Consider the following 60,948-nt stretch of genomic DNA (forward strand, 5'->3'; position numbering starts at 1 on the left):
CATAGACAAATAGGATAGTTTTGAAAATAATGTGTGGAATTTATCATCTACTTAACATTTTATTGACATTTATTTGCCCTAAATTTCTCCATGACATCCCCCCTACCCCCCCTTCCAGAAAGACTTATCATATTAAAGTCTTTTTAAGAAACCAAATTGTGTATATACATCCTTCATTCTCAGAGAGGACCAGTGACATCCCATGTCTTGATTTGAGTGTGAATTAGATTTAAGTGAGGCAATCATCTGCCTCACCTTGCTCTGTCTTCCAGCATCATCGTAGAGGCAAGACAAAGGTCAAAGCTGTTGGTGATAGTCCCAAGAAATCCGTAGTATGAAATGGTGATTCATGGTTTTATACAATTTCTATTTGTGTTTTATGAAAATGCTATCTCTTTGATGTTTAATCAAAATAAAATATAAGATTTTATAAAACAAAAATCCCCAAAGTCTGAAGACAGGTTTGCTTTTTCTTTTCAAGAAATGTTGTTTATCATGAAATTCATGAGCCTGTGGTGGTGATATTTGGAGAGGAGAGAGATGTGAGGTGCAGGAGAGGGCAAGGCAGAAGGAAGGCTGGTGGAGCAGGACGAGGCTGAGACAATGCATCCTTCACTGCATTTCTGTTTTTTGAGATGAGAAGCCAGGCCCATTGTCTGGAGGAGACTGCCTCACTCTGGGCAGCTGATGTAATTCCCTCCTGTCCCAGCTGTTTCAGGGAGCAGATGCTCCGGGGCTGCGGCTCTAGGAGCTTGGCTTGCTGGGATTATTGCTTAGGAACACTTTTTTCCCATGGGGACAAGTAAGGGCGTCTGAGCTTTGCACTAGGAAAAATCTTGGAGGAGGCTAGAAAAAAAAAGGAAAGGGAGGGAATGAGAAATTGAAGGAACAAGGAGAATGGGTTGTTGTCCAAGCTTTTTGATATCTTTTGCAATTTGGAAAATTTGGCTAGTCCAGTTGACTCATTCATTTCCTGAAGGTTCTGAAGGGGAGAGGTTTTGGTTGACATCACAAACTTTTTCTGTATCTCATAGGAGCTGTCCTACCAGAAAAACATGGCTTATTTTTATAGAATCCTTGAAATTATGGCATCAATGGAGGGCTGAGTCAGAACTCTTGGGTTTGCATTTCAGTTTTGCCAACTGGTTTATTGACCTTTAGGCACATCACTTAATGTTGGTGGTCCTCAGTTTCTTCTTCTGTCAAAATAGAAAGATGGATAAAATTATCTCCAAAGTTTCTTACCACTCTGAGGATTTATGAATGCACATAGCTATGTCAGAAACTTAACAGTAGTTGTACATAGGTGCAGAAGAAAAGTCAATGACAGAAGAAGAAATAAAATATCTAAATAACCCCATTTCAAAAAAAAAAGAAATTGAACAAGCAATTCCTTAAGGAAAAATCTCCAGGGCTAGATGGATTTCTATGATCCGTGCAACTCCTCTCAGCAGTTCAGTGATCAAGGACAATCCTGAAAGACCTGCTATGGATAATGCCATCCACGTCCAGAGGGAAAAAACTATGGATTCTGAAAGTAGAGCATGTTCACTTTTAGAAATTTCTCTTGTGTTTTTTTCTTTTGTTCTCGTGTATTTTCCCCCTTGTTTTAGTTCCTCTTTCACAGCTTGACTAATATGGAAGTAAGTTAAATGAGATTTTACATATACAATCTTTATCAGATTGCTGCCATCACGAAGGGGTGGGGAGGGAGAGTGTAGGAAAATGTGGTGGTAGTGATGGAAAAAAAACTTGCAAAAGGATGAAGGTTGAAAACCCTTTGCATGTAATTGGGAAATAAATAAATAAGGGGGGAAAAGTCAATTAGTAAAAGTCTATTTTTTGTCTTGTCTCCTCCTCTTCCCCCACCTTCCACTGGTCCAGGAAGGACCAATTCTACTTCCTTAGTATCTCTTACATCCATCTCTCTAATTCCACTGTCACCATCTTAATTCTGGACCTCCTCCTTTATTTTAATAGTCTCCTAACTTGTTTTCCTTCTTTTTCCAAATTCATTCTTTGTAAATCTTGGCTGAATATTTTCCCTAAGGCACAGTTTTAACAATGTCATTCTTGCTAAAAAAAAAAAAATTCCTCCCTATCTCTCCTTAGTTTATTATTCAATGCTTTCCATAATCTGGGTTTCAAAAGAGCTCTCTAACCTCGTGTTCCCATTATTTCCATTAACCAACATCATCATGCCAAAGACCTCCATATGTGGGAGTGATTTCTTCAAAACCGGATCTCTTGATACTGGTGAAAATTGTTGGTTCTGGTGAGGTTCCTCCCAACTGGGAAATTCTATGATTGAGGCTTGGTTAAGGATTATACATTCTAGATTCAGACTTGGGAAGGATCCTTCTGCTATCTAGTTCACCCACCTGGTTTTTCAGATAAGAAAACCAAGGTCCAGAGATCTAAAGTGAAGTCCCAAGATCAGCTGTGTAATGAAGTGACAGGGTCAGAATTTGAATCCAGAGCCTCTGACTCCAAATCCAGGGCTTCTTTCCACCGTAGAATGCTGATGTTGACTTGGAGATTTCAGGCGAGCAATCTTAGGCCTCATCCAGTTGGGGTTCTTTATTATACAGAAGAGGAAAACAAGGTCCAGAGGGAAATAATAAAAACTAACATTGATCTAGTGCTTCCATCTTTTTTTCAATAAAAGAAAGCTTTTATTTAAATGAATTTTACCATTTCCCCCAAATCTTGCTTCCCTCCCCTCCCCTCCACAGAAGGCGGTCTGTAGCGCTTCCATCTTTGCAAAGCCCTTCACCTACACTGATGCTGCTGGAGGCAGAGTGTCAGGCCCGCTTTACAGATGAGGGCACCGAGGCTGCCCAGAGGGGAGGGCCAGATGGGAGGGGCTCCCTGGCCCTGTCCACCCATCTCCTCATTTAGGGAAGCGGCTTACTCCTGGCTCTTTACCTGGTCATAGTCCAAAAGCATGCATTAAGCGCCTACGGAGTACCAGCCACGCGGTGGGGCTGGGGATGCAGAGGCAAAGCCATTGCCAGCTCCCAAGGAGCGGGCAGGGCGGTGGGACCACCCCAGCAGCAATGCTGCACCACAGGGCAGCCCTGGGGGGAGGAAACTGAGGCAGGGGCTAAGGGCCTGGCTCCCCAGCCTTCTAGATGCTTCCGACCCTGGAGGGGGGAGGGGCTGCCAGCCAGAAGCCCGCTTGGATGCCTCAGGGCTAGTCTGGAGAGGGGAGGGGCCGGGGGCGGAGTGAGGGCCGGTGGGCGTGGCCCGAGACTCCTCCCTCTCTTCTCTGCCTCCTGCTTTGGAGCCCCGCCCGACCTGGGCTCGAGAGGCGTGGCCACGGGCAGGGGGCGTGGCCAGGGACTCCTCCCTCTCTTCTCTGCCTCCTGCTTTGGAGCCCCGCCCGGCCTGGGCTCGAGGAGGCGTGGCCACGGGCAGGGGGCGCGGCCCGAGACTCCTCCCTCTCTTCTCTGCCTCCTACTTTGGAGCCCCGCCCGGCCTGGGCTCGAGAGGCGTGGCCACGGGCAGGGGGCGTGGCCCGGGACTCCTCCCTCTCTTCTCTGCCTCCTGCTTTGGAGCCCCGCCCGGCCTGGGCTCGAGGAGGCGTGGCCACGGCGCAGGGGGCGTGGCCTAAGGGCCGCCTCCGCCCTCTTTCCTTTGCTCCTGCGGCCGGCAGGGGGCGTCCGTGGCGTCAGCCCCGCGCGCCGCCGCCTCGTCTCTACGTCATAAGACGGCGCCGCTGTCGCCGAGGAAGAAGCCGAGTGGAAGAGGCTGAGGCGGAGCCGAGGAGCCCGGCGCCGGTGAGGGGATCTGGGGGGCCCGGGGTGTGGGGAGGGGAGTCCGGCGAGGCCCCGCCCCTCCGCCCGCCTGGCGTCTGTCTGCCCAAGGGGGACGGGGGCGGCACCCCGAAACCCTGGCCGCGGCCTCAGCACACCCGGGCGGGAAGTCAAGTGAATGAAGGCCCGGCCCGGCCCTCACGAAACCGGCCTTGTGTTTTCATCCACAGCGCAGTCATTCACCCCGGCCAGAAGCCATGAGTGTCCAGGTGAGACCCGGGGGCCTCGGCCCACCTACCCCGCCTTTGGAACTTTCTCGGCCTTAGAAAGATGGAGTGGAGCCTTCTCTGCCCCCAGGGGTGGCCCGGGTGCCACTGGTGGGGCGGGGAGGGGCAGGCAGAGCCCCCCCAGGTGCCCCTTCTGGCATGGGGGCGGCCTGGAGTCAGGAAGGACGGGGCCCCGGCCAGCCTTCCCGATAGGCCCTGTTTGCCTCCCTTTCTCGGTTGGTAGCATGAGCTGGAGGAGGCAGGAAGGGTAGCAGAGAGACCACTGCCGCGGTTTCACGGTGGTAAGAAGACAGGTGAAGGCTGTAGTTGAGGTGAGGACACGGGAGACAGAAGCACCCCAAATCAGTTGACCCCTCTGTACCTCCTGCTTGTGAGGGTTTCTTTGGCCTTTCCAGCTCCAGAACTTTGTTCCTGTGGCCCAAGACGGGCTGAGCCAGTGTTAGGACAGTTTGGAGCAGTCCGGGGAGATTCCTGTGGAAATGTTGTGGGCGTGGGGAGGGGGGAGAGGAGCTCTGACCAGTCGTGTAATGTGATTCCTCTCTTTTTTCAGTATAGCATTCTCTTCAAACAAGAACAAGGTATGAAAACGCCGTCTTTCCGCTCTTCATTTCTCATCAGAAAGCAGAAACTTCAACAGTCCTTTACGAATCTATGCTTGCCTCCTGTGTTTTTAAGGAACACATTGGCTCATTTGGAATAACTGAAAAAATTCAGTATCCTTCAGCCAACCTAGCGGAGCCTCTTTCTCTAAATCTTTCGAGGCTTGTCTTCAAACATCAAATTTAATTCCTTTTTTGGGTACATGTTTACCCATGATCACACAACAAATTAGTGATGGAAATGGGACTACAATCCAGGTCTTCCATTGTTAATTTCCATTTGTCAAAGACCTCTACTAATTAGCCGGTTGATTCTGCCCCCAGACTTGCAAGAGTCTCCAGCCCACAGATGGGAATAATTCACCCTTTTCTCAAGTGATGTGATTGTATTGGAGATAGCTTAAGTCATGGATAGTAAACGGACCTCTGAAACAGACCCGGGTTCAGATCCTGCTGGTGTCACATCCTTGCTCTGTGACCCTGGACAAGTACGCTCTCTCTGGTACCGGCAACTCTACATCTTTTTAAGTTGCAGAGAAAATTCAGTTCTGCAATTGTAAAAGAAAGGCCTCACAAGATGTTCCCTATAATATTGAAATCACAAGAAGTTCCATTTAAAGAAAATAACTGAGCAGATCCTATTTTAATTCATCAGAGGATTTGTGAGTGTATGACTTTCTTGGTACCACTGGACTGAATTTCATGATTTTCAGTTATCTTCTCTTCTCTCCTCCATGTTCTGTGGTCCAGTTTAAGGCTATTTTAATGTCTTTGGTTTTGTTTGAATGGAAAGGTAATAGCCACTTCAGGCCCCTCCATTAATGGAGGTATGGAACTATATATATACATATATATGTGTGTGTGTGTGTGTGTGTGTGTATATATATTTTTTTTTTTATAAACATGTGATTGGTACATACTTCAATATGTCAAAGATCTCTGATTTCATTGTTGTGGATAGTTGTTCAACCTGCTGACACCCCATAGCACATATCTTTTTGAATCTTGTGCCTAAAACATTTTATCACCCAGTGACCAACCCTGATGAATAACTATTTTTCTTTGTCCTAGCTCATGATGATGCCATCTGGTCAGTTGCCTGGGGGTTGAATCAAAAAGATAACTCTGAAATGATTGTGTCAGGATCCTTGGATGATCTAGTCAAAGTATGGCAATGGTAAGTTCTGGGAGCATTAAGTTTAAATAAAGTTTCTGAGTTTTCAGAATGTTGAGGATGTTTTTCTTTCGACTTCAACAGTGGTGAATTTAATTCACAAAAAAGAGATAGACATTTTTTGAATGTAGATAATGTGGGAATTTGTTTTACCAAACTAGGTGGATCTGAAATGAGGGATTTATGATTTTTTTGGTTTTGTTTTGTAGTTGTTGCTCTCTGTATGTGAAGGGGGGTAGGATAGAGTAATCAAAGAAATATTTGTTGCTTAGGGAAAAAAAGACTATTACAACTATTAAAAAGCAAACGAGTAGTCATAATCAGGAAAATATTGAAAAAATAGTTTAAAAAAAGAGTTGTAGGAAAGAAGGGACAATAATGGTTTTTCTATACCTAGGTCTTCCCAAAAGAGCAAGAAAAAATTACCAAATTCAAGAATGAAAAAGGGAATTCATATTAAAATGAGGTAGAAATTAAGGAAATTGCTAAAAACCATATGTAAACCCAATTATGCCAACAAAACTAAAAACCTAGATGAAATAGAATAATATTTATAAAAATATACAACACAGATGAGTAAGATTAAAAACCAGAACATTTAAACAACCCAATTTCAGAAACAAATTGAATAAACTATAAGTTAACTCCCAAAGGAAAATGATCAGGGGAACTAAGAGGGACTCAACAGTGAATTCTGTTAAACATTAGCGCCTTTATTACATAAATTGTTTGTAATAACAGCTAGTACCTCACCTCACCAAATTCTTTCTGTGAAACATACTAGCTTAATACAAAAAGTAGGGAGAGATAAAATTATAAAATAATAACTCATTTTTGATGCAAAAATACTGAATAAATTGTTACCAAAGAGGTTAACTCTATTTCAGAAATGCAGGGAAGGTTCTACATTTGGAAAATTTCAATCATAACCGATTATGTTAATAACAAAAATAGCATTCATCCCTAGATGAAGAAAAGACCTTTGACAAGAAAATTTTATATTAAAAATCAGAGGACTAACTGGGCCTTTCTTTGATATGATAGATATTATTTGTTTAAAACCAAGAGCTAGCATTATTTTTAAATGTAATCCTTTCTAAGTGAGATGACAAGTAAAGCAAGGATGACTACTGTCCTTTTAAATTTAGTTTTAGAAATGCCTGTTATACAAATAAAGCAAGGAAAACAAATGAGAGGAGTAAGCATGAGCAAAATCATCTCTAGTGCAACTGTACAGCACCGGATGTGAAGTCAGGAAAGCTTGGATTCAAATCTGGCCTCAGAAAGTTGGTGTGACCCTGGGCAAAGTCACTTTCCCTCAGTTTCCTCGTTTGAAAAATAGGGTTGATATTAGCTTCCATTTCATAGGGTTATTTTCAGAACAAAGATGAGATGATCTTTGAAAAGAAATTTGCAAAACTTAGAGCTCTAAAAATGCCTGGGAGAGGGTAGATTATTCCAGAATCTTAAGGCTCAAAGAAAATGGAAATATTTTTAATTTGAGTTAACATATGGGTAGTCATGGATAAGCAAGATCCTGTTTTATAGTCTAACAGTCAGTGAATCCAAAGAGAACAACTTCTAAGGACAGAACATTCTAGTCATTTTAAGCTGTTAAAAAACTGGAAAGCAGTTGGGTGGTATGAAAGTTTCTTCCTCTTTTCCTTCTTTCCTTCCCTCTCTCCCTCCCTCCCTTTCTTCCTCACCCACTATTGGGATAATATGAGATGATGCTCCTTGGAACTCAGAATAACTTATAGAGATGTCCACTATTGTTTTCATGGTCATCTTTTCTGTCATGCCAGGCGGCAGTCACTTAGTGGCCACCTACTGGTCTTTGGTCAGACACTGCTGTTCTTTGCCTGTTTTTTTGTTAATGCTTGTCCAGCTCAGCTCCTTTCTGTGACTGATTGTGTCCCATAGATATGATGGGGAATGCGAAACCGGCATCCAGAATTTTGGGGTTCTGTCATTCATTGTATCCTAGAAGAAATAATAAATGGCTCTTTTACCTTCACTGCTTTTCCCTTTTTTCCCTTGTTGAAGGAAAAATGAGAAACTGGAGTTACAGTGGAGTTTGGAGGGCCATCAGTTGGGTGTGGTTTCTGTGGACATCAGTCACACTGGAACCATCGCTGCCTCCAGTTCACTTGATGCTCACATTCGTCTGTGGGATTTAGAAAATGGCAAACAGATGAAGGCTATTGATGCTGGTCCTGGTAAGAAGGAGCTTTGCTCTTTTTTTTTCCCTTCCCCCACAAGATAGAATTGCCTGATTGTTTGCTGAAGAGACCATGTTTCATAGAAAGTCTGAAAGGGCAAATCTGTGGCCTCATCTAGCAAATGTTTTATGTGATTTTAATTCTTTACAAAATTTCCTTTTTTTATATATAAAAGTGTTTCATATAATTGATGACTGAGTGGAAAATGCACATCCCCAGTACCAGAGTGTGTCCTAATCTCCCATCTTCATTTGCTTTCACATTCTTAGCCCTTTCTAAGACTTGAGTCATCCAGGAGCCAGCTGCATCTCACACAAAAAGCACACTTTGTTTAGTCATTCCTACCACTGCCCCTTGACTGCTGGTGGACCCAAGAGAGACTCTTCAGTTCTTGTTGATCAAATGGGCTTTTTGAAAGTTGACCAAGCCCTTTTCTCACCCTGCCCTGGTGAGTGGACAGCACAAATGTGACCTTCATTCGACAGTGAATAGAGTGTGGAATTCCTCTACTACTCAGTTACCTTTCAATTAATTGTTCCTGAAGTTTTGTTTTTTTTTTAGGAAAGACATTTGCTGCTCTGAAGACAGAGCCTTAGCTGTCATGATCCCGAGATCATGTATATGACATACATGGTGTACATGACATAGGCATGGTAGAGATTTTGGGACTGATTTGAGTAGACTGTTGCATAATGTTGACATTTGAGTGTTCTCTTAACATCCCATATTCCAAGCTCAGAGCCGAAGTTTGAGAAATCGATGGTTTTATTCAGAATGTGCCTCTGTTTAGGGTTGTATCTACAGATAAGCATGTGAAATGCATTGATGGAAACAGAATATGATGAAAATTGAAAGCTGAACTATTAAACTTATAAAATGTATCCAATGATGACTTGTGTGGAACAACAAGTGGTGGACAGCTTGTTAGATTTTGTAATGCAACCCCAAGAATAGTAGGCTGGAAGACTGTGAGGGGATCCCAGTAACTGTTCTCCTTTCTCTTTACAGTGGATGCCTGGTCCTTGGCTTTTTCACCCGATTCCCAGTTTTTGGCTACAGGAAGCCATGTGGGGAAAGTAAACATTTTTGGTGTCGAGACTGGAAAAAAGGAATACTCTTTGGATACAAGAGGGAAATTCATCCTCAGCATTGCCTATGTAAGCCATCCTTTCAATCCTGGGTTTTTACCTCTTCTTGGTTGTTTTCTCTCCAGGCTTTTCATTTTCCCTTTTTTAAATTCAGGTACAGTGGATTTGTTCCTTTGTATTTGCAGGTGCAACCCTGACCATAGTGGGGCCAGGGACTAGAGTTAGCAAGGAATTTTGTGGTACTAGGTTGAGCACATGGGCATGGTGGGGAGTCTGACACTCAGGCCCTGGTTGACCACATTCTTGGGCACCCTTTCAACATTTATCCTGCCTTTTTTGTTACTTCCATTAATATTTTTCATTACCTTACATTTTTGTAACTTTTCAATGTTTTCATTTTTTCCTTTTTTAAGACAGAATTAGAATTTTCCCTTAATTCCACTAATAGATTTTTTAAGTCAGTCTTTTGGTGTTCTGTCAATTCTGGTGCCAGTCCTGCTTGAGTTTCTGTATTAGTTTTGCCTCTTGGTTTTTTTTTTAATTGTAGAATTTCTTTTTTTTTCAAGTTGAAGTATTCCTTTGATTTGTTTCTTAAATCTGGTACATTCCTGTCATTTCCTGGTTTTATGGATTTTTTCCCTTCAATACAGAGGCAAGTAGTACTGAATTTAAAATGAGACCCATCCCACTCCACTCTATTCCACTGATTGGTCTTCTTCTGGCCCATCCATGTTAGGGGGTAGAGTTGTTGGATGCTCCTGACCTCTCTGCCAGAAGATTGGAGGAGAGGAAGTTGTGGTGGGAATAAAACCTTAAATCTTGTTTCTTCTGTTTGGATCTTTTATTTCATAGTGTCTACAGATTGCCTCCCTCCCCTGGGTTTTCCAGCCAACTCTCCCCACCAGCTTTGGGGCAGTAGCAGCAGTCTGTTCATTTTTCCTTTTTTTGTCCCAGGTTTGGGGATAATGTGGCTATTACTCCTGGGCCCTGGTGGTATCTGGAGCAGTTCCCACCCCTAACCCTTCCCTCTTCCCAGCCTGGATAGTGCTGGTGAGGTGCTGCCTGCTTTGGACCCCTCCCCTCCCTGCTCCCTCCTCTCCCCCTTGCTTTCTGCCTTCCTGCTTTTTCCTCCTTTACTTACCCCTTCACTGTTGCTTTTCCACTTTGCCTTAATTTTGTTTTTTTAAATGTTTGAGAATTGCTTCTAATAACTAGTTGTACCTATAGAGTATTTACATTTCTTTTGTTTTTAGAATGCATAAAAGACCATTCCACCAAAGTTATGTGTATGCCTATTTCTCTGTGTGTGTGTGTGTCACACACACACACACACACACACACACACACACACACACACACTCTCCTCACACAGGACTCTGTTAATGTCAATTGTCACTCTCAATGCTCTCTTGCAGAGTCCAGATGGGAAGTATCTGGCCAGTGGAGCCATAGATGGAATCATTAATATTTTTGATATCGCAACTGGAAAGCTTCTCCATACGCTCGAAGGTATGTGTTTTGCCCATAGACAAGGAGGCAATCCAGTTGTTTCTTTAGATAGCAGGATCATTAGATAGTAAATGCATTTTGTATTTGGAAACCCAGGAGGTAATGCTTTCAGTGATCTCCAGAAATAGCTTGATGGAGTGACTTGTTTGAACACTGATTGTCTTGGCTGAAACATGGCAGTGCTCAGATAAAAGTGAGAACAAGAGCCCTTGAGGCAGAACAAGCTGGGCTGAGAAGGGCTTGTAGACCAAAGGTGCAGCGTGCCCCATGGACTTCCCAGGGAGCAGTGCCAGGAGATGGCCAGAGGGTAGTGAGAAGGATCTTCTCAAAAAGCAGAGCTTAGGTCAGTGGCATTTTCCCCCCAGATTAATAGTATCTGTTCTGAATTTCAGGCCATGCAATGCCCATCCGCTCTCTGACCTTCTCCCCTGATTCTCAGCTCCTTGTCACGGCTTCAGATGATGGCTACATTAAGATTTATGATGTGTAAGTTGCCATTTCCAATGAAAGCATTATGGTGAACAACTGGGCCAGTTATTAAGGGTTTTAGACTGTTGGTATCACTGAGTGCTTCTTGTGTTGGAACAAGCAGGAGGTCCTTCTGATTCCTAACTCAGCAGATGCTGTTTTCTCCCCTTACTTCCCCATCCTCAAGCTTTGGGGTTGATTAATAATTCACATCCTTCTCCTTATTACTTAAATACCCAAATGTCTCTGTGATCTCATTGATATGGATACCTCCCTCTGGGAAGTAACTTCCTGAGCCCCCTTCTCCTGCCCATTTGGGGCAGTTCTTGCCTGAAGTCTTTAACTCAGTCTCATACAGGTTGTCCAGCTGATAGATGAGACTTTCCCTTATTTTTTGTCATGGTAGGGATACCTTTGAAATATAGTAGCTGAGCTTTAGTTTTATCCCACTCTCATCATATAACTGATTCATCTTTTTCACCTACACATTTTTTTTTTCAAAACTCTTTTGCTCTGGTTTCCTTCATAATTCCTCATTGGTTATTTGTTGCATCCTGTTCACATTCACCCTACACTGCATTTCTCTGGTTTCTGAGGCAGTGGCTGGCACTTATAGGGCTCTTTGGGATTTGCAGAGCTTTGTACAAATGTCTCATTTTGCCCTCAGAACATCCCTGGGAGATAGGTGCCATTATCCCCATTTTATAGATGGGGACATTTTGAGGCAGATAGAGGTTAAAGGGTCCAAAGACCAGGAAGTATCTGTGGCTGAATATAATCCCTTGCCTTGATCATGTACTTATCTTGCTTACCTTGTTTCAGAGTTGTGTGTATATGTGCCTGTGTGTCTTTGTGTCTGGGTCTGTGTGTGCTTACTTGCTTCCTGTCTCCCTTCCCACATTTGAGTAAAAGCTACTTGAGAGTAGGATGGTAGGTGTCATGGCCTTTTCTTTATCTCCAGTCTGAGCCTGGAACTTTGCACATAATGGATGTTTCTGAAATGATTGAGTGAGTGAATGTTCTGTTGTCAGTTCTCATGGTGGAGGTGGAAGTCAAACCAGAAAAAAAAAAGATAATGTGCTCACTTTTCATCAAAAATCTTTGATTTTTTTTAATAAAGAAGCAGTAGTAGCCTTCATTCGATGGTTAAAAACAGTCATTAAACCTGTCTTGTTCAAGATTGAAAGGAATATTTCTCAACATGATGAAGAGAGTGATTTTTACTCAGACATGAAGCAGACTGGGAAGGGAGAAAAGAACTCAGCTCTGGCTCTGTTTTGTGCCAGCAAGTTACTTCCTGGGCCCCAGTTTTCTCTTTGGTACAACTCTAGAGCATTGGAATTAGATCCCCTTTTAGGTCCCTTCAAGCCCTAATGTTTTATAATAATAATATCTGACACTTATGGTATTTATTTACTGTGTCCGAGTCCCCAAGCAACTATTCCCATTTTATAGAGGTCAGACAAGTTAATGACAAGTTTGTTTAGCTAAAAACAAGCTCAGGTCAGTTCTTTCTGTCTACAGCTTCAGCACTATCTATTCTTCTGATGTAATCATAGCTTCCATTTTTACCTATATATATATTTATATACTTTAGTATTTCAGTTGATTCCTGGCCCAATTTGTGTAGATCCTCCCTCTAGTGATCCCATCGGGCTTCTTCCCCCAGGTGACTCTTGTCCATGTTCTTCCACAAACTTCATAGATGAATCAGCACATTGGAGACCTCTTAATGATCTGTGGGTCCCAGGACAAACATGCCTATGTATTTTCTGGCCATACATTTCCTAAATGAAGTCAGGATGTCATTTTTTTTACCCACAAGTCATCATTGGTCATCAGATGATAACAGCCTGCTAATATCTTCACTCTGAGTTTTGATTCTTCTGAGTCTGTTCCATAATTCATCATTGGCTGTCACTTTGGAAGATTGCCAATCTCCAACGTAGATATTTCCTGCCTTTTCTACCTTCTCTAGGAGACTTTATTTCTCCTCCTCAATCTCCATGACAAAGGATTACCTTTCAAGAAAGGCATTTGCTGCATACACATTGTGTAGTATCCTTCCCAGACCCACCCAGTTCTGCCCCAAGCTGAGTTTCAGTGTCTCTTCTTTAGAGTCTTCCTTTTCATTTACAGTAGTATAGTTGTATTGCTTATTCCCTTGGTTTTCCTCATTTCCTTCTGCAATCATCATATAAATCTTCTGGATTCCTCAAATTGGGCATTTTCTATAGCATTAATATTCCATCATATTCATCATGTTCTGGGTGGTGTTTTTTTTAGCCATTACCAAGATGATACTTGTCTTTTTGTTTGTTGGTTTGGTTTTTTTATAACCACAGAGACACCTGCCCTCTCCAAATATTCTGGGCCTTAATGTAAATAGGGCACAATGTCATATGCTGACAGGAGTAGCTAGACAATCTTCTGGAGAGAGAGGCTCTTCACCTGTTGTGTGCTACAGGCTCCCTTGGCAGGCTGGTGAAACTTTGGATCCCTTCTCAGAATAACTTTAAAAAATCCATACTTGAAAGAAATGTTAAATTCTAGTTAGAGATTAATGAAAATAAAGTTTTGTTTCCTCATCCAAATTCACTTGAAATCTATTTTAGAACCAAAGTTAAGGACTCCAGATATCTAGGAAATTCTTCCACGTCCTCCATGACTGTGAAGAACACCATCAATGCCAGAGAGAATTTTTTTCTCTCTTGATGTTTATCATTAAGATTATTGAACAGAATTATCTTTTTGGTGCCTAGTATCAAGGAGTCTCTCATGACTTCATGGGTGGTATCCTTTTGGAGAAGTTTGCAAGTCTGTTCTTTTGTTCTGCCAAGTCAGATGCTTTCTGTGATCAGTAAATAAACACAGTGGTTCATGTAGTCTCTATACCTTTTAATCATTTGTATGACAGTGATGATACCTGCTGTCAAAAACCATTTGTGAAAAACCACTTCCTTCCTCATTTTCATTAAGGCTAACTGATATATAGATAGGCCAAAGATATCTATATTATATGCATACTCTACATACCCCCATACACATTCCTTTTATAAGGTTTTTAGAGATGTGAAAATATAGTATGGTAGTTATTTATGCTCTTTCAAATACATTTTAAAAAATAATAATGTCATTTGTGCTATTTTCCCCCTACTTTTTCCATTCAACTGTTTTGAAAACAATCTCTCAGTGTTCTCACACTTCTGTTAACTCTCACACAGATTTTTTTCTGGGCATATTTGGTCTGACCCAGTTTTTCTTCCATCTTCATCTGCTTTGATGTGATTTTTTTCTTCCTTTTCTAGAGCATATTAGAAGTGAGGTATTTGAGTCTAAATGATGAGTCCTAGTAACATCAGTGACAGAAAGTTTGTTATGGCAAGCAGTACTGGCAGATCTTAGGTCATTTGTCATCTCTGTTATCCTTTCAGTTTTATCTATAAAGGATATTGTGCTGATCTGGCCCAGTTGAGGCCTTCTTTCTTCACTATTTGCTATTTTGGTAGCTATACTATTTGTAATCTTCACTATTGGTGAAGAAGGTTGTATTCTAAGCCAGTGACCACCACTTTTTTCCACTTAGCAAGGAAGTCAAAGTTTTGAGATTGTTTTTTGGCTTCCTCATTGTGGGAATTAACTTTACTAAGTTAAACTTCTCTAGAAAATGGTGATAACCCCTATCAATATCTCATCCATTTTTCCATTTTTGATTTAATAGATAAGGTTGGAGCTATTGTAATTAGAGTTATTATCTCAGCTGTAATTTTTCTTGTTATTAGGTGATTTTTTGACTTGCTTTTACTAGTATGATTGTTCATGAACTGATCTTGAAATTATTTTATTTCAGTACACATCATCTGTTAAGGTGCAGTTATTTTCTTTTCTTTTTTGGTGTTTATTCAGTGCTTACTATGGTCTTGTCTTCTGCCTCTGTTGGAAAAAAATGTAGTTATGTGCTTTTGAGACTTCTGAATAGTCTATAAATGTTCACTTTTCATTTCTTAATATTCAACTATCTTTTCTAGAATATTTTTTCACTAGTCTCTGTTTATCTTACCTTTGCTTTGAAATTATTCAAAATCAGTGTATGTGTTACCCTGGTTTTTATTTCTGTGCCTCTTGGTCTTCTGCCATAGGAACTATTGGCATTGTAAGAGTGTTTATTATCTTCATTCTGGTCTTTTGAGTTTTGCTTATTATGAGCATTGTGAGATGAGATGATCAAGTATTCCACTAAATTTTGTATATTGTCTTTGAATTACTTCCCTGTGCCTTTATTTGTTCATCAAAGAGAACTTGGGTACTGCAGTTTCCTTATATTTTCTGGTTTAATTCATAAGACTTTCATTATTAATGATATGACTAATTTCCCCTAGTATTATATACAGATTTTATACTGGGGTTGCCATCATTTAATATTTGTAAAAGATCCAGAAGCAGTGACTGTCAGCTCTGCTTTGTTTTCTACTGTGCTGCTATGGTTATTCCAGAGGTGGAAGGGACCTGCAGTGAAGCCAAAGGCCTCATGGATTGTGGTAGCACAAAGAATTTCTCACATAATCCCCAGCGTACCAATGAGGAGTTTTCACCAAGGCTGGTCCTTGGACAGCAGATACAGTCTGGGATTTGAAGCCCTTCTAGCTTGGTAGAACCTGCTAGAGTCGCTTGCCCTCCAGAACCCAGGGTTATCCTGAGGGCAGCATACTTCATGCTATTGTTTCTGATCCTTAAACCAGCCCTGAGAAGTAGAACTTGTAGAATTTGATAAATGAGAAAACTGATATCTAAAGAGGTGCAGATAGAATTCCTGAATAGCTGTCAATGATCTTTGATGAATTTGGAAGAACAAGGGGGGGGGTCACAAAAATGGAGATGCTCAAAGGTTGCTCCATTATCTTGAAAGGAAAGCAGAAGGCCCCAGTGACTGAACAGAGAGCTTGAGTCTGAAATTCTTCTGGACTTTGGGTCAACCATGATCATCATATTGTAGTAGTCAACCTAGCACATGAACCCTGGTGCTTCTCATCTGATTCCAGGATGCCTTCTCTTATGCTGCATTGTTTCTCTGTTTGATCTGAGAGAATTTTGGAGGATTATAGGGTTGCAAAATTTTTACTTCATTTTTTTTTCTGCAGTAGTGTAATATTTTCATGGAAAAATGCAATGTGGGTAATTTCCAAAGTCTAAGACTTCAGTCTGATCAATCGATTGAAATTGTTATTCTTGGAATCTTTACTTGAACTGTATTTTCATTTCTCTGTAAATCTGTTTCCCTTCCAACAGACAGCATGCAAATTTGGCTGGTACACTGAGTGGCCACGCATCCTGGGTGTTAAATGTAGCATTTTGTCCGGATGATATTCACTTTGTTTCCAGGTACTCAGAGTTCGTTTTAGTTTTAATTATTTTCAGTTATGTCTGACTTCGTTAGCACTATTTGAAGCTTTCTTGACAAAGGTTCTGGAGTGGTTTTCCATTTTACAGATGAGAAAACTGAGGCAGCCAGGGTTAAATGGCCTTGCCCAGCAGTGACTGAGACCAAATTTGAACTCAGGTGTTCAATTCCAGGGCCTGTGTTCTCTCAACTGCATGTCTCAGGATTCTTAATTCTTCCTAAAAAATGAAGGAGATTAAGTATCTCCACCTACATATCTGTAAATGATTGTTATTCTTACTTACAAGGTGTGGTATTTTATTATGGAATATTGTGTTTATATTCTTGAAAACTTTTGTGGTTTAAACACATTTTTAATGATGTTTTAAAAAGTTTAAAGGGGGGGGGGCGGCTAGGTGGCATAGTGGATAAAGCACCGGCCTTGGAGTCAGGAATACCTGAGTTCAAATCCGGCCTCAGACACTTAATTACTTAGCTGTGTGGCCTTGGGCAAGCCACTTAACCCCATTTGGCTTGCAAAAACCTAACAAAAAAAAAAGTTTAAGGGGACAGCTAGGTGGGACAGCTAGGTGGCACAGTGGATAGAGGACTGACCCTGGAGGTAGGAGGACCTGAGGTTCAGATGTGGCCTCAATCACTTAATAATTGCCTAGCTGTGTGATCTTGGGCAAGTCACTCTAACCCCATTGCCTTAAATAAATAAAATTTTAAAAAAAGTTTAACTCCTGAGGTCTTCTGTATTTTATCTTTCATATAAATCCAAATCATTACCTCATATGTTTGGTTAAAGTAAATTGTACCCTCCTGCCCCTCCTGAGACTTCTTAGTCTCAGAATTAGATGATCTTGTTGCTAAATGTTGGCTCTCTTGGTTCAGCATTGTAATGGATGCTTTCTTCTTGGAGTGGAATGTAACTCACTAGTTTCACTTTTATGTTTTCTAGTTCATCAGACAAAAGTGTCAAAGTTTGGGATGCCGGAACCAGAACTTGTGTCCACACATTTTTTGACCACCAGGATCAGGTATTGTACATGTTACTTGTGTTTTGGCATTTCATGTGCCTGTGAGTCTTTGGAGCCATAATGGCCCCATGGTCCCTGGGCTTTACCAACTGAATGTAATTGATCTGACTCAGTGTCATTTATTCTTTTTTAAAGTTAATTTATTTTTTCCAATTATATGCAAAAAAAAGGTTTTTAACATTATTTTGTAAGATTCTGGGTTCCACATTTTTCTCCCTCTCTTCCTTCCCCCCTCTCCTTAACAAGTTATCTGATAAATGTTATATACATATAACTATGTTAAACGTATCTTCATATTAGTCATGTTGTGAAAGGAGAATCAGAACAAAAGGGAAAAAAACAATTGTCTCATTTGTTCTTTTTGACCATGGGGCAGCAGATCAAATACTTTCATCTCTCTCCTTCACTTCAGTTCCACTGCTTCCACCCCAGGCCGGGTCTTTGTCCCTGATTGTCCAGACCATTTCATGAGCTTCAAGTCTGTCCCCTCTCTAAGCCATCTTCTAACACTTTACCCCAACAGTGGTCCTTCTGATCCACATCTGACTATGGCTTCTATTCACAAATCCTCACTAGCACTTTCTTATATAAAGTCCATGCTCAGCCTGGCATTTCAAATGCTCTGGCATTTGTAACCACATATCTCACTTCCATGTACATCCCACTGCAGTCACACTGGGACATTGCATGTTTCCTAGAACAAGCCCTTTGCGATGGTCTTCCCTCCCTCTCTCCAGAGTCCCTGTCCAGTGGTATTCTGTTTATCCTTTAAGAATGAGAGGAAATGTTCCCTCTTCCATGAAATCTCTGCTGTCTTTTCTTCCTTTCCTTCTGCCCCCCCCCCCAAAATCCTTTTCTTCCTCAAATGCTCTTTTTGGAGCACTGATCTGCCCTGATTTTGCTGCTATACTTTGCTTTTCTTTTATATCATTTCTGTTATGTGTCTCATCCCCTCCTGTTTAGGAAGTTGAGCACAGTGAGCAGGTGCTTCTAAGTGTTTGGGTTGCAAACCTTGGGTGACTTTTTGGTCAGTTAGAGGGCCCCATGCATTCACAAAATACTGAGCATTCATCCTGTTCAGGCTATATTTCCCTGTAGGGAAAATATAAAAACAAAGACACAGTACCTGCCCTTAGAGAACTTAGAACTGCAAGTTTGGAAAAGATGAGGATATTTCTTAAGTGGTTAGTGGACCAGAATATCTAGAATGCAAACTTGAAGTTCGGGGGCCCTGAATGGGACACTATGTCCCCCGCTCTCCTGTCACTCCTCATGTGACCCCTTAGGGCTTGGTTGTCCTTATCTCTGAATTGGTAGGGCTGCTTCCAGGGTGGTTGAGAGGTATGAACGTGTAAATCTGTCAGCATGAGAGAGGTGAACAGAATGCTGTGAGGTTGGGGGGAGGTGGAGAGGAGGATGGTCAGGACCCACTATCACCACTGGAAAGGGCCTCAAAGGGTATGGCATTCGGCAGGCAGAAATGGAAGTGAAATGGGCATCTTAAACTTAAGGAGCATGGAAACATAGAAGAGTTAGGGAAATGAAGAGTTCAGGGCAGTCTGCCCAAAGAGGGAGAGTATAGAAGGAAATGCTAAAAAACAGGCCAAGGCACTGAAGGCTTTTGATGCCAGGCTAAAGCGTTGGCCTTCTCTTAGTGGGCACTCAGGACTCCTTGAAGGTCTCTAGAGCAGGAGTGATAAATTAGAGCTATGCTTTAGGAAGCCAGAGGGACCTCAGGGGCTTAGCCTCCCAGTCAGACAAAGACAGAACACCTGGTTCTTCCCGGAGCACATCTGCTGGTCCACGTGTGGGTACTGTAGGAATTGGAGATAAAAACTGCCTTTGACCATGGTCAGACTTTGAAATCTTGCTTATAATTTCAACACTGGTGAACGCATGTGGTCAGTGGGCAAACAGCCTCGGAGTTTTGATGTCAGTTGCCAAAAACAAAGCACACCTGTTTCAAATCATGGTTAGTGGGTTTCATTTAACTCAGTTCAAATGGAACTAGAAATACTTGCACTGACAATCTCTCTTGCTTGCCTCTTTAAACTGCTGGAGGAGGGAGACCCTTCTGGAACAATTCATTTGCCTACTGCTAAAGTGCTTTCGATTCCAAGTACTGTATAAATATGAACTGTCAATTTTTTTTGGTAACCATTAAATGACTTTCCATCATGGAAATTCACCTTTAATAAACCATGTCTTCATGTGGAAATGATTTTGTGGATTTTCCTCATTTTGATAATTACTGAAAAGAAATATTCCTCTCTCCCTTCCCCTTTAAATGATAGCTATAATTGTATGTACTTTGATTTGAATTTTACTCCTCAAATAAACTGTTTCTAACAGTGCAGCCCAGGTCTTAGTTTGAGAAGAGTTTGAAAGCTCCTAAACATGCATATTTTATTTGAAAGTCATAAATCATGTAGACAACTGCTTCTATCATATTACCTGTGAGAGAGGTTTCCATTGTTCCAACGGTCAGTGTTTTATTTTTACCTGCATGGCTTGGAGCAGACCTGCTTTTGGGGGTAGCTGTCTGAGGATGTCGGCTGCATAATGGAGCCCATGGCCCAACAAGCTTGAATTCATTCACCAAGGCCTGAAAATCAAGTTGAGAAGTTGTAAAATTACTTTCGCTATTGATTCCTTGGAGACAGATTCCACCTTGGGTTTAATGCTTACTATTAAAGAGTTCTGTTCCCAGGGGATGTTGGTTCTATATCATGTAGATGTAAAAAAAGCATTCCCAGGGAGAAGAGAGAAATTCCTTATTTGGGACTGGGAAGAGGTGGAGAAAATGAATCTCATAACTCTGTAGGGGAACTTCCACTAAAAGAGTGACCTTTTCTCCAACTGGTATGGCTAAATTGTTGGGGATTAATTAACCAGTGACCTGAATTTAGGGCTTCATGAGTTCCAGTGACCGCCAGCAGAGATAACTAGGAAACACTTGTTTTAAAGTTCCCAAATGAGCACTGACTGCGTCTAGAGCTATTTGTGGGCTCATTTTCTTCCTAGAAACAAACTTGAGAGATTCCCTCTCAAAATAGATTTGTGGCCTGTGAGCCGGGGGGTGTGGAAGAGGTTGCTTGTCTTGGTTTACCCTGATAGCAAAAGTGGCCCAGCTGGGACTCCAAATCCAGTTTCTCTTTCAGTACCTTCAGGCCTGATGCAGTAGTATAGCGCCCCCCCCCCCCCCAGCTTCCTCTGGGCTTTGGTGAATCTTCAGTCTTCAGAGATTGGAGATCATCTTCAGCCCTGAGGAGATTGAGGCTGAGGGGACTGACTTGTCTAAGGCCACCTAGGCAGTAAGTAGCAGAGCCAGGATCTAAACCGGGGTTTCCTGACTGCACATCCAGTGTTTCCCCCCATACCTCAGTATACCACTATAGCCTTGCCAAGCCTGCCCTCTGACCTTTGACATCCAGGCTATGTGGTGAGACCAGAGAGGGACTGAAACAGAGACATATGTCCTCAAGTGCTGAAAAATATGAGGGATGGGAAGGACACCTGCAGGCTGTGTGCCTGAGAGCAGTATAGGACCCTTACCCCACTGAATGACCCTGGACAAGTCACCTCAGTTGTGATAATGGTACTCCCAAGGTGGATGTGAGGAACTCATGAGATGACAGATTTGTCAAGGTCTTTGCAAAGCTTAAAGTCCTCTAGAAATACTCAAGCTGTTGATTATCTAGTTCATTATTGCTCTGGGATAAGGAAGGAGGGACCTACCTCTCCCTCCCTCGGTTCGGGTTTGAGGAATGGGGGAAGCTGTTTCACAAGCATTGAATACTTTCTTCCAGCTTCACAGTTCGTATTCTTTGTCTAAAGTAATGAAATGTTTAGAACTGTGTGTCACTGAATCTGGATAATGGCATCAGTGAGTGTGACCTTCTTCCTTGCACTTTATTTGCAGGTCTGGGGAGTAAAATACAATTCACATGGCTCCAAAATTGTGTCCGTTGGAGATGACCAAGAAATTCATATCTATGACTGTCCAACTTAAGTTATCACACTCCAAACCGGGTAGGCTAATGATGGGGAAAGCAATACAGAGAGGGATGGACCACACCATTCCCTAATGTTGTTCATATTAACAGATGGACCTATATGGAACACTGCAGTGTGCAGAAGTTTGGATAGTTTTGGATACTCTTGATCAGTACACACAAGTTTATATGTCATCATTTTTATTCTTTTAATAAAGAATACCATATTCTCTGCATATATAGTATGAAATCTCTTTTAAACTACTCCCTTATTCCTTTTTCACAGCCTATTTTTTCAAGTGGACAACTCAAATGGGTCTGAACAAACTCACTTGGGAAAAGAACCGTGGAATCACTTTAATGTCTCTGGAAATTAAACATTACCTTCTCAGCAAGTGACCAAGTTTACTTTCAAGGAGCTATCTAGCTATATTACCTTTTCCATTTTCATTTTGGTGTTTAAAACAAGACTTTCATGGTTCCCAGTGATTTGCTTAATAGACTTACCTACCTGTCATGTATATGTTAAGTTACATAGGAATTATTTTTATGTGCTAAAATTGAACTTCCTATTTGGAAAGTTCAGTTACTGAAACATCGCCTTTAAAAAAAAATTCATTGTACCTAGAAGAGAAACAAGAGGAATTGGACTTAGAAGAAAAAAAATTTATGAAAAAACAAAGATCTCAACTATTGATTATTGACAGAAAGGTAAAGTTATCACTTGCTAAATTTTCCAGTTCAGGAATATCAGATGATCTCTTTTTTGGTTCTAGGGAATTGACAACTTTCAGGGAGCTGTTTCAAACCTAATAATTTGTTTAGTCATTTAAATTCTGAGCCTTAGTTTCCCTGTTTGTAAAGTAGGGACAATATATTCAGCTACTTAGAATAGAATGGTAGTGTGGAAAGCACTCTGTATGCTTTAAAGTATAATGGAAATGATATACTGTGAACCTGACTTGATAGTAGACTAGGTAGAGAAGAAATCTCTACTCTTAAGAGGTCAGAAAAAGATGTCATTGGAAACTTGGGCTGAACACAATTCCCTTAAGTACTGACACATTCTGTTTGTCTCATGGTCTAATCAAAGATGGATAAAGGGGATAAAAATCATCTAAATTATATTACACGAAAATGCTTTGTGCCATATATTTATGTGATGTTATCTTTTTTAAATTCAAGGGTGCTAAACTTAACTATTAACACAGATTTTCTTAAAAGATCTGCTTATAGTTTAAATGGAAGTCATCATGATAGATTAGATTATCTGTTAACAGTTTAGCAGTTAGTATCTGTATCCTAAAAGCCATAGACTAATACAGACTCCATGGGTTCTATTCACTGGGCAAGTTTCAAGCTTTGAATCTGACAATGAGTTTCCTGACTTGGAACATCCATGATTTTAAAAGAAATAAAAGTCACTTATCTTTGAAATACCAGCTCAATTTTATTTTCAGAATGACTTGAAAATACAGATGAGAATTATTTAAAGTAAGCTCCCTCCTTCCATCATGTCTATGGTTCCCATCCAGACAGTCTACTTAAATCAGCAGAAGAATGTAGAAAAATAAATTGCGATAGAATAGTGTTAAATACTAATCATTTTTGTTAGGGCCACACAAAATAGTAAGAGTCGGGGAGCAGAAGCCTTGATTCTGTCTAAATGTGAAACTCCCATTTGAGCTCAGGGAGAAAGTAGTTTGTCACATTTGCTCTGTTCTGAGCACATTATTGGCCAGGCATTTTTCCCCCCCAAAGCACAAAATTCCAAATATTCTTGGAGCACTTTTGGTCCCATGTCTATGGTACCCGTTAATCTGGCTATTTGGAGTCACTGGGAGAGGAAGCATTAACTGTACAAGTTTCTGGGTCTTAAATCTAGACACCCAGACCTGACTACACATCTGCATTGCCTCACAGACAGATGGCCTATATCCATGGAAGTTAAAGCAGGTCCTTTTCAATAGGATTTACTACAAGAATGGAAGGACTTAACTGTAACAGTCACCTGCAGTCACATGTGCTCGTCCACTGAAACAAATAATGGCCAGCCCATGCCTTTTTTAGGCTGGCTGCCTTCTATCACCTATAATGGACTTCTGTGGAAGAACTTGATGGGTAGGTCAAGGTAGACCGGTACTAAAAGAGACCCATTAATGGTCAATGACAGTTTTGTCAGAGAAGAGGTGGAGGAGGAAGACCTCCAAATATATGGCAGAGCTATCTTGGAAAAGAGTAGAACAGAAAGTAACGCCTTCATGCGAGTATAAAAGAAAACTTATTCATTTTCAAAGTTAAATTTTATAGGACAGGTGAGTAAAATTAGTGGCAAATATCAACTTATTGAACATAGTAATTTGATTTACAGAACCTTACAAATTGTTCCTGAAGCCTCTCAGATACAGACATATCTCAGCTTGCTACTATTTTAGTATAGACAATCCCCCACCCCCCTCCCCATCCCCATCCATCCATCCCCAGAGAAGTATTCATTATAATGATGTTCTCTGGCTCAGTTGGCCACGAAGTGCCCACATTAAAAAGCAGTATCAGATGGGCAGCAGGCAACCAACAGAATCTCCAAATAGGTGAGGGTTTTTGTTTGTTTGTTTGTTTGTTTTTTGCTTATACCAACAAACATTTTGGAAGACTTAGTAGTAAGATAAGAATCCAATCCAAACTGGTAATTGTATGAGGTGAGAAGAGTGACCTCAGCCCCCACCAGAAGGTGAGCTGAATGTTGGACTAGTGACTGAGGGAACGAGTGCAGGCACATCTCGGGCCTAAGTGCGCTTTTCCTTCCCCAAAGCGGCCTCTGAGCTACAGTGGGTGAGAGCCCCGAGAGGACGATATCACTCACTGTTATGGAAGAGTGTTGGGCTGCCTGATTGCCCTAGGGCTCCTCCAGCTCTGCTCTGGGGGGATGAGACTGATACCTGAGAACCACAACATTCAATCAGGGGCTTCTTGAAGCTACACCCTGAAAGTAAATGAACAGATTCCATATGCAGACTGGATGTGATTTACACTTAGAAACATTTAAATATAAATTAAGCTATAACTTAAGAAACAACCAAAAAAGGGGACACTCAGCAACTACTTGTGCTGAACACATACATACACACACACACAGGACACCCCACACACAAGGCCATTAAAGCGATGCCATTTTCATTGTGCCAACTTTACATTCATCAGTTTGCTAGTCCGTGCACACCACGTCTCGTCACGCCGTCTGGCACTGCACTCCTGCCCTGGGGCCTTCATCGTCTTCTTCATATGCTTCTGTGTTGTGTCGCCAGCTTTGTTCATTGGGGTTGAATTCGTTGAGTTCTACTTGATCCATGTCGTCCGTGATTCTTACTTTTTGTCGTGGTGGAAGCAAAGCTTCTAGCTGAGGCAATTTTTCTTGGGAAAGCCAATGTTTTTCAGGAAAGACCACCTATGATGAGGGGGAAAAGTCCACATAAATGGAAGGGAAAAGGGTGTCATTGCAATAGATTTCATGTAATTAGAGGAAATAAACTTACCAAGAACTGTATGATGAGAGAGCCTTTCTCAAGTGGTGCTTTGTAGATGGGCATGCCTTCATTGCGTACACATTTTAAGTCACCATGCTTTATCACTTCACCTGCCCATTAGAGAGGTTGGTTTTATTAGGTACCAGAAATGGTTAATCTCTAGTTCCACAATACATCTGCATGCAGCCTACGTAGTCAGGTTGTCAGTGCAATGTGAAACTGGGGAGGATGTGCTCGAAGCCTTGGAAGGTATTATTGGATATATATATATATATGTATGTATATAAAATCTACTCAAAATATCTCTAAAATGATCCAGTAGGAAATTTAGACACAAGGATTTCTGCTACCCACACCCTTTTACAAACATTCAAAGGCAAAGTTTTATGAAGTTCTTTGGCTGAAGCAGGTCATTGCTGCCCATTATGAGAGCGGTAACAGTATCTCTCATTTGAGAAGGGCTGGGCACAGAGGCAGCTGGGGTAACATTAGAAGATTTTATTAACATGGAGCATCCTACATAGAGTTAATGAGTGTCCTTGAACTCCCAGCAACATCAAAACAAATTTCTAAATTCTTTCCTCATATACACACACCTCAAGGACATGTTTTGGTAAGCATTTTCCCTTTGGTGCATCCACCTTCCAACATTTCACCACATACTTCATCCTTATCCAACTGGGGAGGAAGTTGAAGGCTTCAGTAGTAGGCTCCTAAAATCAGCCTCAGAATAAGAGTGATGGTCACTAAAACTCAAGCATATAAAAGGAAAGAGAGAGATCGAGATCCTCTTCCTTCTTTCCTTCCTACCTTCTTTCCTCCCTTTCTTTTTCCTATCTCATTAGATGGGCAAAGGTGACTACACTGTAAACGTTAATATAACACACCCCAGCTCTTGAGGCCTCATGTGGATGGATAAAAGTCAGTCTAAAACACTTTGGAAAAGAACTACTGTTGGTGATTTGATATCACATCAGAGTTGGAGGCACATGAGGGGACTAGATGCTTCTAGTTCTCATTCAGGATGGGGGTGAGTGTTTTTGACAAGATTCTCATCATCAAGGGGCCACCTGGTGCTTGTCATGAGGGACTCCTAAGCTCCTGGGAGGTTCTTCAAGAGCTGCAATCTGCTGCCCCATCTGTAACTATAAACCTAAACTGGAGGGTTGCCAATAAGGTCCAGAGCACTTTCAGAGGTTAGCGCAAACTAAGATTCAAAAAATTTACCCACAAGTACAGGACAAGAGACCTGAATCATCAACTGTATTTATATGAAAGGAAAGCTAGACGTTTTAGCTGATCTCAATCTCGATTGTGTGTGTGTGTGTGTGTGTGTGTGTGTGTGTGTGTTTAAGCTGTTGTACATTTTAAAAGGCTGTGATAAAAGAAGTGCAGTGCTTCTGCTGCCTCTGAAGCAGGAGCCAGCTAACACCTAAGGACCAGATGTTGCCTTGGCCTCTCTGTCCAACCAATCGAGCCAAAGGGGTTTGGTTTTGTTCTTTTCTTTTAAAGCAGCAGAGGCTGTTGGCTCAAGCTTACTTGAATACTCTAAGCTATTTCTTCCACAGAAATAAACACTGTTAAATCAGGTTGCCCTCCCCCCCATATAAGTTCCTTATGGAAATGATTTTTTGAAGTCTTATCACAGACATCCTGCTCTGAAATGTACTTTAAAAATTATTCCAGGTCAAAAATTACAATAAAAATTCCATCAAGAAATGAATGCCCATATAAACTGAGGAATAAAACTAAGGTTCTTGGAGACACTGGTTTCTTGTAAAGCAGAGCAAGGCATCTTATAGGAAAAGAAATAGATTACCTATGACATGCTTCCAGAAATGATGACTTAGAGACTTGAGCTGCAATGATAATATACTATTAGAATCTTAGAACCAATTACTCTTGCTGCTCAAATAAGATTACAAAAAGAGAAGATGAATTTCTGCCCTATCATAGTTTTGTTTTACAGCCCCCAAATCCCTCCAAAATTGTCATTTTTCTGTGACAAGCCTGGGTCCAATTTTAATATAATTTTATGACTTGTGTACATCTGGAGAAAGTGGGCCTCCTGGTAGTTTTACAATAATATTATTGAACATAGATAAATGACCAAGAGGAGAAATGTGGGAGAAAGGAGAAAAGATGCATGCTGTCTTCAGGGAACACAAGATTTCCATGCAAACAGATTTCTAGCAACTTTTTCTTCAAATATTAGAAATCTGAATTTTAAATATTTCTGATGGAAATCTTTTTCAAATGGTCATTTTTTCTTCTACTTTAAACTACTTTGTTAAAACTAAGAAAAACTGAATACAACCCTTTTATTAAAGAGCCTGAAATCTCATTATGAATAAATTGTTACCATATTGTTAACACAGTAATTCTTTTAGACTTCAGCTATGTATAGACTTCACATCAGTATTATTTTGGGTTTTGAATTCTTTTCCATCTCTATTCAAGGTCAGCTGTTAACTGACTTGCTGATATTGTGACTGCTTCTAACAACTCATCCTTCTTTCCCTTTTCTGATTTATTTTGAACTTAAGAACTAGACAAGTGGTCTTGTTAGAATTTTATCTAAAATTAAGTTAAGCAGATGGAAATGTGGAGCCTGAGGGGTTAGAAAAAAATGGATGAATTGGGATCCCTAAAGGTTTTTTAAAATCTGGCTTCTTTCCTCTGTCAGTATGGGAAGCTGATGTTTCTAGATAGCCACATCTCAGTATTAATGAAGTATGACTATAGAAGGAAAGGAGAGAGATGTGATATAAGAAAGGGATGGGAGAAGACAGGAAGAGAAAGATGAGAGAATTCTGATAAGGAGTTTTTCTCTCCCTTCTTGGGCTCAAGTCTAGAAATCTTCCTGTTTTTCTATCTTTCTCCCTCCCTCCCCTCTAGTCTGTTAGCAGCACAGTCTTGCTAAGTTCTAGCACTGCTTCTGGGTCTGCAAGGGTGGGAACCTCTCAGATGCACATTTGATTCCCTGCCCCTTTCTCATTTGGAGGTGCTAACTGAACCCCCTGACAATAACAAGGACTACAGGGCACATGAGCTCCTTTAAGGAGCGGTTCAAAACCTTCCCTAACACCACTGTACTCCCCCACCCCCACTATATGGAAATCTAACGTTTTTTAAGGGTGCAGGAGAAAATAACACATACAAATGTATGATCAAAGAGAAAGGAAAAAAAGGTCTGGGTAGATGGGAAAAACCAGGTAAGTGAATCAGTCCCAAAGAAGAGAAGACAAGAGAGAGAGAGAGAGAGAGAGAGAGAGAGAGAGAGAGAGAGAGAGACATGGAAGAGAGGCTCCTTGGAGAGGACAGTCAATTCTAAAGTGTTTACTCATGGTTCCACTTGTCCTTCCATTCCTTTCCACTCTTGGCACTGGGCTGCAAGGACATCAGCACTCAATATGGGCTTTGGGTTCCATTAGCTATTCACTCATTCCTGTTTCTTCAACTCTTGATCCTTAAACCTAGAAAGACCTGAATGGTATAGGCTCATAAACTAACTGAAGGAGAAATCATCATGGCCTGGGCAGTAACATGGAAAAAACCTGGTTAAAAAAATAAAAGGCTCTCCAGAATGTCTTGTTCAAACACCCTTCGCAGGCTTGGGTGTCTGGATATTCTGTCTGATTCTAAGCCTTGTAGCCCATTTGTGTCTGAGTGATTGTTCCTCAACAGTGACTGGAAGAAAGTGGAACTTCCACTGTTCTTTTAGGAGCAACTTCAGGATAAACTAAAAATGTGCAATCATTGGCCAAGTATCTTCGTGTGTGTGTGTGTGTGTGTGTGTGTGTGTGTGTGTGTGTGTGTGTGTGTGTGTATCTGCCTATATGTGTCTGGAGTTTTCCTTTGTTTTAACTTTACCACCCAGGACCCAGAGGAGGATTGCTACTGCAAAAAATGAAAATGGACTAATGTCACCTGTGTAGTGAAGTTATTTCACTGAATGACAGAAGCAAGAAAATACCATGGAACATTCCCAGACAAAACAGTGTGATCTATAATCAACAGCAATGCTCTTCTATCCCAAAACTCACCTGGCTTTGAAGTTATAACAAGAGTTCGATTGTCCAGTGTTTTGATGGTCTTTTTGAAGCCACACAAAGCTTCAGTGAGCTGAATTTTCATTTTCATTATCAAGTCATGACCTCTTCTCTGGAAGATACCATGATCCTTCTGATCAAGCACAATGATGACATCACCAGGCTCCAGCTCAGGCTCCTGATCTCCTTCTCCATGAAACATAATCTTTTGTCCATCTTTCATACCTAGGAAACAGCATCCCTTATTAATCATTTTATTAAATGATGTGTCTTTTGGTAAACAAAGGTGGCTGGGAAGGGATACATGTTTGTAGAACAGCTACTACTATGTACTGAGCACTTTATGTATCTCTCATTTCATCTGCACAAAGATCCTCGGGAGGTATGTGGTGGGAGGTAGGTGGTGCTATCATCATCATTTTACAGTTGAGGAAATAGGTAGATTGATATTGAGTGACTTGACTAGGCTCACACAGGTACTATGAATGAGTCTGAATTTGAACTCAGGTCTTCCTGACTCCAGGCTCAGAACTCTACCTTTAACATGACTTTTTTTTTTAACAGATAAGAAAATGAGAAAGGAAAGATCACATGTTTTATCATAAATCATGGTCATGCAGCCAAGTCATTGGCAGTGTGGAATAGGGCTGATGCTTCTCTATGCCATTTGGATTTATTTGTAGAATTCACTCATTCTCATTTTGTGATACATGTAGGTGTATCTGACACTATTAAACCCTAGCAAAGTAACGCTGATAGAAGATACACACACAAAAAATGAATCTTTAAATGTAAAAGAATGAAGGACAGCACTGTACTTTTTGATACTGGGTCTTGTACTTTTTGGTATTGGGGGGACAGATCGTTTGCTGCTTGTAAAATGTACTCCTATCAATTGAACAGCTTTTTTGTAGAGGACTTAAGTTTGAAAGAGGGCTGTTTTATTGCCTGGTAGACATCAAGAATGGCATTATGTCTGTTTTCTATGTTGGGACAACTGGATGGAGCAGGGAGGGAATATTACAATGAGATAGCTTCAAGAATCTGAAGGGAAAGAAAAATATAAGGATAGCTTCCTAAGCACTTGGAGACAAAAGAAGGGAACAAATAAAGGATTAGGGGCTAAGGGAGATCTCCAAAAGAAATCCTAGAAGAAATCAGCAGTTAACAAATCAAGAGAAAACAGTTCAGTTCACCTTGGAATCATCTAAGCTTTCAAAAGATGGCAGTTCACAGTATCAGAAAAAGGGGGAGAAGAGAAAAACCCTAGAAAAGAAGACTGCCTTTATCCACAAGAGATAGAGGTAAGAAGCATTTCTGGTACTTTTAGGAAAACTGATAAAATCTATGCCAGATTTTAATTCTCCACTGATTATGCTGAACTAGATTAGGACAGAACCTTCTACAATTTAGGAGTGTTTTGAGTCCTCTGAGCTTACTTGGATGCCTGGATGTTCACTGGGAAAAAGAAGGTTGGGGATAGGGGTGGGAACTTGATGGTATCCCTGGGTTCTCACCTTTTTCTATGTGAACTTCTATAATTTTTTTCTCTCTTACAACTTTGCAGCCATTACAGTTCTTACACTGGTCCTTGGGGTTAATCCGTTCACCTTGGCCTTTACATTCAAGACACACTGTTTGAATCTGCTGGACCATTCCTGGCCCAATCTGCTGGATGTGAATTTGCATTCCTCTCCCTTTACAGAGGGGGCATTTTTCAACAGATCCTTTTTTCCCACCAATTCCTAGTGAAGCAAAACAAAAATGAAATTATGATCTCCTCAGAGTTAATCAGAGCAAAAAAACAACCTGAAAGCTTTGGATAGTGACAACATGTTGATAAGTTTGCCTGTTCTTTTGAAAACAGCTTGAAAGTTGAATGAAATATTTTCTTTTGGTCTGCTGTATCCTGCAGACCACATTAAAATTTGGAGTTTTTTGGTTGTTGTGGAGTCATTTTTCAGTTTTTTCCTTTTCCTGACCCCTTTTTGGGCATTTTTTTCTTGGCAGAGAAATAGTTTGACATCCTTCTCCAACTCATTCTACAGATGAAGAAACAGCAAATAGGATGAAATGCCTTGCCCAGGGTCACACAGCTAGTAATATATCTGCAGCCAGGTTTGAACTCAGGAAGAATGGGTCTTCCCGATTCTAGGCATAGCCCTCAATATATATATATATATATTTTTTAACAATGAGGGACATTTTAAAAATGTATATTAATAGAACTGCATAGACTTTGAATGGCATAAAATTTCAGTTTTCTCTGGCAGGCAGTAAATCTCTACTTTGTGAGAAAGCAAACTATGAATAAGGAAGAATAGAGGTGTGTATCTTTTCTGAGTGTCATTTGTTGTGTTTAACTTTATTACTTTACACACAAAAATGTGCATTGGATTCTCTAGTCTGTAAAGAACCTTCCTCCTGTCCTCCCCGCCACCATTTCATTACCTTCACATTTGTCACAAATTACATTTTTCTGGAGTGCTAGTTTCCTTGTGACTCCATTATATATGTCTTCAAGCGATACAGACAACTGATGCACGACATTCTTGCCTTCCGAGAAAAAGTACACAAATATCAGGACATATGTCATCATTCAGGTTTAAAAACGAGTCATCACCCTTAAACCAGGAGAGAGTTTCTATCTCATCTAGTGTTTCTCTTTGGCCAGAAGGGGAATAAACTCAGAGAGTTTTTCCACCTCTAGATTTCTGTGAATTCAGCTGTTCTAGTTACCTCTTAATTTAATCTGAGAGTTCTGCATCTTAGTTACAATTAAAAATTAAATAATTTTCTACATTAACTTTCTTAGAACAAATCTGAGTGAAGTAGAAAGGTCACCCTTTATTCAGTATAAAATAAAACAACATAAACAAGGTTTCTGCTTATTTCAGGAAAGTAAAAACTACCTCAATCATTAAACAAGTTTGGTTTTTTTTAGCATGTAAAATATACAAGCTAACTTTAAATGGCTCTGTCTTTTATCCTTGAGATTTTTGTTTGTTTGTTTTTGCAAGGCAATGGGGTTAAGTGGCTTGCCCAAGGCCACACAGCTAGGTAATTACTAAGTGTCTGAGGATTTGAACTCAAGTCCTCCTGACTCCAGGGTTGGTACATTGTGCCACCTAGCTGCCCCACATCCTTGAGTTCTCAATAGCATTTTTGCATATTTTTAAAAACTTGATAGTTTTGCAGGAAGCAAAGAAATGTATTGTAACCAATGTTTGGGACAGAATGAATTTAGATAATTCTCATTAAAAAGACACATTTTAATTTCTTGCATTCTTTGTCTTTTAGAGCTGATAACCTAGTTCCTTCTATCTGGTTAGTGAAACAACAAGTGAAAAGATGTACATTTATAAATACCTAACTTATTGAAGTTCGGATATTTTAGCCACAACTATAAAAATGTTAAGTTTAAAAGTAAGCAGTAAGAAAATAAGCCCCCCCACCTTTTCAAAGGGCTGCAATAATTTTTAATGTACGAGCAAATCTAATAACTTGGTAATGTTTTTCCCAACTGTATATCAGATTATAATAATAGCAATAATATTTGTCCTTCATTCTCGAAGATTACAGTATCAGGGACGTGATGCCATGACAAGCACATGAATTGGATTGGAGTGAAGGGATGCTAAATCCCTAATCTCACTTTCTCCTCCAAAGATGTCTAGGTCCAGTGACCAGATAGGAATCAGGACAACTGGAGATGACCCTGCATTGGGGGCAATCAGAGTTAAGTGACTTGCCCAGGGTCACACAGTTAGTGTTGTGTTGTATCAGAGGATGGATTTCTGACTCAAGGCCAGTGCTCTATCCACTGTGCCACCTAGAGAGGGAAAGGGGAATACGGTAAAGAAACGCTATCAGAGATCAATTCAGAAAAAAGTTATTTGGGAAAGTCCAAGTCTGGGGCCCTTTAGCATGTCCCTAACAACATACTTCCATACTGCGGAAGACACTTGGCTGAATTATCACACTATATTATAAACCAGGTTTATAAAATGCCTTGCTTCCATCAGACAAGATGGGATAGGGAGAAGCTTCACTTAACTAGAATATTCACCTTGTAGAACTCCTCATTTCATCAATAAAGGATCAATAAATGTTATTTTCTACTTTGAAGACAAGGCAGGCACAGCTCAGCAACCAGGAAAGCTGGCTCCACTGAAGGAGCATTCATTTAAGCAATAGTTTGCTGTTTAGGTATTGTGCTAAGCAACTGGTTTTGTTGGGTGTATGGGCTGGGCACTTAAAACCACAACAAACTTACTTTATGAAGGGGAGGGAAAGAGGATTGTTTGGTTTCTAAGCAATTCTTTATAACAAAAGTTTGTAATCTTGGGGGGGGTGTCATGGTAATCTGATACTTTGTTGGGCTAGTGAAAACCTAAGGACTTCTTTTCTCAGAATAATGTTTGTTGCCTTCATTCAAAATTGAAGAAAATATTAAATCTCACTAATATTAGTGAAAATGAAAATATAATTTTTTTCCTGTCCAAGTTCACAAACTTCCCTCCTCCCCCCAACCCCAAACTATTTCTGTACTCCTGGAAGCTCTGTTCTATAAAGAATATTTTACCTCTATATTAGTAAACTAAAGTATACTTATTAACTTAAATAACAATGAACTTCCAAGACATCTTATATTCACATAATCCCGAAGATGCTATGTTCAAATGCTCTACAGAAGGATATGGACATTCAGTCTTTTTCATCGTGTTTCTCATGAACTTAAATTGAATGGATTAGGAGAGGACCATTTTCTGGCAAATTTAAGGCTTTTGACCTTTCAAAAGAACTCCCAAAGACCATTTACCTCTTCTCTCTCTAGTCATCCGTCCTCCACCGCCAAAGAACATGTCAAAAATATCCATGGGTGACGAGAAGCTGCCGCTTGTTGTGCCTCCTTCTTTAATAGCCTGTTCCCCACCCTGGTCATAAATTTCCCTTTTCTTTGCATCTGAAAGTACTTCATAAGCTTGGGAGATGAGTTTAAACTTGAAAACAAAAACAAAAACAGTAACTACAAAACCAGAGACTGAATCGAACAGCGTAATAGCAGCTATTCCTCCTGGCTGCTACTCTAGTAACAGTAGCTTGCTTTTGACTGGAGGGGTTACCAAGTGATAGGTACAACAGGACAAGAGGACAACTTTATACCAGCTTTTACAGATGAGGGACCCCATCCATGACCATGCCTGTGTTGCCAGCCAATGCCCGAACCACCATTTGACCTTGGGACTCCTGCTCAAGAACCATGTGAGGTATCCTGTTTGCCTTTTCCTTTTTCACTCTTGGGTGATTTATGGCCAAGACAGGTCACCTCGACCACGATTGTTCTGTTTTCCTATATATGTAAAACATGTGCTGGTCACTTTATGACTTCACATTCTTTCTGTGAGGCCCGAAGAGCCCTCGTTATCTTAAAGCCTACGTTTATTATGCATATCATGATCAGAGCTCAAATATAACTGTGCACATCTTTGTACATTATTTCTTTAAGGAAGTAGCTAATATCAGTCCCCTTCTGTAGACAGGGAATCACGTAGCACCTTAAGTCACACAAAAGAGAATCGGGACTTTGGAACTGAAATGTGGGTCAAGCTGCCCTCAGAAACTGGGGAGTCTCCCATGCACAATGGCTATGTCCATCATCAAAAGCACAATGAGAAACATTGACTACCGAGGAGGAGGAGGAGGGGGCTTACAACCTGAGGGGTTTTAGTTAACTGAGACCATTTTTTCCTCTGTAGTAATAAATAGATAAGTGTTTGGATAAGTTTGCTCTTCAAATCATGGTAATTTGTCATTTAAAGACAAAAAGTATAGATAAGTTCAAACTTCTAAATTTTCTTGTTTATTAGAACTTTAAAATAACAGAAGATTGTACATGAAACTGAAGTTTTTGCACATTTTTAAAGTATCTTAAATTTTTTCTAGTTTTTTGGGGGGTTTTTTTTGCAAGGCAATGGGATTAAGTGGCTTGCCCAAGGCCACACAGCCAGGTAATTATTCAGTGTCTGAGACTGGATTTGAAACCAGGTACTCCTGACTCCAGGGCTGGTGCCACCTAGCCGCCCCAAAGTATTCTTATATTTGACACTTAAATAGTAACACGACTTTCCTGCTAATCTTCTAGCTCTCGACATTCAGTCTGAATACTATGGCCAAAGAGACAAAAGACAATGAAACTGGCCCCAGCATCATCAGTACCCCCAAAGTTTGGTTGGTACTTCCATCTGTACATAGCTTTGAACCTTACCTGCAAACGGTTGTCTTAGTTAAATAAATGTTAACTTTGAGCCCTACCTGTTAGCTAATAGAAGTTAAAAGTGACCCAAACTGACTGGTTGCCTCACATGTGCATTCTGATCTCCCCAAAAGCGGCTGGCCTGAAACTGGTAGAGTCTGTGAATAAATAGCTTGACCACAAGCACAACTTCTAGGTAATGCTGATGCTTAGCAACGTCTCACAACAAGATGGAATGAGCAAACCCAAGCCTCCCCTGAACAGGCAGAGGAAGGGAAAGAGGTCTTACTCTCTTCATATGGTCATCAGTAAGAATAAAACCCAAAGTAGTAGCCCCAACAGAATTTGGTAGCTGTGTGAGGACTTCATCAACTCAAGAGTGGGGTTATTTATTGGAAAGGAAGCCCCTCTCTCTGCAGATATCATCCAAGGTATTACTCTCCTCTGTGGAAACCTCTCTCTCATCCTTTTTTTACTTTTTATATTCACTAAATGGGCTAGTCCACAACTCACTTTTTCCTTCTTTTGTAAGATGAGGGGTCTAGAGTTATGGTTTCTTCACTAATATGTAATGTTCTTGCCTGTTTCTTCTACTAAGACATAGCGGCATCGCCATTGTGTGCTTTCCACTTGAGAACCTTCCCCTAGTCTTAGGAAAGGGATAATGGATTTGGAGTTTGAGGACTTGAGTTCCAATCCCAGCTCTTATTTTATTTACTACCTGTCTCGGGCTCTTAGTTTAGGCAAGTTCACTTCATCATCTGTAAAAAACAAAGTCTGGTTGGCAAATCCCTTCCAACTCCAGGATTCTCTAATCTTAGATAAGGACGAACTGGAAAGGATGAGCTGGTCTCTACTCTCCTCCTCCTCCCCCCTTTCATGTCAGAACCATAATTAAACTCAACCCAAGAAGACAAGCTTGGATAAATTAGGCCGTGGGTCCGTCCGGATGTGTACAATGTGTTCTAGCTAGCAAAAATGGATTTCTAAGACTCTGGCATACTGGCACACTCATTTCAACATTCAGTTATGAAAATTATTCTAGTACAGCTTAAGAATACATAACCACTGAAAATGTTAACATAAAACCACCTGCCTGCACCACAAATATTTCCTTAGACAACACAAGTACCCACGGCTCCCAAAAAAGCAGTGGTTGGCACTGCCCCCGAAGGCCTTGCTTTCCTCTAACAAGAGGTGGACCCCATGACACCATGGTAAAGAGAATTAGCTTAGTGAATGGGCAAGGTCAAAGGGAGTGAATGACATACACGGGAGGGATTTCTTAAAAAAAGTGCTGGTGGTCACTGGAGAGAAATCTATAGGGTCTGGGGGGGGGGGGGCGTTGATAAGTGGGCAGTGGGAATGGCAGAACTGAGACCAGTGAGAATGGCTAAATCTATGAAAGGGAAGAATGGGGGTGGGGACCGGAGTCTGCGGGCACGGATGATCTGAGGTGCTAGGTTTTATTTTGTGGGCATGGGGTCTTTGGATCCGGGTTGATCAGGACCCGGCTCTGTGTTACAGAAAAGCCTGTGCCTTAAGGTGACCCTTTGGGAGCTGACGGCACGCTGGGCCCATCGGGCATTCAGCATCCTGAATCACATTTTCCGAGAACCAGCACCAGGGTCAGGGCGATGCCCGCCTGGCGGCCACGACCTCAAGGCGCCCCGTGCGGCGGGGGCCGAGGCCCCTAAATATAGCCTGGAACGCGGCCGGGCCCGGGCCCCGGGCGAGTGTTCTAAGCTGGGCCGGGGGCGGAGGGCCCGAGCTAAATATAACCCGGCTCGGTGCCCACCGGTGCCCCGCGGCCGGCCCGGGGCCAGGGCTGTTTCCATAGGCACCAAACAGCAGCGGGCGGGTGCCGGGGGGGGGCCTGGGGGCGGGGAGGTGGCCGGGCAGGGGAGCCGCGCCGAGGCCGGGCCGGGGCTGGGGCCCGGACGCGCGGCCTGGCTTCGGGCCCGGGCCCGGGCCCGGGCCCCGCTCCGGAGGGAGCTCGGCGGGGCCCCCTTCCTCCCGGACCCCCATGGGGGACGGGGCTCCGTCCTTCCCCCAAGCCCCCCCGGGCCCCCGGCCTCCTCCGGCCGTTTGGAGCCGCGGCCCGGCCCCGGCCCGGGGGGGGGGGGGGGTCCGCCGGCCCCGGCCCGGCCCCGGAGCGGGGATCGTCCGCCCCGGCGGCCCGGCGGTTACCGGCCGCGGGGGCCGCGCCCCGGGCGCCCCCCTCACCTTTTCGCCCTCGTCCGGGTTCTTGTCCGGGTGGTACTTGAGCGCCAGGCGGCGGTAGGCCTTCCTGATCTCCTCCGGGGCGGCGCTGGGCTTCACCCCCAGGATGTCGTAGTACTCCGTCTCCTTCACCATCTTGGCCCTGCGGGAGGGGCCGGGTCAGGGCAGCGGCTGCCCGAGGGGCGCGGACGGGGCCGCCGGCCGCCCGGGACCCCCAGCTGTGGCCTCGCCCGCCCGCCCCGCGGCCCCTGCGCGCCTCGGCCCCCGCGGCCCCCGCCGCGCTCTTATGGGGCGGCGCGGAAGGTTCCTGCGCCGCGCTGACGCCACAGTGGCCCGGGGTGCGCGGAGGGGCCGCGGGGGCGGCGCGGCGGGAGCTGCGGCAGGGGGGTCGGGGCCCCGCCGCCCGCCCCGGCCCCGCCCCGGCCCGGCCCCGGCTGCCCCCCAGAGTCCGGCCCCGGCCCGGCCCCGGCCCCGCCCCCGGCCCGGCCCCGGCCCCGGCCCCGGCTGGCCCCCAGAGTCCGACCCCGGCCCCGCCCCCGCCCCTGCCCCGGCTGGCCCCCAGAGTCCGGCCCCGGCCCCGCCCCCGGCCCCGGCTGGCCCCCAGAGTCCGGCCCCGGCCCGGCCCCGCCCCCGGCCCGGCCCCGGCCCCGGCCCCGGCTGGCCCCCAGAGTCCGACCCCGGCCCCGGCCCCGCCCCCGCCCCCGCCCCGGCCCCGGCTGCCCCCCAGAGCCCGACCCCGGCCCGGGGCTTGTGTCCCAGGGCACCACCCCCGCAGCCCCCCCGCCCCCCCCCCCGGCCCCGGCCGCGCCGCTCACTCGGGCTCGGGGCTCCCGGGCCGCGTCTCCGCCTCCCCCGCGGGCCAGCTCTGCGGCGCGCCGCCCCGGGCCATGCCGGGGAGCTCGGGCTCGGGCTCGGGCTCGGGCTCGGGCTCGGGCTCGGGCTCGGGCTGGGCGCCGGCGGACAGCGTGTCGGGGCCCGGGCCCGGGCGGCGGGGGCCTCGCGGCGGCGCGGGCGGCGGCTTGGGGCCGCGGGCCGGGCGGGCCGGGCGGGCGGCGGGGCGGCGCGCGGCGGGGCCGCGGGGCGGGGGGCGCGGGGCGGGCCCCGGGGGGCGGCCGGGCGCGCTCACTCTGGCGGCGGCGCGGGCGCGCGCGGCCTCCCCGCAGGGCTTGCACGGGCCGAGCGAGGGCGCGCTGGCGCGGGCGGGGGGCCCGGGGGGCGGCGGAGCCCCGGCCGGCCTGGGGGGCCGCTCCAGCCTGGCCGCCCGCCGGGGTGTGGCCGCGCGCGCCCCGCTGTGCGCCCCGCTGTGCGCCGGGGGGCCCCGGGGCGGGGCGCTGCGGGGAGCGGGGCGGGGCCGCGACCCCGAGGCCGCCCGGGCCCGGGGGGCCTGCGACCGGGCGGGGGGCCCCGGGGGCGGCGGGGGCCGGGGGGTCTGCGGGGCGCCCGCCCCGGCTCGGACTCCAGAAACGAGGGCTCCCGCCGCCGGACCCCCCGCGGGCCGCCTCGGAGGAGGGGGAGCAGGAGAGTGCGGGAGCAGCAAGGGGGGGGCCCGGGGGCAGGGGGTGATGAGCGGGGGGCGCGGGCCACGCAACAAAGGGGGGCAGCGCGGGGCGGTGACGCCGGCGGGGGCAGGGGCAGAGCCCGCGCCCCCGCCCCGGGGGCCCGCAGGTGCCGGCACGCTGCCCCCGTTTGGCGGTGGGCGCCTTGGGACAAGGCCCCGGGTTTCCCCAAAATAGATGAGGAAGGCGGTTCAGAATTGGAAGCCGCCGCTGCGGAGCGCGCCCGGGGGCCGTGGCCGTGGCCGTGGCCGTGGCCGTGGCCGTCACCCCTGGGGGCAGACCAGCCGCAGGGTCTCAGCGCATCTTGTGCGTGAAGAAGCAAGGAATGGGGGGGGGGGGCGCCAGGGACGCCCGGTGCCTCGGAACTAAGCTTTTGCCCCCCAGAGCCCCAGTGGCCCTCCGTTCAGAAAGGTGGCCTAGCAGGCCGGCGCCGGGGAGGCCACTGTCCCCAAGCTAGGGAGGCGGTCGGGGGACAAGGGGCCCTAAGGTAAGTGTCACCAGGCCCCCCAGGTTCGCTCCCCACCCGGCCCCGGCCCCGGCCCATCGGAACGGGGACCAGCGGTTTCCTGGGGCCTTGGGCCGTGCTGATAGCCCCCCTAAGTTTTTCCTTAGCGTCCCGAGGACAGGGCCGCGCCGCGCATCCCTGGCTGCTGTCGCCTTTGTGGGGGGCCGGTGCTTACTGATACAGCCCGGGCCGCCTTATCTAGCACACTTAGGGGCGCAGAGGCAATGTGGCAGCGTGGATAGAAGCGGCCTTCTTGTCAGGGCCAGCTGCCTCTGTGGCTGGGCCTCCTTTATCTGTCCGATGGGCTGCATGCATGCATTCATTCATTCATTCCCTTCCTTAGAAGCCCAGGAATCTGTGTCTCCTCACCATCCTTCCCCCATCACACCAAAACTCTAAAAGAAGGTAGAATCACCAGATTGCCTGAATAACTGAAAGGCCCAGCCAGTTCCTCTCCTTCGCCCCAAGTATGGGAGAATAAGACCTGGAATTCTGGGAGAGAATTTTGGAAAGTAGCTTTTGAAGACAGCTGAAAATGTTGCAGAGCCACAAAGCTGTTATACAGAGAGCACTGTGGTGCTGGGGGCAGGGGGAGAAGAGGGGCAACAAGCAGCCCTCAACCATTTGTTCAGCATTGGTTGTATACTAAGCCTTCACCCAGACAGAGGGGGATACACAGGAATCAATATGGTACTTGCTCTCTGGAGGTCCCATTCTAATGGGGAGACAGCATGCAAAGGACTACGTACATACAAGACATAAAATAAAAGAATAATTGCAAGGGAATTTTAGAGGCAACAGTTCAGTTAATGCGCAAAGGTCAATCCCTCAGCCAGCAAAAATTCCTGACTGCTTTAGGTACCAGAATAAAGTGTAATTAGGAAAATGTTTACCAAAATCAATAAAAATACATTAAAACAAAAAAATGTTCATTGGTGGTTTACTTTACCAAAATCAGTAAAAATACTTTAAAGAAAATGTTCATTTGAGGTTTACTTTGTTTACCAAAACCAATAATATATATATACATATATATATGTATGTGTGTGTGTGTGTGTGTGTGTGTGTGTATTTAGATTTTTGCAAGGCAAATGGGGTTAAGTGGCTTGCCCAAGGCCACACAGCTACCTAATTATTAAGTGTCTGAGGTCAGATTTGAACCCAGGTACTCCTGACTCCAGGACCAGTGCTTTATCTACTACGCCACCTAGACTCCCCTGGTTCTTTATTTTTCAACCACAGCAAACAGTCTGATAAAACTTGTACGTGTGCAAATGTGTTTTAACATATTTCTATATTAGTCATGTTGTGAAAGAGGAATTAGAACCAAGGGGGGGGGAAACATAAGAAAAAACAAAAGTTTTAAAAAGTGAACATAGTAAATTTTGGTCTGCATTCAGAATTCATATTTTTTTCTCTAGATGTGTATGACATTTTCCCTAACAGGTCTTTCCTGGATCACTAAAATGCTGAGAGGAGTTGTATCTGTCATAGTTGAATAATGTTCTCTTGGTTCTAACCACTTCACATAGCATCAATTCATGGAAGTCTTTCCATGCTTCTCTATAGTCTGGCTGCTCACGATTTTTTTTTTTTTTGCAAGGTAATGGGGTTAAATGGCTTGCCCAAGGCCACACAGCTGGGTAATTATTAAGTGTCTGAGGTCGGATTTGAACTCAGGTACTCCTGACTCCAGGGCCGGCACTGCACCATCTAGCCGCCCCTGCTTACGATTTCTTAAAGAACAATAGTATTCCATAATACTCATATTCCATAACTTACTCAGCTCATTCTCTCCTCAAATTTCCAATTCTTTGCAGGCTTTAAAGGGGGTCCATGAATTTGAATAAAAGAACTATCATTAATCTCTAACTGAAATTTAACATTCCTTCAATTATCAGTTTAAAAAACATCACTTTCATGTGTCCATAATTTTCCCCAGGTTACCAGAGAGGTGGGTCCAATGCACACACACACACACACACACACACACACACACACACACACACACACACACACACACAAAAGCTAAGAGTCCCTGGATATGAGGAGTTAGGAGACTGGCTGAGTCTCTTAATGGTTCAGGTGTCCAGTGGTGGTAATATCATTAAAGCTGTCTCCGGGGAGCCTTCATCCACACCTTGATTCAATCTGAGCTGCACCATTGGCAAGTCCCTTGGCTTCCAATGGTAGAGGAGGAAGCCATCGAACTGGATCATTGAGAGTTTGGGGCTTCAGGAAGGGAAAAGCTCAGAAGCAAAGTCACTGATGGACCATGACGGGAGACTCTTAAAAGGTCTAACAGTGAAAAAAAGAGGTGGGCTGCTTCTCAGTGACCCATCCTTATGCCATCATGTCCTTAGTTGATGCTTACCACATGCTCAGAACCACGTCTTTGATGAGACAAAAAATAGTCTCAGGAAGCATCTCTGCAGTGTTTAAATCAGGGGGATTTAGAAGACATGGGGAGAGGGGTGGCTAGGTTATGCAGTGGATAGAGCACCAGACCTGGAGTCAGGAGTACCTGGGTTCAAATCTGGTCTCAGACACTTAATAATTACCCAGCTGTGTGGCCTTGGACAAGCCACTTAACCCCACTTGCCTTGCAAAAAAAAAAAAGAAGAAGAAGAAGACGTGGGGAGCTCTGGTGAAACATGCATTTGGTATCCAAAGACCCGGATTGGAATCTTGTCTCATCAATTTGCTGCCTGGATCAATTTGAACCTGCTACTTTCCCATTCAAATTTTTTTTTTTTTAGGTTTTTGCAAGGCAAACAGGGTTAAGTGGCTTGCCCAAGGCCACACAGCTAGGTAATTCCTAAGTGTTTGAGCCCGGATCCCATTCAAGATTTTAATTTTCTTATAAAATGAGATGATTGGGTTAGATTAGCTCAAAGGTCATCTCAGTCTATGATCCTGACTTTAAATATCTAGGGGAAAGGGAAAGGCTATTGCTAGCTAAGAAGACCAAGAAAAGCTGAGCAGAGCAGAGGTAGCATTTTGAAAGGAATTCAACAATTGCCTTGAAATCTCCCATCATTCCCTTTGTCCCTTATCTGCACTGGCTACATTCTCTTGATTCCTGGCAAATCGGTTCAATCCTACACTGGCCTCTTCTCTCCAGTCCCATGCCCCCTTATCCTATGCCAGTCTTCCCCTGCCCAGCCCCTGCTCTGGATTACTCCCACTTTTTTCTTTGCTTCTGCTAAGTGCTGCTCAAAGAAGCTGGAGAAAGTCACAATACTTTGTGGTACGTTAAGGTATCCCATTTGTATGAGGGTGTTCATTGCAGCAAGACAATCCTCTTACACTTTTATTCTCATCAGAGCAGTTTTCCACACCTTTTCACCCCTCTGTGTCTAAATCTCTTAAACTCTTCCTCCAACCTCTCAGCTGACACTCTTGCCTCACATTTCCCTGAATAAATCGAGACCATTTGCTGAGAGCTTCCTTTTCCGCTCCTCATTTCCCATGTGCCTTTTGTCACTATTTCACATCTTAACAACATGAGCTGGTCCATCTCCTTGCCAAGACAAACCCCTCTACAGGGACAAATACCATTCTAGCCTAACTTCAACATTGCCTCTTCTATCATTCTCTACTCTAGCCTTTCTTTTCATTTATCTCTGCATTTCTTTATTTTTAATTCTTATTTACATGGCAATGGGGTTAAGAGACTTGCCCAAGATGACACAGCTAGGTAATTATTAGGTATTTGAGTCTGGATTTGAACTCAGGTCCTCATGATTCCAGGGCTGGTGCTCTATCCATTTTGCCTCCTAGCTGCCCCTTATCTCTGCTTTTCTGCTACTGGCTGCTTCTGTTCTGCTTACAAACATGCTCAGGTCTTCCTCATTCTTAAAAAACCATCTCTTGATTCACCCCTCCCTGGTGGCTGTTGTCCCATACCACTCCTTCCTTTTGTAGAAAATCTGGAAAGTCATATCTACAGTCAATGTTCCCTTTCTTTCTCTTTTTTAACTCTTTACTGTCTGCCTTTTGATGTCATTGTTCAACCTAACCCTTCTCCAAAGTTATCAGTGATCTTTAGTTTATTTTTAACATTTAAAATAGTTTTGAGTTCCAAATTTTCTTCCTCTCTTCTCTCCCTGCCCCTGATCATTGAGAAGGCAAGCAATATATCCATTAAAGTACGCAAAAAACATTTCCATAATAACCATGTTTTAAAAACAAAACAGTAAAAAGACAGAAAAAAAAGTAAAAAAACATATGCTTCAATCTGTACTCAAAGTTCAGTTTTCTCTTGGAGAGCATTTTTCATCATGGCACCATAGATCCTTTGGAATTGTATTGAATTGGGATCAATTATGGGGTTGCTAGGTGATAGAGTGCCAATTCTTGGAGTCAGAAAGACTCCTCTTGTGAGTTCAAATCTGTACTAGCTGTGTGACCCTGGGCAAATCTCTTCATCCTGTTTGCCTCAGTTGCTCATCTATAAAATGAGCTAGAAAAGGAAATGACTAATTATTGCAGGATCTTTGCCAAGAAAATCCCGAATAGGATCACAACTATTGTCAGTGATCACTTGATTGCCAGATCTAATGACTTTTTCCTCAGGCCTCAACCTTTTGGACCCCACTGCAGCCTTTGGCCCTGTTGATCACATTTTTCTTGCTTCTGTTTGATTTTTTGTTTTTTGTTTTTTGCAAGGCAATAGGGTTATGTGCTCAACCAAGGTCATACATCTAGGTAATTATTAAATGTCTAAGGCAAATTTGAACTCAGATCCTCCTGACTCCAGGGCCGGTGCTTTATCTGATGATCACATTCTTCTTGCGACACTACATGTTGTGAAAGTTTTTCAACATTCATCCATTTGCATATTTATGTTTCCCATTTTTCTATCCCCCCCCCCACCCCCCCCCTCCCCTCAGTGGTGAACAGTCTGATAAAAGTGATGGCATTTTTCTTGGTCTTTTTTTCATGACACTGATCTCTCCTACTTCCTCCTAGGGCTCTGACCAAGCTTTCTCAGTCTGCTCTGTTGGGTCTTTATGCTGCTGATTCTCTAGTCTACTTAGCCAACCCTAACCTTTTGCAAAACAGAACTTTGGTTCACACCCTGTCTCCATGGGAGTCCCTTAGGTTTCTGTCCTTGGACCCTCTTTTCTTCTAGCTCTAAGTATTTCACTTGGTTTGGATTTACTTATCAGTCCCTTTCTTGCTATGTCCTCATAACTAATCCTAACCCTGCAGATAGGTGCACAAAGGGAAACAGAATAATTGAGGAGAATGTCTGTGATTCACTTTCCTGAGCTTGCATCCTTTCCTAGCTGCTCAATGCCTTCTGTCCTTCCTTTGTCCTCCAGAAATCAATTTAAAAAGCAATAAGCTTTTCTGTTTGTCTCTTCTCTCCAGGGCAGCTCCCTTTCCTGTTTTTTATCTTAATTTGTATCACAAAATCACCATAATGATAAAACGGCTTCCTCTGGCCCTAGAAAAAATGAATGGTTGTCCAAGTATTATTGCTCTGTTACCTAAAGACAAAGAGTGTTAAGAGTCTCATCACCCAGGCAGGATGGCATCTTCCTAGTTGCTATTTCCCAAGGCTCCTTTGGTTGCCAGAGTAACGGTCAACACTGGCAAGTTCTAGAGCAAAGCCAGTTTGGGGGGAGTCTGGGGCTCCTACAGTTGCCAACCATTAAAAGGGCTTAACTCTCTTGTTCAGGCTTGCCTTTGGGCTGCCACTGAACAGATTTCCCTTCCACTGAGGTCCTGAGGATGGGGGGAAGAGAGGAGGCATCATCTTGACAAGAGGAGTCCACTGGGTTCTCTCAGGAGGGAATGGGGAAGGGTAGGGCCCTTCTCTGACATGACTGACTGACATGACTGGGGCCTCCAAGTCCCTCCCTTACCCCTCAAAGGAAATCAGCTGAACCTCATGTTCAGCTATAGCCAAATTGCTCCATGATAACAGAGGCAAATGAAGGTAAACAGACTGATGAGTCTGTGGGAAGTATCTGGGAGTTCTCCTGATACAAACAGCAGCCAATGTTCTTTCCTGCAGGTGGAAGTGAGTGGCGACTCAAAGTTCTTTTCTCTTTTTTCTGTTCTGGACTAGAGAGTAAGAGACCTCTCAAACCTTAGCTCTGGAAGAAATCATAGCTACCCCCTACCTGTAGTCCCGTTTCCTGATTCTACAGAGTAGGAAACTGAGACTCCAAGAGGAGACACTGCTTGCTCAGGGCCACAGAGGTAGGGAATGGTCAAGAAGGGACTAGAACTAGATCTCTTGACTTCCAGTCTAAGACTAAGCATGTACAAATATCATGTTTCTAGGCATTGATTCCCAATTCATCAATTTATAATTGATTCACAATGATAGAACAATAGTCAATAGAGCAGTGAAAAATGGGAAGATAATGTAGTCACCAACCAAGGGATTATCAGTTACACAGTGCCAGCAACAATGGATATTTAATAAATCTCTGATTATTGTAATTTTTTAAGGTTGGGAAGGTTTTATTTATTTTGAGTTTTATAATTTTCCCCCCATCTTGCTTCCCTCCCCCCACCCCCCACAGAAGGCAGTTTGTTAGTCTTTATATCATTCCCATAGTATGCATTGATCTAAGTTAAATGTAATGAGAGAGAAATCATATCCTTAAGGAAGAAACATACTAAATGTATGATGTAATTTAATAAATGCCTGATTATTATAATTTAATAAATGTCTGATTATTGTACCAGGTCCTACCTTAGCTGGTGAAATGCAGTCATTCTAATACACAGTAATAGTCATTCAACAAAATGAATTGAGCTAGGACTGTACAAGGATCCAGAATTTGATCCTTGCTCTCAAAAGGGCCTTTCTTCATTAGGAAGATGGACGTATAATGGCTGACCTTCATTGGCTGAGTTTAATTATCATGATAAAATGTCTTCCTTGGGCTCTTTTTCTCACAATGAAGAATGCCTATGTAGGCAATAAGCAAAGTGATTTGTTTGCTTATGATCCCGTGGTTGAGCCCCAAAGCCAAATCTTAGGACCAGGGCTTCCAAGGCCACCATCATAGGATCAGGATTAGAGCTGGAAGGGATCCCTTTAGAGGCTGTCTAGAGAAAGTGAAGGTATTTGTCTAATCTCACAGAAAGTGAGAGGTAGAAGAAGTCTTAAACCCTCTGTTCAAGAAGAAGATGGAGATATTCCATCTTCCAACTTTTAACTGTCCCCCATGCCTGGAATGCTCTCCCTCCTCAACACCTCCTAGCTTCCTGGGCTTTCCTCAAATATCAGCTAAAATCCCTCTTCCACAGGAAATCTTGCTTCATTCCCCTTAAGGCTGGAGGCATCTATCATTATCTCCAATTTACCCTGTTGTAAAGCTCATTTGTATATACTGGTTTGTTTGCATGTCTCCCTGCCCCTTCCTTCAAGAGACTGAGAGTTCATTGAGGGCAGGGACTGTCTTTTCCCTTTCTTTTTATCCCTTGTGTTTCTTGACAATTGACTTTTTTAAATTGATATTTTATTTTATTTTTCCAGTTACATGTTAGGAAATTTTTTCAACTTGCATATTTATAAGCTACACATTTTTCTGCCCTTCTCCCTTCCCACTCCCCTACTTCTCCCACTGGCAAACAATCTAGCAAAGTCAACTCTTTTCAAAAACCTTCAGGGATTCTCTATTGCCCTGAAAATAAACCACAGGCTTCCCAGTCTGGGCCCCAAGACTTTGGACTAGCTGCCTTCAGGCAACTTTTCCAGCTTATTTCATGTTATTTCTATTTGTGACCTTCCCAATCTGCCAAATTGAACTATGAAGGCTGTTGGTTGAGCTGGATGAGCCGTCATCTCTGGCCTTTAGGCCTTTGTCCCCATAAGTGACAGGTGGTCAAGCTAGAGTTGAACCTGGACCTAAGTCTTTAACCATGTTCCTCCTTCTAGTGACACTGGCTTCTCTGATCTTCCTTATAGGAGAAATTCTCCATCCTTGGAATATATAGTCCCTCCTTAGCATTCTTTCTTTCTTTCTTTTTTCTTTCTTTCTTTCTTTCTTTCTTTCTTTCTTTCTTTCTTTCTTTCTTTCTTTCTTTCTTTATTCTTTCTTTCTTTCTTTCTTTCTTTCCTTCTTTCTGTCCTTCTTTCTTTCTTTCTTAAAGATTTTATTTTGAGTTTTACAATTTTTCCCCTAATCTTACTTCCCCTCCCCCCACAGAAGGCAATTTGTCAGTCTTTATATTGTTTCCATGGTATACATTGATCCAAATTGAATGTGATGAGAGAGAAATCATATCCTAAGGAAGAAACATAAAGTATAAGAGATAGCAAGATCAGACAATAAGATAATGGTTTTTTCCCCTAAATTTAAGACAATAGTCCTTGGTCTTTGTTCAAACTCCACAATTCTTTCTCTGGATACAGATGGCATTCTCCATTTCAGATACCCCAAATTGTCCCTGATTGTGCACTGATGGAATGATCGAGTCCATCAAGGTTGAACATCACTCCCATGTTGCTGTTAGGGTGTACAGTGTTTTTCTAGTTCTGCTCATCTCACTCAGCATCAGTTCATGCAAATCCCTCCAGGCTTCCCTGAATGTCCCATTCCTCCTGGTTTCTAATAGAACAATAGTGTTCCATGACATACATATACCACAGTTTGCTAAGCCATTCCCCAATTGAAGGACATTTACTTGATTACCAATTCTTTGCCATCACAAACAGGGCTGCTATGAACATTTTTGGACAAGTGATGTTTTTACCCTTTTTTCATCATCTCTTCAGGGTATAGACCCAGTAGTGGTATTGCTGGATCAAAGGGTATGTACATTTTTTTCCCCTTTGGGCATAGTTTCAAATTTCTCTCCAGAAAGGTTGGATGAGTTCACAGCTTCACCAACAATGTAATAGTGTCCCAGATTTCCCACTTCCCTTCCAACAATGATCATTATCCTTTCTGCTCGTATTGGCCAGTTTGAGAGGTGTGAGGTGGTACCTCAGAGAAGCTTTAATTTGCATTTCTCTAATAAATAATGATTTAGAGCAATTTTTCATATGACTATGGATTGCTTTGATCTCCTCATCTGTAAATTGCCTTTGCATATCCTTTGACCATTTGTCATTTGGGGAATGGCTTTTTTTTAAACATGACTCGGTTCTCCGTAAATTTTAGAAATCAGAAGGACCCTTTCTTTCTTGAGTTCTTTCCAATCCCCTCTCCTTCCATGTTGTTGCTTTCTCTTTTCTCAGATTTAATGGTATATGAGATGTTTCTCCACTCTACTCCCCAGTAGGATACATGCTTATGGAAGGACAGAAGAAAGATTTGGGGTTCCCATTGCCAGTATCTCAGACAATGTCCAGCTCACAGAACTAGAGCCATAGCATTTCTCAACAGAATTGTGTTTTTACTGCTTCATACTGCCATACAGGGTAGACTATTCTATGATATCTGTCTCCTCAGTGTTTCCCACATCCTAAGTTCTAATAAATGTGTATTTATTCACATATTCAATATAATAAGTCCTAAAAAAGGGGGTAGAAATCAAAGTTGGGAGGAAAGAGAGGGGGAAGAAAGAGGGAGGGAGAAAAGGACAAGGAAAGGGGAAGAGAGAGGAAAGGAAAAAGAGGGAGAGAGAGGGAAGGAGAAAGAAAGAAGGAGAGAAAGCCAAGAAAGGAGAGGGAGAAAGAAAGGAAAGAGGGATGGAGATGGGGAGAGAAAAAGGGAGTGGGAGGGAGGAAGAAGGAAAGAGGGAGAGAAGGGCAAGGAAAAGAAGAAAAGAGGAAGGAAAAAAGGGAGAGAGAAGGGAAGAGAAAGGGAGGTAGGGAGAAGGAAAGTAGAGAAATACAAGGAAAGGGAGGGGGAGAGGGAGGAAGAGACAGAGTGAGGAGGAGAGAGGGAGGGAAATGGAAAGGGGAGAGGGAGTGGAAGAAAGGTACGGGAGGGAGAAGGACAGGGAGAGGGGAAGAGAAAAAGGAATGGGAAGGAGGAAGAAGGAAGAGAAGGACAGGAATAGTGAGGTGGAGAGAAGAAGGAAAAGAGGAAGAGAGAGGGGAGAATAGGATGGAAAGAGGGAAGTGAATGAGAAAGGGGAAAAGAGAAGCAGAGAGAAAGGAAGTAGGTGGGAGGGAGAAGAAAGGAGAGAAAGGACAGGGAAAATGGGGGGAGAGATAAAGGGAAAAGGAGAGAGAGAGAGAGAGAGAGAGAGAGAGAGAGAGAGAGAGAGAGAGAGAGAGAGAGAGAGAGAGAGAGAAAGGAGGGGAAAAAGAGAGAAAAAAAGGGAAGATTATTCTGAACTGGTTGGATGTTGGTTTCATGCCAGTCCCAGCTTGCCATCTGAGGGTTGGCTAGGTTTGTCATGGGCAGAAGTAGAAGGAAAGGCAGGAAGCAGGAGAAATTTGAGTAAAAGTTCAAGGAGAAATCCAGTGCAGCAGCACCTGGGGGGGTGGTCCATTAAGTCCTGAAAGGTAGGTTGAGGGTAGATCATGGTGGCCTTGAATGCTACTTTAAGGAGCTTTATTCATCAGGTAAAGGGGAATGACCTGAAGTTTTCTAATAGCAGCAAGACTTTCCTGATCTGTGCATCAGGAAGTGATCTGTGGAAGCTGGCAGTGAGACTCCCAGGGAGGAGGAGGAGGCATCTAGAACTGGTCCAGAGCTGGTAATAGAAGAGGGCACAGGTAATGGAGATTTATCTGACATGTAAAATACCACATTTAACAAGTATTCAATTTATTGATTGATTAATCGATTACAGGATTGATAAGACTCGGTGATTGTTGGGTGTGGAGGGTGGGAGGGAAAATTCCAAGGACTTGCTCGTTTCTGACCTGAGTGCTTGGTTACCATAAAGAGAAATACAGATTGAAAAAAACAAAATCCAGAAGGATGACAGAAGGAAGGAGAGACTTCAGGGCTGGGGCGACCAGTTTAGTTTGAAAGAGTTTGAGGATTTGATGGGGATATTGGATAGATGCACAATAACCTGCTTAAGAGCAAATCCAGGCTAGAAAGAGGTCTCTAATGACCCAAGAAGGATCTAGGGACAGAAAAGGAGTGATCTGAGGCAGAAGAGTCATCCTGAAGGGAGGCAGAAAAGTCAAGAAGTTCCTGGGCTTGGAGCAGCATCAAATGCTTGAGAATCGGAACTCCAAAAAGGTCTTTAGGTTTGGCAGAGATCACCACTGGTCACTTTTTAAAAAAAAATTTTTTTTAGGCTTTTGTAGGCAATGGGGTTAAGTGGCTTGCCCAAGGCCACACAGCTAGGTAATTATTAAGTGTCTGAGGCTGAATTTGAACCCAGGTATTCCTGACTCCAGGGCCGGTGCTCTATCCACTATGCCACCTAGCCACCCCCACCATTGGTCACTTTTGAGAAAATTCTCTCACTCTAGTTTAAGACTTACTTCAGAAGTCAGCAAACAATATTGAGGCCTATTTGGAGATTTACTCCATATTGTATATTTTAATGTTTTGTTATTTTATTTTCTGCTTTCCAAATCCATGCAAGGATAGTTTTCAACATTTATCTTCTTATAAACTTTTGAGTTCCACATTCAAGAACCCCCGTCCCTCACCTGCATTGACCATGCCCTAAGACTCATGTCTACCCTGAGTCCATCACCTCTTTTGTAGGAGGTAGATACCAAACTTCATGGTTTTGGTCCTTGCAGTGGTTGGAGTACTTAGGCCTTTCAAAGCTATTTATCTTTCCACTATTATTATTATTGTAGAAATTCACTTGGCCTCAGTTCATACAAGTTTTCCTAAGTTTTGCTGATGCTATCACTTTCATCTTTGCTTATGATCCATTCTAGTCACATTCCACGAATTGTTCAGCCTTTCCCCAATGGAAGGACATCCCCTTGGTTTCCAATTCCTTGCTACTACAAAAAGAGCTACTTTCAACCTTTATGCTTATGTAGATCCTTTTACTCTTTCTTTGATTTCTTTGGTATATAGACCTAATATGGTTATACAGGGTCAAAGGGTATGCACAGTTAATTAAATTAAAGTTGGTTTTCTTTTCCAGAATAACTACCAATTCACAGTTCTATCAACAGTCTATCAATATGCTTGTCTTAATGAACCCTTCCAATATTTGTCATTTTCCTTTTGCTATCTTTACCAACCTGATGGGCATGAAGTGAAATCTCAGTATTATTTTAATTTGTTTTTCTCTTTATTAGTCATTTAGAACATTTTAATATGACTGCTGATAACTTGGATTACTTCTTTTGAAAACTTCCTCCTCACATTGTTTGACCATGTATCAATTAGGGAATGGTTTTTAAGTCTTAGAAATTTGAATCAAATCATTAAATAGCTTGGAAATGAGACTTTTTTAAAAAAAAAAAGGAGAATCTTTCTGCAACTTGATTCTTTCCACCCCTAAAGTCGTATAATCTATCCCTATCCATGTCTTCTTAAAACCAAGAGTGTTGGATTTTAGAGGTAGAGGACTTAGGTTTGAATCCTGGCTCTGCCATTTACTAGTCAAGTAATTTCTCTTATCTGGGACTCAGTTTCCCCTCTCCTGTAAAATGAGGACATTGGACCAGACGATCTCATCTCCTTTCCTCTGCTTCTTAGAATCTTCAAAGAACATTTCATGTGCCCCCTTTTATATGCGGCCTTGCCTGATACTCCTCTCCCCTCCAGTCTCTTAGTGCCCTTCTCACATCCTAAGTTTATTTTATTTTTTTCATTTCTTATTTGTGCATATGGGTGGTAGAGTGTAGGCTCCCTAAAGACAAGCACTGCTAAATTTTTCTCTTTGTGCTCTTAGGATCTGATACAGATGGCGGGTACTTAAATACTTGCTGGTCATTGGGTTGATCCTCTTATCAGGTTCTTCCCACCTCTCAGGTCATGGTCCTACAATCTTTCATAAAATTTTGGTGATGCCAATTTGTCCCCTATTCCCTTGGGTGTGACTGCCTGTGTGGTCACAAGTTATCTCTCAACAAACACGGTGGGAAAGCAGCCAATTTTACTGAAAACTTGGAGGTAAATGTTCAGTAACTAAGCACTTACTGGTGTTTTTACTTAATGAATTTTTTACTCCTGGCAATTTTTAAGATAATTAATTTTTTTTTGTGAAAGATTGGCCCAAGATCTTGTTGTTCCCATTTCTTAGCTGGTTCTTCTCCAGCTTTGAATTAGTTATTAATTTATCATAAATACTTAATTGTGTTTATTCAGGCTCATCTAGATCTGGACTATTAAATGACATCTGTGATGACACAGCAGCAGCTGGTGTAGCTCTCCACAGGGGATGTTGGAGGAAGGAAGTGTTGGCCAGGAGAAGGGGAAAGGAGGGAGGGTGGAATGGAACTGTCACTTAAATCTACCCCCATTGGGGGTGGCTAGGTGGCACAGTGGATAGAGCACCAGCCCAGGAGTCAGGAGTACCTAGGTTCAAATCCAGCCTCAGACACTTAATGATTACCTAGCTGTGTGGCCTTGGGCAAGCCACTTAACCCCACTGCCTTGCAAAATCCTAAAAAAAAAAAAAGAAATCTACCCTCACTGGGAAAGTCCCAGGATCCACAAGAGGAGAGTCATGATGAACCTGAGTGTGTGCTTTTAATCACTCTCCATCTATTGTCAACTCTTCTCATTCCTCCCTTTGCGTGTCCCCTCTTCTCTTTGCTCATACTCTCAACAGTCACCTGGTGCAACCCATTGTCACCAGTTGCCTGGATTATTGCAAGTCACTAGGAGCTATCCCTGCCTTGAACCTCCCCCTTTTTTACCTACCTTCCACTCAGATGCCAGCATGATCTTCTGAAAGCACAGACTTAACTATGTCACCATACCAGTAAACCATAAAGGCTCCCTTTAGGATCAAATATAGAATGCTCCCTTTGGCTACTGAAGCCCTTCACAGCATGATGCCTTCCTCTCTTTCCAGGATTCTTACATCTTATTTCCTACCCATTAGTGGCATTGGCCTCCTGGCTGTTCCTTGCACAATGGCCTTTATGTCCCAATTCTGAGTTTTATCACTGACTGATCCCAGGCATGGTGTTCTCTCTCTCTCTCTCTCTCTCTCTCTCTCTCTCTCTCTGTCTCTCTCTCTCTCATTCTCTGCTTCTCTCCCTCTCTCTTTCTCTCTCTTCTGTCTCTCTGTCTCTTTCTCTATCGCTCTGTCTCTCTCCCCTCTTCCCTTTCTCTCTCTCTCTCTCTCTCTCTCTGGTTCTCTGTCTCTCTCCCCCCTCTTTCTCTCTCTCTCTGTCTCTCCTCATCTCTGCTCCCTGGCTTCTTCAGGAAGCCATCCCCAGTCCCTCTGAGTGTTAATACCTTACCCCAGAGATTCCATCTCATCTGCACCATGTATGGTTACCCCTGTTAGAATGTGAGCTTCTTCAGATTGGGCTAGGCCTTTCCCAGGACTTGGCCTGACCCAGAGTAGAGGCATCATACAGAGAAGCTCAACTGATGAGTAAGTATTTGATGATCCAAATGAGAAAGATATAATGTTTTAAAATATGCACAACAATCCTCTGAGGCAGTATTTTCCTTATTTTATGGATGAAGAAACTGAGAATCAGCAAGATTACATGGCTCATCCATGGTCATATGCAAGTGAATGTGAAAGGTGATTTTGAACTTAGATCTGCCTGAATCCCAGTATAATACTCTGCCCATTGTGCCACATAGTGTGTCATCAATTCCAAGACCCTAGGAGGTTTCCCCTTATTTAAATCCTGGTAGAGGCAATTGGATGGTGCAGTGGATAGAGCTTAGGATTTGGAATCTGGAAGACCTATCTCAGATGCTAGTTGTATGGCCCTGGGCAAGTCATTTAACCCCCATTTGCCTCAGTATTCTAATCTATAAAGTAATACCAATACTTACCTCCCACAACCTTCCTATTGTGACATGAAGAACCATATTGGTAAAGCTCAAAGTACTGTAGAAATATTAATATTATTAGAAAAGAGCCTGAGGATAGTGGATAAAGTCCTAGGATTAAAATTAAAAGAAATCTGGGTTTGAATCCTGAGTGAGTCACTTATTCTCTTGCTTAGGTGTCTCTCTAAGAGACCTTGGTGAATTGGATTTCTCTGCTGGGAGGGTCACAGATCCTTGCCCTCAAGGAGCTTCTATTGTACTAGGATCCTAGATAATGGGATCTGATCTGTGGAACTGGGAGAGAACTTAGAGACCATTCTGTCCAATCTCCTCACTTTACAGATGAGGAAACTGAGGTCCAGGCAGGTAAGATCTTGCCCAGGATCCCATAGCTGATAGGAAGATTGAACCCAAGACTTCCTGCCTGTAGGTCTGGAGAGTCTCTGTCCATCTCACCCCACTGCCTCTTCCTAGGGAATGATCTTCCTGATTGCTTCCCTGTCGGTTTCCAAGCTGTCATGCTGATATATGGGCCTTTTGTAGACACTCAAATCCATGATGGGAGAGAGAGAGAGAGAGAGAGAGAGAGAGAGAGAGTGTGTGTGTGTGTGTGTGTGTGTGTTACAGGAGACCCAAACAAGACAAGAAACAATCCCACCTCTGGATAGAGAATCTACACAGATCAATAAATGCAAAATAGATAGAATTACAAGAATAGCAAGAGATCAGTAACAAACTGAAGGGATCACTAATGGCCTTGAAGAACAGACAGTCACTGGACTGGCCTTTGAAGGAAGCCAGGGGATGCCTTGAAGCAGAGATAAGTAGGGAATAGGTTGTAGATAGAATATCATGTAAACAGGACTGGGAAAGGGTTGGTTGGATGGTCACAGATGGCTGCTCAAGGGGAGTCACATGAAATAAGACCGGAAAGGTGGTGGCAGCCCTATTGGGGGGTGGGGGGGGAGAAGCCCTTGTGAAGTACCCACTAGTCAGAATTGGGACTTGCATCTCCTGCTGTCCTCTTCCCCCAAGATGACCGTGATCCCTGACCAAAGGGCAGACTGTTAATTCAGCCTATACTTTCTGCTTTGCCCCAGACTGAAGAAGGTTTTTTTGACCTAGGTGTGACCACCTGGTAAAACTTTACACTAGAGAAAACATTGACCATGAGTGAGGGGTGACTGGGCTACATTCATTGTCTCTGAGAGGAAGAGTTCCAGGAAATGGAGTCTTTGCATTGTCAACCCAGGACTGTGTGTGATCTGGCAGTGACTACAGAGCTTTGACTCAGACAGAGTAGAAGGGGGAAATAGCAAAGGGTTGATGTTTAACTAAGTTCAGGCTTCAAAAGAGCCAGGGGTGGGGGAGGGCCTTGTTAGTTCTCACACAACAGACCACCCACCCAACAGTCCAACACCCAGGATTCAATCACTTATTAGCATGATTATCTATCTCTCTGAACTTTAATGACTTCTGTTTGTTACCAGAAAGGGAGGATCTGCGCCTCACCTTCAATTATTTGGTTCCAGTCTCACCCATTGTCTTTGACCCTAGGTTTGTCCCTTTCTGTGTGGTCTTTGTTTACACTGTCACAATCATAGGTCCTCCTTGTGCAGGTTGCTCCCTTGTCCCTCCTTCACTGCCTCACCTCCTTCAAGTCTTCCCAACATTTCTTGGAATTTTTCACTTTCATTATTTTTTATCATTCCTAATTCTTGTCACCCCAGTCCTTGGCATTGCCAAATATGGTTCAACATCAGACACGTAGACGGTTTTATCCATGGAAATATCCCAAAAGAAGTTGCATTATCTTCTGTTTGTCTGATACACCCTAGGGATGGACCATGGGACCTTGCCATTCCATCTTGCATGCCAGGGAAGATCCTTGAGAGCAGGGACTATCTGGCTTGTCTGAATGTACCCCACCTCCCATATTTAGCACAGTGCTTTGTACTCAGATAACACTTAAAAAATACTTTGTTATTTTTATACAAGAATTTGGCCATTCCGTGGTCACTGGACATTTTGTTTCCAGATTTTTGCTATCACAATATTTTCTATATAGTTTGCAAAATATGTATTTATTTTCCCCTTCTGTTACTTGACTCTTTTAAGTGCATAAAATCTAAGCGTGTGATGGTGGGATCAAAGAGAATAAGCAATACTTACATAATTATAAATTGACATAAAAATTATTGAACCAGTCCACAGCTCCATCATAGCCCCCTCAATATTCAACTTTATTGTTTTTAAGCATCTTTATTAACTTGACTGGGGTGAGGAGATAAGGCTGGTGCTTGGAAGATGAGCACAGTCCATTGAGAAGGCCATAGCTGAAGACCTTTTCAACCTGTGGATCATCATTTTGTATGATGAGGCAGCCATTAGAGGAGACTTCAGAGGGTAATTGTCTAAGCAATTGTAAGTGATCTGCATTATAAGAAAATTAGTTAAAAAATTTTAAAGTCATAAAACAATGCTTGAAAAGATAAGAGGATGTGGGTGGAATGCTCCCTTGGGACCTCAGTTTCTATGGTCTCAGATCCAGACTGACTCCCATTAGCATTTAAGCTCCTTGAGCACTAGGTTAATGTATAATACCCAGTAGGCCGTTAATAAATGCCTGTTAAATGTGGAATAAATCATTTAGTCCCACCCCCTCATTTTCCATGAAGAAAACTGAGGCCCAGAAAGGAGAACTACTTCCTCCATGGTCACATAGTAATCTGGGGTAGCAATGTCACTGGAGAAAGAGCACCAGATTGGGCTTGGAAGACAGACTCACTTAGGTGAGTGATTTCACTCTGTTCTACAAACCACTTTCCTCATCTGTTAAATTGGAAGCAAAAGTACTTGGGAACCACAGGCTACTGAATTTTGTACCAGAAGGAACCTTGGAAATTCCATTTTTAAGATGAGGAGATCGAAGCCTATTAAAGTTGGAACTGGCTCAGGGTTACAAGTGGCAGAGCCGTGTGTGATTTGAACCCAGCTCTTCTTTAATGTATTGTGTAAAGGAGAACTATTAGTATTGTTACTGAAATTACAATGAGAAAAAAGCAAAGCGATGTCCTTTGATCTCTAGGTGTGTTCTTCAGAAATGGGGAAATGGAGTAAATAAACTTCCTTCCTAATTATCCTGAGTAAATCACTTTCTAGACCCTCATAAGCCTCAAAACTTCACTCGGGGCATGATGCATTTTTATTTGCTCTTCCTCAAATGGCCTTTGGGACCTTCCTTGTTTTATGTTAATGAATTAGAAAGACTCAGGAGACGCTTCAAAGAGTTGACAGAAGAGGACACCCAGATCTGTTATTTTCCTAATTTCTGGTCAACTGAAGCTTTCCCAATGACCCCTGCTCCCAAGGCAAAACTTACTAATTTCCCAAGAAAATCCCAAAGTGGATGGGTTATGGGTCAGCAATTAGCCCCATTTGCTTTGCCAGGACATAGGCAAGGCAACTGGACCAAGGCACAATTCTCTAACTCAAAAACTTATGATAATGATGATTGACTGTACATTATACTTTCTGGTAGGGTTCTCTCTGTCTCTGTCTCTGTCTCTGTCTCTGTCTCTGACTCTGTCTCTCCTCTCTTTCTCTCTCTCTCTGATGAACCCCTAGTGAAGTCTATAACTTCTCAAAATCATGTTTTAAAATAATGTAAGGAAATGCTAAATTTCAGTTAGAAGTTAGTAATGATGAAACCTCCAATCTGTTTCACAGAATCTATTACTGGAGGTCTTGGAAAGCCCTGAACACCAGATCCCCATCTGTGGAACCATTGAAACTCAAAGAGATGAGCTGATTTGTCCAAGACCCCAAAGTCAATAGGTATCACAGCCCTGGCTCTGATGGGGGTCGCCTGACTCTACGCCTTAAATGATTTCTCATCTGAGTATCTCTATGGCCCCATTCCTACATTCAATCTATGCACACTCCTTGGGGCAGATGTCCCTCAACATCATTATTCAGTTTTAATGTGGGATGGTTTTTTATTTGTCTTAAATTTGTCAATCTACAATGAGGAGTTTCTTAGGACTGGAAAATTGGTGAAGAAATCAATGGGCTCTCTCAGCCTCTCCTTCCTCCACATGCTCTTAAAATGGAGGAGTCTTCTCCCCAGAGTGTCCCTTCCTATGTTCCGCCTGCCTGCAGGGCTAGAAATGTGAACTTTCCGTGAGTTTTCCTCCGTGAATCTGCCCACAGACTCTGGCACAAGATCTGGCCTACAGTAGAACAATGGTGAAATTTGTCTTCAGTGTCCTGAGCCTCTCTATATTCTCTGCCCCATTTGGACATCCTTTCCTTCCCCTTCAACAATGCCTGCAACATTCTCTTTCCAGCATCTCTCCTATGGAAACCAGTAGAGAAGAAGAATGGGATAATTGATCACTCCTTAGTGTAAACAAATTTTAAGTCCCTGGATCCACTAATTCCTGGGGGGAAGGAGTGGGGAAATCTCATATCTTTTTATAAAGCAATTCCAAATGTGAGTGAGGTAGTGAGGCATAATGAAAAAGAACCTTGAATTTAGAGTTGGAGGACCTGGGACAATTCTCAGATAATTCATATCATTATTATTATTACTTACAGTAGTAAGGATATGGGGTAACCATTTAGGACCTTGGTTTCCTCATCTGTAGAATGGAGATAATTCTTGTAATACCTACTTCATAGGGTTATACTGAAAGTAACTGGCAAATGTGAGCTGAATATGGAAATCACCCCAGAGATCATCTAGTTTCATCTCATTTTACAAATGAGGAGACTGAGGAAGGGGAGGGGTGGGCAGCTACTTTCTGAATTGGGATTGGGGAGCAGGTATGACCAGCAGAGGGTAGCAGAAAGCTAGCGTTCTATTCTGGATCACTGCTGTCGAATCCTTAGAGTCTATGATTCCACAGATGCATTGCTGCATTCATTCTTTAGTAGAGTCTGTGGTCTGAGTGATCTCAAATAGGGTAAGACTCTAATCTACCTGAAAGAGATCTGAAAAAGGTTTGACAAGATATGGAGGAAATTCTGACTGTAAGAAAAAGTTTTCATAGAAATTGAAAATATGTTGCTGCCTCTCACTTTGTATGGAATGCACCAGACCCTGAACCATCATGCCCCATAATTATCAATTACTTGGGAGAAGGAACAGAATGACAGAGATTTCCCAGCCATAACCAGGAGCCAGATCTCCTGACTCCCAGTGGAGAACATCTTTCCACTGTGCTGCTGAACCGATTTTGTTGGCTCTATCTTAGCTTGGCTGCAAAATCACCAGAAATATAGATGTGTCTTACCTAACTGTACAGTGTGAAATCTGAGAATGTCATTTATTTCTCAGTGTTTGTGATCCTTTTATAATAGGCATTACCGTACCGCCCAATTGATTTGATTGAAATGGTGTTAAAGTCTTCTCCATACATTCAGTTTCCTCACCTGTTTCATTAAAGGTTCCAGCCAGGTCTTCTTGGTCTTGGGAGCTCCTTCTAATATTCTAGAGATAATTTCTTGGGGTGAGTTCTTTGATCAAGGGAAGTTCTTTGATCTTGAATTAGTGGCTAGCAGGGAGAGGGGCAATCTGGGCTCCATGGGTCTATAGGTCACAGGTCTGCCCCCTAATCCTTAGTTAGGAAAGGCAGAAAACTTCCCGAGTTTTCCCTTAAATTGGAGTAGATATTGGCTTTCCTACAACTTTCACCTTCTGTTGTTAGGTCTGTTCCTTGCTTGCAAGAACACATTTCTTGCAGAGATTTATCAGGTTTCATTCTTCCCCAGGCTCATAGTGATCCTTAGAAGAGACATCCTTTTTTGTTCCCCTTCACATCTTGGTTACTTTCCTCTGGATTCACTCCAGTTTATCAGTGGCCTTCCCTTTTAAAAAATAGTAGTTCTTAGAATTAACTGAAAATATGTTGCTACCTCTTAATTTGTTTGGGATGGACCAGCCCCTGAACCATCATGCTCCATAGTTCCGTCAATTAATGGGGAGAAGAAACAGAATGACAGAGATTAAGTAAGTGACTAACCCAAGTGAATACAGTTAACTTCCTAGCCATAACTAAAATCCAGATCTCCTGACCTCCCAGTAGAGTCAAGATTCAATTGTGTCCTTCCCCAAGATTAAAAATGTGTTTTGGGGCAGCTAAGTGGCACAATGAATAGAACACTGACCCTGGAGTCAGGAGGACCTGAGTTCAAATCCGACCTCAGACACTTAATAATTACCTAATTGTGTGACCTTGGGCAAGTCACTTAACCCCAATTGCCTTGCAACACCCCTCCCCCCCAAAGGAGAAGGACAAAAATGTGCTTTGGCTGGGACTGAGAGCTTTGGGATTATCTCCTCTGTCAGCAGAGTGACTATGCTTATTAATGAAAACTAAATCTGCATTAGCTTTTTGGAGGGTGGGGTGGGGTGGGAAGGGGCCTGCCACTCTGCTGATACCGGTTGAGTTCAAAGTCTGCTAAAAAGCCCCAGGGTAGTTTT

At 43.2% G+C, this 60,948-nt stretch overlaps 2 protein-coding genes across 5 annotated transcripts; one reads left to right on the plus strand and one right to left on the minus strand.

The window, feature by feature from the left end:
- The first annotated feature begins 3,661 nt into the window (after positions 1-3,661).
- SKIC8 (SKI8 subunit of superkiller complex) lies at positions 3,662-21,775 on the plus strand. 2 transcript variants are annotated; one of them, XM_074232509.1, is made up of 11 exons: positions 3,662-3,782; positions 3,989-4,027; positions 4,596-4,623; positions 5,716-5,821; positions 7,865-8,037; positions 9,049-9,197; positions 10,544-10,637; positions 11,030-11,123; positions 16,392-16,484; positions 17,447-17,525; positions 21,448-21,775. In XM_074232509.1, the coding sequence occupies exons 2-11, from the start codon at positions 4,016-4,018 to the stop codon at positions 21,535-21,537; spliced, it is 918 nt and encodes a 305-aa protein (XP_074088610.1). In that variant the 5' UTR covers positions 3,662-3,782; positions 3,989-4,015; the 3' UTR covers positions 21,538-21,775. The 2 variants fall into 2 exon arrangements, with proteins under 2 accessions (XP_074088610.1, XP_074088611.1); XM_074232510.1 differs by lacking the exon at positions 3,662-3,782 and having other exon boundaries at positions 4,601-4,623.
- A 2,361-nt stretch (positions 21,776-24,136) lies between these two features.
- Positions 24,137-38,546, minus strand: DNAJA4 (DnaJ heat shock protein family (Hsp40) member A4). Of its 3 annotated transcripts, none has more exons than XM_074232505.1 (8): positions 38,391-38,542; positions 37,579-37,717; positions 33,919-34,099; positions 31,548-31,652; positions 30,614-30,841; positions 29,091-29,321; positions 25,054-25,154; positions 24,137-24,965 (listed from the first exon to the last, which is right to left on the minus strand). In XM_074232505.1, exons 1-8 carry the CDS (start codon positions 38,462-38,464, stop codon positions 24,750-24,752), a joined length of 1,275 nt encoding a protein of 424 aa, XP_074088606.1. In that variant the 5' UTR covers positions 38,465-38,542; the 3' UTR covers positions 24,137-24,749. The 3 variants fall into 3 exon arrangements, with proteins under 3 accessions (XP_074088606.1, XP_074088608.1, XP_074088607.1); XM_074232507.1 differs by lacking the exon at positions 24,137-24,965 and adding an exon at positions 26,864-26,903 and having other exon boundaries at positions 25,086-25,757; positions 38,391-38,546; XM_074232506.1 differs by lacking the exon at positions 24,137-24,965 and adding an exon at positions 26,864-26,903 and having other exon boundaries at positions 25,086-25,790; positions 38,391-38,546.
- Positions 38,547-60,948: the final 22,402 nt, after the last annotated feature.

This window comes from Macrotis lagotis, chromosome 4, assembly GCF_037893015.1.
Source record: "Macrotis lagotis isolate mMagLag1 chromosome 4, bilby.v1.9.chrom.fasta, whole genome shotgun sequence".
NCBI lineage: Eukaryota > Metazoa > Chordata > Mammalia > Peramelemorphia > Peramelidae > Macrotis > Macrotis lagotis.

Excerpts from the sequence above, each read along its gene's own strand:
- DNAJA4 (XM_074232505.1), bottom strand. The coding sequence starts at position 38,464 with ATGGCCCGGGGCGGCGCGCCGCAGAGCTGGCCCGCGGGGGAGGCGGAG. Across the intron at positions 31,653-33,918 it reads GATGACTAGAGAGAGAAGAG|GCAAGAATGTCGTGCATCAG; the intron begins GTAAATGGTCTT and ends TTTTCTCGGAAG. Across the intron at positions 25,155-29,090 it reads TGTTATAACTTCAAAGCCAG|GTGAAGTGATAAAGCATGGT; the intron begins GTGAGTTTTGGG and ends TCTAATGGGCAG.
- SKIC8 (XM_074232509.1), top strand. Across the intron at positions 5,822-7,864 it reads CTAGTCAAAGTATGGCAATG|GAAAAATGAGAAACTGGAGT; the intron begins GTAAGTTCTGGG and ends CCCTTGTTGAAG. Across the intron at positions 10,638-11,029 it reads GCTTCTCCATACGCTCGAAG|GCCATGCAATGCCCATCCGC; the intron begins GTATGTGTTTTG and ends TCTGAATTTCAG.